General features: G+C 35.5%; 2 protein-coding genes across 2 annotated transcripts in view; both read right to left on the reverse strand.

Annotated features, from left to right (window-relative positions):
- Positions 1-2788: 2788 nt before the first annotated feature.
- Positions 2789-49191, reverse strand: aru (arouser). Its single transcript, XM_071582701.1, has 15 exons — positions 49020-49191; positions 45815-45913; positions 37575-37639; positions 29640-29724; positions 27636-27847; positions 26855-27007; positions 25615-25810; positions 18953-19181; positions 18682-18802; positions 17021-17256; positions 10709-10880; positions 10445-10617; positions 10106-10355; positions 6937-7098; positions 2789-6691 (listed from the first exon to the last, which is right to left on the reverse strand). Exons 4-15 carry the CDS (start codon positions 29707-29709, stop codon positions 6551-6553), a joined length of 2115 nt encoding a protein of 704 aa, XP_071438802.1. The 5' UTR covers positions 29710-29724; positions 37575-37639; positions 45815-45913; positions 49020-49191; the 3' UTR covers positions 2789-6550.
- A 9751-nt stretch (positions 49192-58942) lies between these two features.
- Positions 58943-72089, reverse strand: part of LOC139685870 (DEP domain-containing protein 1A-like) — a 24377-nt gene continuing 11230 nt past the window's right edge. Inside the window, exons 5-9 of the mRNA XM_071582995.1 lie at positions 68526-69941; positions 65233-65402; positions 64959-65132; positions 62924-63097; positions 58943-60388 (exon numbers count right to left, since the gene is read on the reverse strand). Coding sequence (XP_071439096.1) covers positions 60257-60388; positions 62924-63097; positions 64959-65132; positions 65233-65402; positions 68526-69941 — 2066 coding nt within the window. The 3' untranslated portion in view covers positions 58943-60256. The remainder of the gene's footprint in view (positions 60389-62923; positions 63098-64958; positions 65133-65232; positions 65403-68525; positions 69942-72089) is intronic.

Here is a 72089-nt window from a genome sequence, read left to right on the forward strand (position 1 = left end):
AATATAAATCAAATAAAAATTTAAATAAAGCTTGCAAAAAATATATCCTTACTTCAAATTAGCATGCAGGTACAATAGATTCACCACATTTAAAACAACAGAAAACAAGTTAGAATTAACCTTGGGCCTATTTCTAAAAAGCAGAAAGTAACTCACAAGATGTATTTAATTGATGCAGAATTTTCTCAGAAAAATAAATAGTTGAAAACTTCTCAAAGTCAACCCATCTCTCATATTCTTATCCCATAATACACGATTTAGGATGTTTTATGTTATATTCACAATTTTTAGGAAGAAATAATTTACTTCTTTGAAAAACAGGCCCCACGATTTGCATCACTTTATACAGGAAAGATTTTCCCTGTCATAAATTACAGTAGTAGCTGCAGAACACATATGATAAAACATATCCATTGCTGTTCGAATAATAAGTATACCAAAATTCCATTGATGTCATCATGCAAATAGTAAAAGACTCCTCAAGCCAATCGCATTGATTCAAACATTATTTCCACACTGCCTCAACAGGTCTTACATCAACCCCTTTATCCTTAGCTACCTAGAGATCTATAAAGAGACTATCCATATGCTCCACTATAGGTGATCATTAGCTATTCACAAACTCCAAAATTGTAACTGGATCAAAATATATGATCATTACTTCAACAAGAAATGCATCTCTAAATCAACTCCAAGCATTCTAGCAATGAACTGAAATATATTGCTCTGTGAACACAGTCATAACAAATTAGGAAATCAGCAGACACATCATTTAAGTGGGAGCAAAAATGTATGCCCATAATATGCAAGTAAGTACTTTAAAAATAAATAAACATGCATCAACCCTTTACAATAATGAGAAATGGAGAAACTTATGTTTGGAAATAATTTTCAAGGTTTGTAAATGACCATATTTTTGTAGGTTTCATTCCGTAAGTGCTAATCCCTGTCAAAAGCCAAACTGCTGCTGAAAACTACACTTTATAGCATCACTGGCATCTAAATTATACAGTGCATCAATTCTCCATATCAATTATGAAATCCAGGTGAAATGATGTGATTATGATGTAGATACCATCACTTCAGTACACCACAAAGATGCCAATGAAATGTGATGCAATTCATTACAAATGCATTTACAGGTAGAACCAAACAGGAAGTCCAAGAATATTGCTATTAACCTTTGGTGAGCTTTACCTTCACCTATCAAACCAACCTTTGGGTTGATAACTATGATGTTTGTATGGGTGTGTATGTGTGTTTACATATTTTTTATATATATATATATATATATAATATATTTATAATATATATAAACATATCTTTAGATACAGTGGGAACCCAATTTACAATGGGCTGCAATCACAGTAATTACTTTAATATGTACTTAGTGAAGAAGTTTGGAGTTCACATCTAATACATTACAACTGCACACATCATTGTCAATGTTGTATTTTATGGGATTGGTGTAATCCCATCACCATTTTTCCTCATTTCAATGCCAAAAAATAACTATATTGCAACAACTCTTGTATAACATCTCCTAGTCTAATTTATAAATTATGGTTTTAATTGTGTACGATTGTCATGTCATGCATTTCATGCTACCATGTTTGCCTTCTCTATCCTCTCTCAGTGCTTAAAAAATGACATGTAATGTACTACCTTGATCAAAAAGTTCCCGGAATAACCACCGTGTGGCGCTCCCATCGTTCCGATTTGAGTTCTGTTTTTTTTGTTAAATTGGTACATCTGTTGTTGATATTCCCTTTAAATCTTAGTGTCATAACTTGACATTTGCAAAAGTTACGTAGCCAAGAGTACATCTATCTCTGTGTGTGTTGGCGATTTTTTACAATTTCAGAAATGGATTTAAATTTGCAACAACGAACTTGTATTAAATTTTGCGTAAAAAACGGATTTAGTGGCGCACGGACGTTGGAAATGTTGGAAAAGTGTTTCGGCAACGATTCTCTAAAAAAAACGGTCGTTTACCAGTGGCACGAGCGGTTCAGAAGGGTCGTGAGTCAATCGAAGATGATGAACGCAGTGGCAGACCATCGACATCGAAAGTCGGTGAAAAAATTGATAAAGTAAAAGAAATGTTGGTCAATAACCGCAAATTAACCATCAGAGAAATAGCGGAGGACTTGAACATTGCCTATGGATCCGCCCAAGACATTGTGGTTAATGATTTGGGTTTCCGTCGTGTAGCAGCAAAGTTGGTGCCAAAAGACCTCAATTTCATGCAAAAAAGAGACCGTGTTGACGTCGCAAAAGACATGATTTGCGAGGCTGAATCCGATCCCACATTCATCAAAAGGATCATTACTGGAGACGAGACGTGGGTTTATGAGTACGACACGCAATCCAGACATCAGGCAAGTGAATGGCGTTCACCAAATGAGCCGAGACCAAAAAAACCACGTCGTTTTCAGTCAAAAAAGAAGGCAATGCTGACGGTTTTCATGGATTACAACGGTGTAGTGCATCATGAATTTTTGCCAGAAGGCCAGACAGTAAACAAAGAGTATTATTTGGGCGTTATGAGACGTTTGCGTGAAGCAATTCGCCGAAAGAGACCAGAAATGTGGGCAGAAAACTCGTGGATTTTGCACCAAGATAACGCACCGTCGCACAGTGCTATCATTATTCGTAATTTTTTGACGAAAAATGCAACAAATACCATCCAACAGCCACCGAATTCACCTGATTTGGCTCCCTGTGACTTCTTTCTGTTCAATCGAGTTAAAAAACCATTACGGGGAACGCGTTTTAGCAGCCGAGAGGAAGTAATGGAAAAATCGCAGGAAGCACAGATGGACATACCGAAAACCGACCGTAACTTTTGCAAATGTCAAGTTATGACACTAAGATTTAAAGGGAATATCAACAACAGATGTACCAATTTAACAAAAAAAAACAAAACTCAAATCGGAACGATGGGAGCGCCACACGGTGGTTATTCCGGGAACTTTTTGATCAAGGTAGTAGGTATAGAATACTGTCGTCATTAAAGCTTTCCTTTCTTAAACCTATTGTGAGACTCATACAAGGAGTAATACTATTGCTCATTCTATTAAGCAGTTTGCTTAAGCCTTGCTGCAAGCAGAAATGCATGAATGACTATGAGATAGAACCAAGCATTAGAAGTGCAGAAATAATCCCCTTTCTAAGCATCCTGCCACATAACGAGACTTCAATCAACGAACTGAACAAAAAGGAAAGAGTTGGTGATTAAAGTAGAGGGCTAACCCACTTTTGCTACCACCGGTTACTCCACTTGCACATAAGTTTTTGGCACTCTTAGTAGCCTTTCTGAAAGAATAAAAGGGAAAAGAAAGGCATTGTACTATTTTCCACTACAGCATTATCATGCCTCACCTTATTATTCTTGCATACTTATCTCTTGGCCCACCTTTTCCTCAATTTTTATTAGCATTGCTGGCTTGAATTCCTATTTCTTTTTTTACTTATCCCTGCTTTTTCATACTAAGTTAGCACCAAATCTGAATCGGGGAATGTGGCAAAACCCCTCCAAAAAAATTAGGGTAATTTGCACCGTAACTCCTGCCAACAGATAAAAAAATGTGTACTTAATGGTTGTTAAAGTTGTTCCTGCCCGAGGTACAAATTAGACATCATTTAATTTTCAGTTTGATAATCATTTGTCTTGAGGCAGGAGACTGCATGTTTTTGTGTTTTAGCAAAGACGGGTGCTTAGATTACATTGAATTAATTAGATATTGACAAATGCCAGCTTTTGTATCACCTTATTCATGGTACCTAATGAGAAATGTGAGAAATTATAAGCAAGTTTTACCTCAAACAACTGGGCAGGTAGTTTGCTGGCATTTTAGGAGTTGGATGACAAGAGAGAACACCCAAGCAGTTGTAATAAGTCTAGATGTGTTGTTCATATAATCAAATTAATAGGTACAACAAACACAGTGATCAGCCCGAAGGTTGGTTTGGTTGGCGATGGCAGAGTTCATGCAGTAGCATGCAGCAGCACCCAATAGCATGTGAAATTCACACATCAGGGTAGGGGGACCAGTTCCTTTCCCTACGCCGGTTATTGTTTCCCAGGAAGATCTGGTACCCGACAAATTACATAGCTTGGGTGGAGCTGCAGGCGCCCTCAGGCTTGCCCAGAAATCGAACCCAGGCCCTCAAGTCAGTAATACAATGCTCTACCCCTGGACTACCACAGCCCACAAATTAATAAGTATGCAATTAATATTAATTAATTTACCACAGTTTTCCTTTCCTTGCAGTGAGGTGAAAATGAAGGTGAAAGGTGCAATATAGAGTTAATTTTATCAATGAATATTTGATGCAATATATTTCTTGGAGCATATTATCAAAAATAAATGTGCTACGGGGCTACCTTATATTTCCTCAAGACTGCCTCAATGAAATGGATTAATATCGGTATGCAGAGATGTACTGCTTATGTCCACTTCCTTTTTTAAAGCAGGGTCTCACTAAATTTGCCCATTTCATTATAAAATATCTGATAATCTCATGGTTTTCCAAGTATAAATATTCATTTCTCTGCTTTGCTTTCCTCATATTGTTACCACAATGATGCTGCTATAAAAAAACTATTTTCCAGAATATGAACTAGAAGATTTGATTCTAAAATAATGCAAAATACATTAATAAGAATATAATTCCATGCATTTTAATGAGCATGTAATATGTGTGATGCACTTTTAAGTACATTGCATTCTCTTTATGATGCTATGCTTTCCTTGACCATAGTCACTAGACATCTGACAATAAAATTGACAACACATTAACATCATATTATGATAGATTTAATCACTATCAAGGAATTGCAGATGGACAGCTTTTAGTGCATTGGTTTTTGCCAACTTTCTTGAACTTCACGTACACTTTACTGTAACTTCATTCACTGCACAAATCCATCACCTTTGGAATGGATAGATTGCAGAAAGGCATGGAATAAGTTCACAGCTCATGAATTCACAGTTAATTTCAAATCATATTACAAAGAACTTGAAGTAATTACCATTTTCTAGATATAGTTGGCAAAATACTTCTGGGAAGTTAAATTCACTACATTATTAATAATTAATTAGGTACATTCCCACAGAAAAAGTTTCATCACAAGTTCCGTGAAAGTAAACCTTAAAGTAAATGTAAAGAAGTAGGAGTACATTGGTTGGTATGCTACTTTCCAAGTTAAGCATAAAAAAGGTGACAGGTTTTTAGTTTTTCCACCAAAATATTTGTGGAGCACATACAGAAGCACTTCAGATGCATTTGCAACACCAAACATATTAAAGGGAGAAGAAATAATGGATGAACTGACTGGAATTAGAATGAAAGCCCCAAAAACTACCTGTAAATTTTGAAATACAGGCAAACCTCTCTCTTAAGATAGGATTTAGTTTCTTTAGTTTAGTTCAGGTGCCATTATATGAGTGATTATTCCACATCTGTTCCCAATTAAAATGATTCATACATTTCTAAAAAATTTTACACACTGATGTGTATTTTAATATAGGTAATTCATTAGTAAAAATTTAATAAAAGAGCATCAAAATCATTTTCCTAATGATCAATGCATTTCCTTTAGATCTTATGTCATGTGTGCAATCACTAAGCAAGATGTGCCTGTATGTCAGTTCCATAAAATAGGCTAAAAGGTAAAAAAATAATTGCAATGGTATAATGGTATTGTTTATAGATGCTAGACAGCTCAGGGCATTTATAGCATTAAGGACGGATTACAATAGATTCAAAACTCATAGCATATTTTCAGATTGAACTCAAGTTATATGATAATTATGTTAATAATTTTACCTTAAGTGTATACAATCTGTGAGTTTATAATTGATTATAAAAATATGGACATTGCCAACACACTTGCAAATTATTCCAATATTCATATCTGTATATACCAGCCTCCCAATATAATTCATTTCTATGGGCCTCCTGCAACTCAACTTTGATTGAGCAGGTTTAGGTAAGTTGTACGCATTATTAAAATAATGCAAGCTGAACATACAATTGTAACAGCACAACTGATCATGCCCATTAAGTATAAAAATTCACAGTGAAATAATATAATTACATAAAATAATGACCTTTAAATATTTTAAATGGAATGTATACCTTCAGGATCATATAAAGGCAAACTAGTCTATGAATTTTTAAATACATTTGTACATGTTATTTATGCATATTAGCAGTAAAAAGACATCACAAACAGCATTAAAATACACTGGATTTGTATCAAAATATAATGAAAATATTCAGGATCATTCCTTAAATTCTCTTATCAATTACTCCCTGATGAACAAGAATATGAATCAGACAGTGAAACTTTAAGTACAAAGGGGTAGATCCTTGTTACAAAATATATGATCTATATGGTAAAATAACAAATCCCTCCAGTTAAATTGTGCAGTGTAGTTGCTGCCATGAAGACAATTACAAAATGCCCCTGAGCAATGAGACTTCCAGAAAACACACACAGTTACAAACAAGACAAAGAACATCATCAACAGAGCACACATTAGAAGTAGCGGAATTCACCTTTCTTGCCCAGTCGCTCCTTACGAACCCACTCAGCAGGTGCAGTTGGTGGGATGGGCGGGGAGCGTGCTGCTGGTCGTGCCAATTCATGCCCAGGTGAGTGGCTCTCACGGCCCATATCCTAACAGCAGCCCAGAATGAGACACGATTTAGTAAGTTGCATATTTGCATGTTGACCAAATGAAAATGCCCAGTTCATAGTACACTATGTATGTCTTCATTGTTAATTCCACCCTATATACAGCTTCAAGTGCAATCAACTGAATTAAATTTTATATCACAAAACTCATTCAAACAGGATCCCACAAACGCTAATTCTGATTCCAATGGTGAATGATAAATAGCTTACAATACAATCATTCTCACCTGGTTGGGGTAGTGTCTATCAAATCCTCGGGCATACAACTGGTTATGGAAGATATCCGTCTGTTCATTTCCAGCATGAGGTGTCACAATAGTATGTGGTACATGGGCAATTTGGCCACGACTATTTCTTGCTTTCCACCATTTTCTGCTATCATCTAAAATCTGATCATTCAGTACTGCATTACAATCAAGTCTCATAAATGCAGGCAAATATATGTTTCAAAAATTAATATTATTATGTACTCAACCAAAAAAATATATCAACATAATATTATCTTTTGATTATAGCATAAGCTATTTAAAGAAATGAGATGGCTTAATGATCCCATTTAGAACAGTTTAATATGCTCATTTGCAATTTCCCCACATAAGGGATATGAATCCTTACCCCACGGCAAGGATAACAATTTAGAATTACAGCGAGTGACTTTGAGAGAAGTAGGATTATGGCGATTTTAAATTTTTGTAGATGTGAGTGATGGAAAATCAACTTGATGAACTATAATATAACTTTATTTGGTAATATATTATGCTACATATATGTAGTCACACACATGTGAACATGTTTTTATATTCCCATTATGCCCACTTTTCTTCACATAAGAATTTTTTATCCAGTAGACCCCTTGGAACTTTATATCACTGGGTGTCTCCTGGGCGATGGATTTAAAATATTATGTTTTTTTCAGGTTTTTTTAGGTGTAAGGTCACATTTCAATTAGGGGTTACAATCAGGGGTGATCGTTCAAGTGCAATCGGAAGGGAAGAGATGCCTTTTGAAAAAGTGTGGAAGATGAGAAGGACAAGGGTTGGGAGAGATTGGAAAGGAGGACAATTTTTCGATGCAATGGACACTCAACTGATTGCAAAAAATGATCTGACATGTATTAAAAACACTGACTTAATACACAATGTGTCAATAGGCATTTTTTATATGAATAAATAAAGAATATATTTTTGTCCTTAACCCAGGAAACTTCTAAATTCCATTCCCAGACTTTCAAAATATCGGTATACACTATATTTCCTGGCCCATAACATGCACTTTTTTACTCAAAATTGAGCTCTAAAACCAACCCACATCTTAGGGGCTGGAGGTAAATGGGTTAAACTTCAACCTATAAGACACCAGCCAATTTGCCAAAAAATTATACTAAGCATTTCTTTTCTGCATCAGGCATAGAAAATGGCTGCCTTTATTTCAAATGTTGATTATAACACTGTTTCGAGCCAAAAGTAAGGAATAGAATTTTAATATTTCCTTGAAAGTACTTCCTAAAAAATTCCCAAATAAATCATAAATGTATACAATGTAGTGCATTTATTTAATTAATTAAAAATAGCAATTTTCCACAAAAATAAAATTTAATGCGACCGGTTTCAATGTTACTACATCATCATCAGTAACATTGAAACCGGTCGCATTAAATTTTATTTTTGTGGAAAATTGCTATTTTTAATTAATCATGATATTCCACCATATCACGCCTGAAACGTCTCTTTTTATTTTATATGTAGTGCATTTAGTTACATCTTACATGTGATGCTGCTGCGAAACTCATATGCACTGATGAGGATATCACCCCTAATACTTATTTGTATCTCTTCAGATAAACTTGAGTCTACATACATTCAATCTTTAATAATATGAGTGTGTCGTGAAGGCATAAACAATGATTGCTTTTAATACAATGTTCGATAAGAATAAAAGAAACTAAGCATTGCATAAAAAACTAAAATGACAATAACGTAATGTGATCTTTAGAGAGATTATTGTCATCAATTATGGTATTTAAACTGGACTTCATAAATTACACTTCAAAACATGGACACAAGGCAGCCGAAAGGCCCACTTTGCCCAATTCCAACTGAGAAGATGATATGAGAACAGAGGAAACACGGTGAATTTGGTATATGCAAATATGAGTAAAAAACTTTGCTCATGTGCTCCTAAATGCTGAAAGCTTGAGGAACATTTTAAGGACTGTATGCATCACAGAATGAACAGGATTAGTTATTTAAAAAATTATTTTAATTGAAGCAAGAAAATTAGAAAGAGGTATTGCTGCTTTTTCTGGGACAGTGTCACGATGCCAGAGATTCATGAAGAGAAATGGTCTTTGCATATCTACCAGATCTAGAATAGCCAAAAATTTTTCTCTTGCATGCGAAAGACATATCATAAAAGCACCGATTCATGATATCGCACCAACAGGAAGAATGAAATGGCCATCAATTTCTAGGTTCAGTCTAGTGTCTCTAGGCTGAAAAAGTACAGACAGAAGGTTAAAAGGAAGAATATCATGTTTTTTTAAGAATATGAAATTAGTAATGGGCTATGTGGAAGAGAAGATGGTATTGTGAATGAGGAAAGTGACAACCCCAGTGAAAATAACTTATGCAGTAGTGAAGAGAAATTTCGGGGATTCTACGATTAATAAGTTGATAGAGCTTCTAATTTTTTAATTTTTTTAATGATGCCTCCTCTGATGAACCCAAAATATATCATGCATATTTCAAAAGTGGCCACAACAGCCAAAAAGGAAAATCTTTCCTTAATTTCTCATAAAACTTTTCCATAATGCATCTAGTAAAATCAATTTTCTTAGGGTAATATTTTCAATTTGTGAACAAGTAAAAGTAATATTGTGAGAAAGAGCATTGTCCTGCTGGACCACTAATTCACAATAGCCAATCAACTAAAGTTGAATAATACTACAGTATTTGCATAATAAATACAAAATAGTCCCATCAGTTCATGGGATATGTGCTACAACTAGAACAACTGGAGTCCAACTATATTTCGAAGTGAACATTCAAATCTACATCAGAATTTACAACACTAGAAAATACATAGTACTCAATTTCTTAAATAGACAAAGCTATATTTATACCACAAAATTTACCTAAAGCAATTTATACCAAAAAACAATAAATTGTTTTGTGGTATTAATTGTTTGTATTTTAATTGTATACCAAAACAATAAATTATTTTGTGGCATACCTTTCTCTTATTTCCTATTAATGCCATAAAAACCTCAAATATACATTAATGAACACAAAATATAGGTAAAATCTCATTACCAATTGTAGATGGGCCTATTTTAATTGGATTTTAGTACTTCAAATCAACACTAACTACATTCGCAACTAATTATAAAGTACTTACTTCAAGATATTCGCCACGAATCACTGTCAGCTCTTTATCATTGTTGGCAGTTCTAGGATATGTTACTTGTACAATTTTTGCTCCATGAGACCTTAATTCATCAAGCCAATGATGTTGTGCCCTTTCAAAGCGAAGCTGCTGGTCACCTGGACCACCATTCTTCTCAATTGAGTCGGCAGAAATGTCACTCCTTGAGCTCACGTCCCTCCCAGGAAATTCTCGTTCAGAAGGGGGCGTCTGGGATCTCTCCCTAATTGCAAGAAATACAGTTGTGAAAAACATGCCCATGAAATATTAATAAATTTTCTAAGGAATGAAAAAATTTCCAAAAAGCTCCACCTGTCTTCTCGATTGTATCGCTCATGTCGAGACCCATAGTTCCTGTTCTCAAATGCAAAACGATTTTGCTCAGATGGGGAAAGCTCTTGGCGATCATAATCAAAATAATCACTGCTGTAGTGTGAGTCTTCTCGTTCCCTTTCCCTCTGATACTGCTGCTCCCGTAACTCTGCCTGTGAGCCAGAGAAGAATATGTTATGCAGGGTACATTTCCACCCACTGTGTAGGAAACATATCAAATCCAAAAAGGCAATATGAACTCACTTCATGTTGAGCAGCTCGGATTTCGTCCCCTCGAGTTCTTTTAGCTTCCGTGGCAACAGCACTACCTAATGCCACAGCATTATGATCTCGGTCATCAGTCACAGGATGCTCAGGTGACCATCCATCCATGAAGACAGGATGATATGGAGGCACATAGCTTTTCCATTGATCCCTATTTGAAAAATATAAAATTAATTAAATCCAAGAATTTATCTAAATTTGCCACCAATATTAATTTCTAAGTGCTAGGACAAATATTGAAATTTCCTGTCATGTTTCTACAGTTGCTATTAAACATGTTTTAATAATTATGCAGTAAGTAAGGTCACAGCAAAGGAATTTTTTTCTTGGCAATTTCACAATATGAAGCTTCAGATCAATAAAATTTACTCTTTCATAAAAAGCTTTTGGTTATAACCTATTCATTTTACCCAGGAAAATGTTGGCAAAGGAAATAGTTTTTCACAAGGTTCTAAAGACAAATGTGTAACTCTCTGTACTAAGTAATAGAAAATGAGTTCATATTTTTACCTTATAAAATACACTTATTGAACTCATTTTTAAAACAATAGGAAAACTTGGAAGTTAACACTTCAAAGATTAAAAATGTGAGGAGTTATCAATCTGGGACAAGTGAATATGAGTTCACAATTCAAGGAAACAGAACTGGAAGCTTCTACAGAAAGGGATTTAACAAATTTAAAATGTCTGGACAAAAATGTCTAGAAAGGATGGACAGCCCACAATTCAATCTTTACGTTCACATATGCAAAATCTGATTTTCCTAGCGAAGAAAATATTTCCAAAAGATCTTTTAACATTATGAGGTGTTAAGATAGAAACTTACAATAGAATACATTAGAGTGTGAAAGACATATAATGTAATAAAAACATGTTTTCTATGCCTGTCCAGTGAGTTTTAGACCTAATAACATGAAAATATTAATTCAAACTATTCATTGGGTGAAGTGGAAGAGAAATAATAGTTTTAACTCCTGATAAGATTATACAACATGTAATATACACTCATTTTATTATGCAAAATATCACTGAATAGATTCAATTTCATGATGAAAAAATAATGTTCGAAGTGGTTAATAATTTCTTTCTTGATTCCAGAATTCCAAAAGTTCCAAAATTTATTTTCTCTTCAGTGAAAATAGAAATGATCTTTCATTTCACTCACCAAGTAAAATTCATAGATAATAATAATTGAAAATACTAGTCCTTTATTTGAGTTGTTCTAGGGATGAGCTATACTCATTCTCATCATCATAACATTCAGTTATGATAATGCAAAAGATGAACCAAAACATCTGTTAGCTACAAAAATATAACCTGTTGTTTCCATAAAAAGCAAGATTATAGGTTCATATTTTTATGCCATTAGGTACATTAATCTTCAACTAAATATTGTCCTCTTATGGGTATGAACCAAATCTTATGAAATAGAAACTGAAATTATCCAAAATTACTTCAATCAAGAATAATATCTCATTCATATCCTTTTAATTTTCAGAGATATGACAATATACTTTCCACAACAATTGGTAGAAATTGAATTTTCTTTCCAATAATACCATTTTAATTGATTTTAGGGCAATAGTTAATGATAAAAATATGTCCAACTCATGAAGATAATCAATCAATCCTGTAAAGCCAGGTTAAGATAGGGCAACATGGTGTTAGTTTTGAAACCATAAATATGGTGCTATTTATTTTTCACAGAAATGAATTCAAGTGTTGTTTTCAGCCAAGTGAAAATTATTTCAACAATATTGTTTTCAAAGGAATAATGTAAATTTTATTAAATATTATATCAAGAGAGAAAAAAAATTAGTACATTCATATCAGTAATTTTGCAATTAGAAATATAATTTCTACGATTTAGGTTAAATATAGCACAATTTTATCAATCTGGCATTAAATTATACTCATACATTATTTATAAGAATAAATAGGTATTTTAAAGGTCACTCAATGGTCTGTCATACGCGGTTCCATTGAAGAAACTTTCCAGGAGGGAACTACAATACTTTCATCTTCCCACTAACCATCTGTTCACCCTTTATGTGTGTTTTTATCCCTTTTTAAATACCTTAATGCATATAAATATGGTTTTGCCATTTTCTGGGTTTCCATGTTTGAATTTGTATTTGGACACCGTAGCTCATTTACTTCTTCTGGCTACGCATTCCTTTAAATTCACTTTACCTACTCGTTATTATATTGTATGACTACTTTCCTTGTTCTACTTTCTTCTTGTGTATCCATCCATTCATCCTGGAGTGGGTGAAATAGCTCCAGTTCCATTTCTTGGACAAAGAATAGGAACACTTGCTTGCATATAGACCCATTGATTCCAGGGACAATTATATACACCTTCCTTAGTACTTTAATGGTCAGAGTATTGGTTCAAAAAGGGTTCATGGTTCGCGTCCCGGGCAAGGACACTTTTTCCTGATTGCTAAAAATTCTTCAATTTCTTTTGCCTCGGTAGCCTTAAAAGGGCACGTATTGACACAGTGCACACTTTTATATTCCCCAACAACCTTGTGTTCCTCCTATATATTTTCCTATCCCTTTTCTCTACATCTATATCTTAATGAATATGTTTTCAACATTTGGCAGAGATTTTTTCTTTTGCATAATGATTGGCCCCTTCCAATCCATTCCTCATTGAATAACAGAATCTTGCAACATTTTAAACCCATTACACCACAACTGTCATTTGTTTTGTGATGGTTATGGGATTAAAAACACTTAATCCCTATGATTTACATCATCTCTAATTTACAAAAACATTAAAGGGTTCATTAAAAACATGCATGGATGGAAACAACATTCAAGCATTATTGAATCATGTAGCTCGGGGAGTGACAGCCAAAGGCAAGTACTCCAAATATTTCATTGCACTGCTCAATAGCTATTTACACCCTTGTCATTTGCACCATTTTAATAAAGCTGACTCTGGGGCAAGAAAGCCCAGGTAAGGCTGAAGTATGAATTAACTAGCTTTGTGTTAACACATTATTTGCAACATTAAAAACACTTTCAAAGAATTTCTCATTAAAAACAAAATTTCTCAGTGAGTAATTTTACATGAGCTTTACATTTACTTGTGCATCACACAATAGAATGGTGAAGTTTGCAACAGGCACATCACTATTATTTACTTAATGCTCATAATTAGATCCTAGAATTAATTTAGCATTGAATTTCTTCTCCTTGCCAAAGTACATGACAAAGCACTAAGTACAAAAATAGTCACAAGATATTATTAGGGTAGTGCCATGTCACCACCTTGCAAAGATATTACGAGGGTCATTCAACAAATCCTTGGAAAATCCAAGAGATGGTGCTCAAATACCCAATAAGGTTGGCTTTTAGTAAGCCTCATCCCTCACTAGATTGCTGTTGAATTTTCAGCTAAATGCATCATATCATTTCACTTTCATAGTCAATTTATGCAAAAATGTTTATTAAGAAAAATGAAAAAAAAAATGTTTCATGCGGTGATTAAACACATCAATTAAAGAGACATAACTCCGAAAGAGATTAAAAAGCCTAGCTGAATGAAGTTCATGGCACATCTGTTTCCTGGTTTGCAACTGTTAACCTTTGGGTAAATTAGTTTAATCATGGCCGTGCATCCAAAAATGACAATCATCATTAAGGACATTCTTTCCAGCGGAAGTAATTTCATCTGAATTGATTGACAAAAACCCAAAAAAGGTTTTGAGCAATCAACATATCATACTTTGCAGAGTAATTGAGGCAAAAGGTACATCACAAGTTATAGTGTTTTCAATTTTGCAAAAAACAATTGGTGTGAAAAAATCTCGGGAAGATGGGTGCCACGTTTGTGCTCAGTGGAAAATGAATGGAATCGTGTGGTCAATTCAGAGGCTGATTTGATGCTTTTCCACAGTAAACCTGACAAGTTTCTGCATAAATACATAACTGTGGATGAAACATGAATACCCTAAACATGGATCCAAAAATTTTAGAATTGAAGTTCATATTCCTACAATATCCAACATATTCACAAGATTTGGTTAGCCCCCAGTGACTTGTCTTTATTTCCAAATTTGAAAACTGGCTCAGCGGAAAACTATTCACACCAGAAAGGAGGTCATTGCTAACAAAGATGCCTATTTTGAGGACCATTCAAAATCTTACTATTTGAACTTCTTAAAAAAGTTGGAGAACCATTGAGGAAAGTGTTTCCAACTAAAAACAGATTATGCTGCAAAATAAAAAAACACCCAAAATAATTTGTTTTTCAATTTTTTCCTAATAATTTATTAAATTATTTACACAATTACTTGGAAATATTAACAATGAATGGAAATGACTGATAATTTTATGGCAGCAGATGTTAAAATTAACAGTTCAGGAAAAATACAATATTGTCATCAACTAAAAAGCTATGATTGTAGAGAAAGAAATATGATCCATTAAATGGTATATTTAAGATTTGTCACCAATCGATCTTTTTCCATAGAAATCCCTATTCCCACTCTTGGGCCTGGCAGGTTTGCAAGCATTCTTAGAGCACTACTGTGTAAATCGCCGAAGTAAAAGTCACAAAAAATATACTCATCGTACTAAACTTTAAAAAAATTCAGTTAGTTCAGTAATTGCAAGCTTGGATATCTTCTCTATTTGGCCAAGTACTTAAGCCAGTTAGAATTTCCAAGATCTTTTGAGGAACAAGATGATGTGAAAAATTACAGTGCATTCAAATCCACAATGTAATCATAGGCATATCTGTTGTTCTATAATCTATGATGTTAAAATCAATGTCCAACCCCTTGAGTTTCAAACATAATAGCATAATTTTATGCAATAATTGACAGGCTATTATTGAGATAATAGAAAACTTATGAAAATTGTCTATAAAAACATTATTATGGATAATAATTAGCTGAAAGTTAATAAAACTTAAATAATTTTGTACAAAAAACAGCATAAAGCATAAAAGAATTGTTCCATTGTTATTAACATTTAAAGCCATCGAGAAAGAGTCACCAAAAGCAAAGCCGGAATTTTTTTGAAAATTTGCAAATGTTGCTCACAGCAACTGCGGCATTAAAAAGTGTTGAACACATGGGTGTTTTCCTTTGAAAAATCCAAAGAACTTCAGGAAATGCCATGGCAGTTATTTTTAGGGAGTCATCTGCTGATGTGAAGCAAAATGTTTAAGTTCACCGTGCAAAAATCATTCACTCAAATGGCTTTTACATGTGAAACTCCTAAATTTTTGGGCATACCAGATTTTGCATTTTTCTCATTTGCTGATGGCCTTTTTATACTACAACTGAATAGAACCAGAGACTAAAAATTTTGCACTCCCCAAGAAAAATCAATGTGCTTCTAAGGCTTATATAATGTTTCCATTACATTTAGACAGTAAATAGCTACAATTCTTGGGGCAAGTATTAACAAATTCAAAGTAAAAATGATAGTATTTTAATTCATAGTTATAAAAAATAAGGCTTCACTCATTACAGTGTAACAAAAATATCCTTGTCCCTAGCATTAGGATCACAGTACATAAATGTATCTAAAAAGCCAAAGGAGGACTTGCAGCAGGTAAAGCCATACAAAACATCCTGCCAAAAGCCACCTTTTCTCACAATTACCGTGTCTCTAGCCCAAAAATCAACACGGAAATTGAATATTTTTATTGGATGTATAAAAAGTCTAATGTTGATGCATAATGCCCATATAATTTCCATATTCCCATTTCCTTCTTCCCCATAATATAAGTTGCCCTGAAGCAGAAATAGCTTCCAACTTAAGGCAGTAAATCTCCTAAAAAATCTTTCACACGTCACAGAGATCATCACAACCAACAGAGTCAAGGATTAACTGAAACCTTGCCCAATTCCATTTAGGCTGGAAAACCTATTTACATGGCGGCAGATTTCAACAAAATTTTTGTGCACCAATAGAGTTACCACCAGCAATGGAATTATCACCTATAAATCAAAGTTTTGGTAAAATGCTTTGTGGTTGGAAATACATAAACACTACACTGAGATATATGCATAACACCCTTTAACTGTAGAACACTGATCCTAAGGTAAAAATATTGCAAGAATAACTCAGTGGTACTTAATCAAAATTTTATAGATTTTAATTTTTACCAGTTGTCAAGCGATGGGAATCATGAAACAGTAACTTAGATCAATTTTATGAGAAGTTGAACAGTATCAAGCATTAATGAATCATGGAAATGCTACATTTATCAGCAATAAGAAAGAATTTCTGCAATAAAATCATTTCTTGAACTATACACATTACCTCGGTACAAGCCAAGCATCTCCCAAAGAATGCCACAATTCTGTCTCCTTACTGGTCACACAGTTGATGAGTAGATTCACAGCTTCTCTCGTCAGCAAAGGCGAGACTACTTTTGCAGGAAGATTGGGGCCATAGTGGGTATCGTGAGAAGCATCAACAATTAATGCTAATGGTGTAAAGAGAAAATGGACAAGTTCTGGAGCATTGGGATCATGGATGTGAGCCTTCAACTTTGCCTGTAATTATGAAAAAAATTGTGTTTAAATTATCATTTTTATAGCATGACAATTTTACAAAAGAGTATTGAATAATATGGGGTTGCTATGACAGTAAATTTATAAATCTCCCTTACATCCCTGATTCTGCAAACATTTCAAGCCAAAATATCAATGTTTATAGATTAATATTAGTGGGAGAGCCTTTTCCAAAAATACCTTGGGAACATCCATAATCCTTCAATAGTAGCAATACCGAAGTAGTACAGTTATGACAAAGAAACTACCATATCTACCAAAATAAAATTACACCCCAGATTCCACATAACCAACTAGAATGTGGCAATAATAAGTGGTATAAGTACAACGGCATCTGTTTTATTATGATTATAACTTTCAATACCAATACAGTAATTGCCCATGCACATGGGAGTCGGCATATGATGTCTGCCGATACATATTCAAAATATTACGGACCGCACTATTGTGAACAACACCTCAACTAGCCTCCAAGATTGAAGAGGTCTATATTTTTATAAAAGCAAAAGAACACAGTGTATAAAGTGGATTGTCCACAGTTTCTCATTGCCACCTTCATTTTAATTTGTCAGGGTATTTTAATTATTCTTTGAAGCCACATATTATTGCATTCATGCATGAGTAAAATAATGAATGCCATTGTTTCCTGTCACCTTTCTCTTCCTATATTGCTGCAATACCATATCTACATTATATCCAAAGCTAGGAATCAGCTACCATGAACCATGAACACAGTAATCAACCCTATAGTTGGCATGGTAGGTGATGGTAGAGTCCATCCAACACTAAGCCCAATGTCATGTGAAATTCACACATCAGTGTAGGGGGCCAGTCCCTTTTCCTGTGCTGCTTATGTTTCACCAGGAAGATCTGGTATCCGAAAAACCACACAGCTTGGGTGAAGCGCTATTTTATAATCAGTTTTCTTGTTTTCATTTTTCTATTGCCTGTCATAAAATCAACTATGAACAACTGCATGTGTGTAATGATTTTGGGTTCCCTATCAGATGAGTATCAGTTCACAGCATTGGTCAACTGTTGGAAAAGAAGCCTGCTGTTGGCTGTAAGTTGAATAGTGACTGGATTGCAGTTATATTTACAATACTTGTTTAATATTATCAATATAAAATCAAAAGTGGAAAATAATGATATTGCAGTGGATTTTCCAAATCAATTTGCTTTTGATGATAATTCACTTTAAGATCCTTTTGACATAGCCTTCTCCCACATCCCATACAAAATAACTAGGAAAAAATGTAACTACTAATGAGCAATATCAGTGTCAAGCATAGAAATTTCTATCTAAACTTGATTCCATACAGGGACCACAATCTGAAAATTTTCTCAAATTTCAACAATGCTCTCTTCACTTATTTAATAAGGAAATTAACACTATTGAGGACTTACCAACAGATTGAATGACAGCTTAAATTTTTGAAATATATCAATAAACTCTGGTTCAGGTGGTGGCTTGGCTCTCATACTGAGCATTCCATCTCCCATATCCTTTTTCTTTGATTTTCTGTTGCTGTTCCAAAAGAAATATAGATGAAATACTGCATATGGATATCACTTTTTCTTGAAACCCACTTATCAAAAGGATATCAGAACAAGGAATGAAAAAATGTACTGAAATACTGGTATTAAGATCATTTTTACAATTGTTTGGAAAAATTACCGGCGACGGCGCTCTAGCTCTCTGGAAGCAGCTGATGCATGTTGGAGCCTTGCGATGAACTTCTCTATGTCATCAAAACAATGATTGAGAATAGTGACGTCCCTCTCATACTTCTCACTGGAGGTAGAGCTTGTCTCATCATTCACAGATGTGCCATCACGAGGGTAGCCTACCAATCCCAAGGGAGGAACACCCATCTCAGAATGCTGCTGAGCACGTCCTTCAGTATCTGAGACAAAATAAAATTGCTCCGTCACTTTAAACTCACTGTATAAGATACTGATCGAAATCACAGATGAACTTACTTAAGTTAATCATTCCAGGCATTCACTAAACAGATCCAATATAAGCCTTAAGACTTAACTATATGATTTAAGTGAGCAAATGAGAACCTAAGAGGCAGCACACTTCCAATATGAAAAGAAATATGTTTCAACACCAGCCTCAGCTTATCTTATCACTGACTTTCACAACTCCAGATAAATACTATCTAACAAGTCAAACTCAGTGCTAAAATATTTTTATCCAAGAAATATCATAAACAAGTTATCTGTGCATCACAGGATATGATGGTAAAGATATAGAAATAAAAAGGAATTTATATGTACTTTCAACACCACTTCAAGATAAAGAAGAAAGCTAATGGAATTTAATGCTAAGAAATATATTGCTTTGATCAATGAAATCTAATGATGTCATCATGCATGATAAAGAATTTCTTACACTTGATGTTTCCATCAAAATGCCACATTAAAACCAAGACTTACTCATAATGTTGATTGACTGCTGTGGGCCTCACTGTTACTTCATTTTATTTTATGCATAAACCATAGGGCAATTATCTGTAACTTTTATTAAACACTACAGTGACATTCTCATTAAATACTACGCTCTTATGAATGTCACGGTATCAAAAGTAGGCCCCACAAACAACTTTACAGAGATATTATTTTTTAAGTATAAAGCTTGAACCTAGCGCTCGAGAGAAAAGTTACACAGAAAGAGATGGATTGGATTATTCAAGATGGCTCTGCCGATAACATTTGTGATATTTCCTACGAGAATATAGCTGAAAACCAGATATCTTTGGCATGCGATTAGAGCTGTAAGTCATTTTTCCATTACGGATATGTTGGCTTAACAATACCATTGCTAATACCTCACATTTATTCAATTAATGTGAAGTGTTAGTTTGGCCCATGTGATGCCATTAAAAAAGTGGAGTGTAAACAAGAAGTTCTTCAGATAGTGAAACATTTACAGGGCAAACTACGAGGGTACGGTGAAAATTTCTTTAAATTTAAAATATTATATTAATTTTCTACATAATCTCCATTGACTTAAACACACTTGGTTCAGCTTTTCTCCAACATTAGTATTCCTTCCCGGAAGTAAGAAATGAAGGCTGAGAAAATATCCATCTACGGCCCTCTCAACTTCTTCATTGGACACGAAGTGCTTCCCCGAAACAAATTTCTTCATATTCCAAAGAAACTGCAGGAGATGCCGCAACAGTATTTTTAATGGAGTCATCTCCTAATGTTCCTTTCAATGCAACAATTTCAGAGTCAAGGCAAATGACTTTTACACTCTGAAATTGTTGCATTGAAATTTCTTCAAGTAGGGGAACAGATGGAAGTCTGAGGGTGCTAAATTAGGAGAATAGGGGGGATGGTCAAGCAAATCATACCCCAACTCCTGCCGTTTTCCCATCACCAACGCACCTTTGTGAGCAGGTGTGCTGTCCTGGTGAAAGATGATTTTTTTTTCTTCAAGCCAGGCCTCTTCTTGCAAATTTTGGTATCCAGCTGGTCAAGAAGGTTAGAGTAATAATCACCCGTAATTGTTCTACCTTTTTCAAGGTAATCAATTAAAAGATCCATTTTGCATCCCAAAATACACTGGCAATGACCTTTCCAGCAGACGCAATTGACTTTACTTTCTACGGCACTGAATCACCAGCTTCCACCCACTGCTCTGACTGCTGTTTCGTTTCTGGTATGTAGCGGTGGACCCATTTCTCATCCATGATGGCAAATCGCCGCACAAAATTGGTTGTTTCCCTCTTGAAATGGTCCAAACATTGCCATCTCACTAACCTTTACTTCCCTATTGTCCAACATGATACCGTGCACCTTTCCGAGGGGATCCGGATTGGTGCGGTGGCTATCGTACTGGCTTCCCACCCAGAGGGCTTGAGTTCAAATCCTGGCCGTGTTGAATATTTTTCAAAGGTATCTCAATCCCTACTTGAGGTGCTTTGTGGAGGGCACTTTGAGTGAGTACGCCGTCCATCGGAAGGGACGTTAAGCTGCGGACCCCTTGGTGCCTTTCATAAAGAGTAGGCTAATGCCGACGCCGGGTTTCTCTCCACCCTTCATCCTTTCCTGTCCATCCCCTATGGCGCAAATGACCTCAGCAGTCGGTCACCTCCCCTAAATACTACTGCACCTTTCCGATGGTGTCTGGTGCGGTAGTGAATTTCGGCCATCCTTCACGTGGGTCATCTTTGAGGGATGTGCGACCATGTTTAAATTCAGTTGCCCACTTTTAACATTGACATCTAAGGAGCAGAGTCCCCGTACACTTTGGTCAGCTTAAGAAGAATGTCCTTAAGGATTAATCCATCCAAAACAAAGAAATTTATGACCGCACGAAATTTCCATTTAAATGAAAATCATGAAAGACGTCTACTGCAACAATACGAGTACATAAACTACTAGAGAGAACAAGTTGAAGCATCTTATGAACTAATGACAGGTGCACCCAGGCAGAAATCATAAATTTTTGCTGATTGGAATGCCATCTCTGTGTCAGGCTGAGAACTTTTCACTTTACCCTCATAATGAACTGTCTTGATATAATAAATAAGCAGTCAAAAGAAATTGCCCTGCAAAAAATGTGCCCAGTGAAAACACATGAGAAATTGAGAGTAATATTGGGCGACATGAAAAAATTGATCACTAATTCTATGGAAATTGAAAGATTGCTACCTTCCAAGAAAAATGCCAAGGAGAAGTATAACATAGAATGCTTCATTTATGTTCATGCCACATCTGGTGATTGTAATAATAATAAAGATGAGCATGTTCTCAAAAAGATGCTACCTTATTCATCCATAGCTAGCAAATGAAAATTGCCGCCACCATCTGAGCAATCACAAACCACTAGAGAATATACAAGAAAAACCGAGGAAAAGGGATACACCAAGGCTACTTACAAGCGGGAACTTCAGGTGAAGCCAATAGTTGGGATATTAAACTCAAGACAATTCTTTAGCCGAGCTGCTGAGAATAATCCACCTACATGCTTGGCGATTCAAAGAAGACACGACAACTGAAGTTATCAGAAAGAATATTTTTAGCAAAATACCATGCAGGTACTTTATGACCCAGCAGCTAGAAGTATCTAAAGGCAACTACTCCTTCTTTCGCGTAACTGCTGGCGAAGACTTGAAAGAATTAGTGGAAAATCCAGGCTTTTGGTCAGAATATGTTTGGCAGTAGTTTTTTGTTAGTAATTTTGTCAGAAGGCTCGTCTGACCTCTTTGAAGGATTAGACAAAAATAGGCAGCCATTTATGATGGCGCAAGTTAATATTCAGTGCTTACGGAACAAAATACACCTGCTGGAAGCAGCTATCAATGAGTGTGAACCAGGCATTTTGTGAAATGCTGACGATTTGGTTAAAAAACGAAGAATTATAGGAAATCTCACTTTCAAATAACTCTTTAAAGTCCTCATTCTACCGTACTACGTATAAAAATGGTGCCGGGCCATATTTGTGCATAGTACAGCAAAGGGTACTACTAAGTCATTTGATGTGCCCATAAAGGAAGAAAAAATCTTGGAGTGTGAAGTGTGCTTCCATGGAACACCAGTGGGGTTCCTCCTGCTCATTCCCCTTTATCACTCACCAACTGGAGATTTTTTATGCATTTATTAAAAACCTGGACAAATTCATTTGCTCTTGATATGCAAACAACCGGATACGGTGGTGAATGGTGACCTGAACTGTCATCTCTTAGTAGACTCTCCTTACAGATTCAAATCACTGAATTTGCTTAACACTTATGGTATGCAATGTCATAATGACACTAAGACAGTAGACGAAGGTTTTAACTACTTTTATACATTTTTCAGGCACTATTTTTACTTGTTACTTCCAGTAAGAAATTACCTCATAAAATAAAATGTAGGCCATGGTTAACTGATGAAATCTGTTAATACTTAACTAGCCTTAAAAAACATACTATATCCAGTAAACCTTCTAACAATGACAAACAAAGGTTACTCTAAAAAGAATTTCAGAAGTACCACCTGGTAAGTTGATTTCTACTACTAAAAGATCTTATAATGGGAATAAGTTGCTTAATTCTAATAACAAGTCTAAAACTACATGGGAAATAATTAATGACTCTAGAGGTATAAAAATTTGCACTCCGCTCTACCATAACTTAGTAACTCTGAAAGTAACATTATCATGAGCTACTCATCTCTGGTTAGTAAATTTAACAGGCACATCATATCTGCTCCTGGCTAACTGCCTTTCAAGCTAATATATATTTTGCAAATGCATCATTATCATAGTTTGTCAAGCCCTGTTATGAAACTAATCGAAAATCTATTGTCTCCACACTCAGAAACAAATCCAGGGCCTTGTTTGTTTAACCTTGATGAAATTCCTGATAAAGTTGCTTATCATTGTTTTGAAGCAATAAAAGTAACCCTTTTTTCTAATTAATGAATCTTTTATGCAAGGAATTTTCCGATCCCAATTAAAAGAATCATAAGTATTGCCCATATATAAAAACTGTGGTTGTGTTAATGATTTATAAAACAACAGACTGAAGGAAATCTAAAATACATTTGCTAAAATATTTGAAAAGGACATGCAAATAGTCTCTTATCTCAAAAAAATTGCAAACTTTCTGATTCTCAGCATGGATTTAGATCAGAAAGATCTACTATGATTGCCATATATCAGGCAATCAACAGCATACTTAACTCATTAGATGCTAAACACAATCCTTGGGCTGTTTTTTTCATTTTTCAAAGGCTTTTGATAATGTAAACCACAACGGACTTCTAACTTAACTCAATAGAATTGGAATTAGGAGCACTCCTCTAAATTGGATAAATTCCTACATCAACAATCGTACTCGGAAGGTAATGTTGTCAACAGATGGGTTAAGACATCCATCCAAAGTATGTCACGTTTCAAAAGGCATGCCACAAGGCTCAACACAGGGGCCACTCCTTTTTGTGGTTTATGTTAATTACTTACCTAACTTCTTAAAGGATTATGCAGGAATACTACTAGTTTCGTATGCTGATGACACTAATGTAATATTATCAACACACGCTCATCCCAGCCATATAGAAAAATCAAGGTCTGTTACACTCACAATGAATAAGTGGTGTACAGATAACTATGTAGACTTAAATGTAAATAGAGGATCAGGATGGTACAGTGGCTAAAATACTGGCATCCCACCCAGAGGCCCGGGTTTGCTTCTTGGAGGTGGCAGATATTTTCCAGAGGTATCTCAATCCCTACTTGAGGAGCCCTGTGAAGGACACTTCGAGTGAGTACTCTGTTGTTAGATGGGACATTAAGCTGCAAACCCCTTGGTGCCTTTCATTAAGAGTAGGCTAATGCTGACGCCGGGTTTCTCTCTCCCCTCTCTTTCCTCCCCTATAACTACTTAAATGTAAATAAAAGTAAAATGGTGTACTTTTTTCGTAATAAGAATGTAACAGATAGATAGCCTGCTGGTGACATTTAATGACTGATCAATAGAGCAAGTGACGGAATGTAAAATTTCCGGTATGAACTTCTTTGAGTGGATTTCTTGAAATATATATTTAAAAGCCTTTCAGCATAAGCTCGGTTCCAGTTGCTATTTACTAAGACCCCTGCATACAACTACAGGCAAAACAGTACTACTTAATTTATATTATAGGGAGATATATTAAAATATGACCTATAGTACAATATTTTGGGGCTCAGCTGCCATTTCTCTAACCAACATCAAAATACAAAGAGAACCATTGAAATAATCATTGGGAAATTTCATAATGCACCATTGAGGTTCATATTCCAGGAATTAAATATGCTACCACTCTGGTGCATTTATATTGTTTTTAATTTTGTACATAAAAAACAACATTGGCAACTATTCCCTCAACTCTGACTATCAACATCATTACACCAGATGGCACAATATCCATTTTGGTAATATGGATTATCACAACTGTATTAAAACATAAATTAAAAATATATCTACAATGTAACAATTTCTACATGGTTGACGAATAACTCCACAATATGCCTGATCTTTGAGTTCATACTTTTAGTGAATAGCAATGCTCTTAGTCTAGTTTATGTTAATGCTCTGTGATTTTAATGGATATATGCATGTACGTTACATTTAATGTATGTGTTTGTGCTATATTTAATGTAATTTTTAATACCATATTTCATATCTCAATTGAGCCTGAATGCATTTTACTCCTTTTTGACAAGTCTTATATCATGTACATACACCATCCACCCGGTATTTTTGTTACACGATCTTGGAGCAAAAAAATGTATTGTTCTAATTAACACAGTTTAGAGCCATCAAGCTGACCAAATCCTTTAACTATTTAAAAACTTACGATGAGAAGCTGCATTAAACACAGACACCTGCTCTCGAACATTCACCCCATTCAGCGGTGGCTCCGGTGGTGGAGTGGCTGGTGGTGGAGGAATTTGTCGAGTACTACCAACTCCAGCATTAGTGCCCACAGCTAATTTGCCAACTCTTAGTAGCTTTAAATCTTCTGCTAAGTCTTGGGCTGACACACTCTGGCACTTTAACATGAAATATATAAATGTTATCACTTTCTAAGCATGGCTATAGATAATTGTTTTTCAATTTCTTAATGAATATTATTAATAGGCAAAATTATTCTTAAAACAATCATTAATATGAAAAAGGCAAATTTGTAGAATCAAAAAACCTAAACTTCCCATTATTTCTCCATAAAATATGAGTGAGACATATTTATTCAATGAATTCTTCTAGCAATAAATATGTATGCACAGTGAAACCTCTTTTACACTTTTGTAAAGACTACCACTATCATGTGAAAAGTGGAAATTGAAATTAAAGGATCATTTGAATCAGCATGAATGAAATGAAAGTTGAATAAGCCCCAATGTTAGATGACAGGCTGAACTTGGATCACATTAAAAAGCGTGGTTGGTTTCCAACATCTGCCAATCATCTCAAGGGGATAATAAAGAAAATCAATATTGTCACATAAACAAAATGAAATAACGATTATACAACGACTTTCCTACCGAAGCACTCACTGGATAATGTGACACCAAGAGGTGATAAAAATGGAAGATTATTGAGATACTCAAATAAAAAAAAACTTATCCGTCTTTGGATTTATATTTACACTTCCACCTAGAAGGCAAGACTAAAAATTTGTTTCAATTATTATTTCTGTAATTTTTGTTCATTGTCAGTCAGAAGACAACAACCAAAAAGTACCTTAGTTTTCCATTAGATGGCAGTGATGATGAACATACAAAGCAATGGCTGGGGTCTGGGTAATTGAAATATTATGGGCAATTTAATTTGCTATGTGAGCTCATCAAATGTACATTTTGTTGGCAAAAAGTTTTCCATGTCTGTTATTTACTAGCATCACATTAACAATCGCAAAGAGTATACAATTTTGTACCAGAAATATTACTGCGAATGTGACAAAACAACATATGTTGCCATTTAAGAAATATTTTACAGAGTCTTTATACGTTAAAAATTAAATTTATAAAAGAAAATAACAAAAAAATTTAATGTGTCGGAAGAATAAATTAATTAAAAATAAAAACGTAACATACTTGAAAAATATGCATTTCTGAGCGGCCAGGGGCCTGCCGTTGTCCAGGTCCAACGATAAACACAAGGATGTTATTGTAAATTTCCATTGGATCATGGCTTGTAAATGCTGTTGGTTCTTGAATTAATGGGACAGGAAATTTCTCCATTACTAACTGAAATCAATTAAATATATCATGAGCATTATATTGGGAAAAATAAGTATCAAATGTGACATTTTTGAAATATAAAATATTCAATTTAATGAGTACAAGAATTTCATGGGCACTAATTAATAACTTAAAACCCTTTTTATACATTTATTACTATTGTAAAGGAATGAATAAAAATAGAGCTTTGACATTTTTTACAAAACAATTAAGCATAAAACAACATTGAAATGCTGAAAACAGGTCGATTAAGATGCATGAGATTTGGGAAATTTCTTTAGATTTTTAGATAAACTTCCGCTACATAATCAATGAATTCTCTCTTAGAAAAAACAACATGAAGTAAAACTCTAAATCAAATTTAGATATTCAAATTAGAACTCTATAGGAACATAGCAGATGTTAAATGACCTCTTGAGCATTGTGTAAAATCAAATTCTACTGCACTACTCATTTACTTCAATTACTTTTTTTAACAGTGCTACCAAATAATTACACAATAATCAAAATACATAATCCAATACAGAACACATTTGTATTAAAATTTAAAGTAAAAAATTAAACCATTGATTTTCAGTTAAACAAGTGAATCTCTAATGTAATTAACAAGCAAAACCCCAAACTTTATACATACTCCTGTCTCATAATCCAGGATAAGGACCCAAGAGCGATCGAGTTTCATCTGCATCTTTTGTGACCAGATGCCATTTGCCTTCTCCAATTGTAACAGGCGACGCATCCCATCAGCAGGGTAAACAATTCCAGTTTCTTTAGAAACAGTGAAGGTAGCCAGATGCTCAATGACAAACGTGGGAGCTTCATCCCCTGAGAACTGGTTTTGATGATCTACTAGAACCAAAATGTTAGCATATGAAATAACTTATACTTGAAAATGATATTCATATTGATTCGAGGGTAAAGATGAACAACAAATCCTATAATACACTGGTACCTCAACATCGAAAATTCATTCTTGGCTGCAATTTATTGACATGTAAACTTGCATTGTATCTTAAGGAAAATCAAATGATTCTTGCAAGATACACATATATTTTTGAAATAATTATAAAAATGCAAGCATGTATTATTATTAAATACTTTTACTGAGTGAATCCATCATTTTGAATGCTTTGTATGAAAATAACCTTTCGTTAATTTTTTAAAAACAATTTTTCCTTACAATATGTTTTGTAGCTCAGTTTAGATTGTCATCAACTGTTTTTTTGTGTCTAAGGTATCAAACAAGAAAGATGTAAAGGCATTCCTTCCACATTGGATATAAAATAACTATCACTACACTAGAGGTTTATCACTGAATGTACACATAAGCTAAAGCACAAAAGTTTAACGGCTATGCTTGAAGTGTGTAGCAGGATATTTTTTATGTGCAGTGCACTCACCGCATCATTGAAGGTGCTCTTAACCTTAGAATGAATTAAGTATGTAAGTACACGATCAAAAATACCTTATGGCATGATGTTGTTCTAAGCCTGGCAATGAAAACAAAAGAACAATTTTTCATCCAGAAATATGATAACTTTATTAAATTTGGGAAAATATCATCTAAACCAAAGGGGGCTCTGAGAAATGGATTACAAAATGTCACTTTTCTGATGTTATCTTCACTGTTACATATCTATGAGGATTTAAGAGATGACTAATATTTTTCAATGACTACAAAACCTTCTGCTTGATTTTAAAAGCTTTTGTTTCTTTAGTTACTTAAAAAGCTATGTAAATTAACATTTAAATGTAATAATGTTAAATGAAAGTCAGTAACACTTCGGTGGTATTATTTTAGATGACGAAATAGAATCATTCCCACCTTACTTAAAAACAATTCTCTACACAGCTCAAAGTATGACTAATGTCTTAGCAAATCACCTCCAATGATCATTTAAAACATGAATATTACACACCTTATTAACCAATTTATTAGTATCATGAATTGTGGCTAATCAATAAACATTCTATAAACATAGACATTCACATTATCAATGGAACCATGAAAATAATATGGCAAAAATAGCCAGCCATCTCAAAGGGATAGTGAGATTTTAATGCAAATTCTAGGTTCAGAAATGTAAATTTCATATTCTGACATTAATTTTGGTAAAGACCAGTCCATACCATGAAAAGGTATGTACATTTGAGGATTACAAGAATTAAGGGTACATAAAGTCAAGGTTTTACTGCTTTGTTGGGTCAATAAGATATGAATTTTTGTAAATGATTTTTTCATTGGCCAGTAACATTTAGGCAAGAGTTGATGGGGAAAGAGGACAGTCTCTTGCAGATAAGACAATAGATAATTGACCAACTAGGAGCCAAGACTTTGGTTTAGCAAAACCTTACAGTAATATCATCAGTAACTAAGAAAAAAAGATTCTCCATATAACACCTGAGCCAGCTGAATAAATTAACTTTTTGAATTTAATTACATTGCAATGTGTTTATATTGCTTAAATTTAATCACTAAATTTTAGGTCAGTGTAACAATAAAGACTCCACATTTTTAGTCTATTAGTGACTGCATTTTAATTGACAGCAAAATGATTACACTACTTAAAAATGGTTGATTACTAATTATTTTTGAAATTTTATTTTGCATATTTTTCATTAAGAAATTCGCACGCACCTGGTGAATATCCATTTGAATGCACACTGGAGCGATGCTCTCCTCGATAAGGCATCATGTTGTTGGACATCTAAGCGTTTTTTACCTGGAATGAGAGAAAAGGAAAAAATCAAATGAATGCACTATTGGCAAAATTAAAATTCCAACCAAGCAACACCACTTGCATTACATAATAAGTATGATCAAAAAGTAGGACTGAATTTCTGTAGTGTGAACGGAGTAGTGTAGGGGGGTCAGACTACCTGTGTGTGGTAGTAGGGAGCCTTCCAAAGAGACCGATATTTTTTCTAGTTGCCTCAGGGCAAGCGGAGAGTAACCATGTCGATTTCCATGAACTTCCGGCACGATCCAAGATGGAGAAAAATCTGGAGCAGCGCTATGCCAAATCAAATTCTGCGTCAAACTTGGGAAAACCGCAACAGAGACCATAGAAATGATTAAGGACACCTATAGTGTGGCAGCAGACACCTATCCAAGTGGCATAAGCTGTTCCGGTAAGGGCGGGAGCTCCGTCAACTTCAAAGATTGATGAAAATGTGGAAAAAGTAGAGGCACTCATGAACTCCGACCAGTGCAGAAACATTCGTCTGATTGTTTATGAGTTTGAGCAAGGGATTTTATACCGCAGCGTTCAAAAGTTACAGGGTTCGTCCGGAAAATAAGTGTACTGACTCCTGGGCTGGGCGCGCCGCTCCAGGCGCACCCAGCACCGCTCCGATGGGCTGCGATTGGAGGGGGGTATGTTGGCAAGCGACGCTGAAAAAGGCAGTCGGCTCTGAGCTGTGGTGTAGTGAGGAGCTCTGTTAACGCGAACCTCCACGCTTCGACCCACGTCACGGAACGCGATGCTTAAGTTTTTGGAGCAGCGTTATTCCATCAAATTTGCGGTAAAGCTTGGGAAATCGTCTACCGAAACTGTCGGTATGATTAACCAGGCTTACGGGGAGTCAGCCATGTCCAGAAACATGATCTTTTGGTGGCACAAGATGTTCGTGGAGGGCAGAGAAGAGGTCGACGACGAGTCTTCGAGAGGTTCCCGATGATGCCATCGCGGGAGCGTTCCAGGAATGGGAATGCCGCTGGAACAAGTGTATCGACTCACAAGGGTCCTATTTTGAGGAATATTAGCTTAAGATATGTAAAAGTGTAATAAATTTTTTTTCCTGAGCTCAGTACACTTATTTTCCGGACGAACCCTGTATAACCAAGGATTTGGCCATGCGAAAAGTGTGCACCAAGAGTCCTGAGTGATGGATGAAAAGCGAATAGTGCACAAAATTCCCAGAAAATCAGAACTGTGCCTCAACCCCCGCTACATTTCAGATCTGGCACCGCCAGACTTCTTACTCTTTCCTCGGCTCAAGCGGGACCTCAAGGGAAACCAAGGCGGCTCCGTAGAAGTCGTCCAAGGGTCCGTGACGGCATCTCTGAGTAGTATACCGGAAAGTGAGTTCCTGAAGGCATATGCGCAGTGGAAATTGTGGTATACGCATTGTGTCAAAGCACAAGGGTGCTATTTCAACGACTACTAAGGATTTGTACCGATTAGTTCAATAAAAAAATTTTAATGAATTCAGTCCACCAACTTTTTGACCCTACCTTGTAAGGCAGTAAATATACCATGTAGGTGAGCTTTACAAAATCAGTAATATATGGGAGTATGACACAGCAATGCCTCTCTGCTATGTCATTGGCTAGATTCAAGAGGCCACAGTAACATGATTTCCTTGAACAGTTCGTGCATATAAATATGAAGTACTTGACAAAGAGTATACAAGTACATGAATTGCATAATTGGTGTGCTCTTGGTATATAATTAAAGACAGTAATCCTACTATTGATGGTCACCCACTGGACTACGAAATTCCAATTAGTAAACAAATTAAAAATATTCAAGTGGTTTAAATATAATGAAAATTAGGCCTACTTTTTACATTAAAATGAAATTCACACTCCACTACTTCAGTCCATGTATTTTCACATGGAACAATTTCCATTTATAAGACAGCCAGCTGATAATCAGACCAATGAATAGCTATGTACTTTAATCAGTTAACCAGCAACATGAAAATTATGCACATGCATATAATGCATGTTATTGAAGAAAGGAGGTTGAATGGCAAGACAAGTCTCTATGCATGGATAACTCTCCCCAGGTCTTCACTCCAATTAATGCCATTTCATTGCAAATAAGCAAGGAATCATTACATAGTGAACTCTCATTAGGAGGTTCCATGGCAGATCAGTTTCCCTTTCAGCATATTTATTTCTTCAGGTCTCAATCTAAAGCCATGAAAATAATAGTATTTTTGTTGAAAAACTAAATAGCCGAGGCTGTAAACTTGATTGGCACCAGCTATGTTTGAAAGTGGGAGGTAAAAACAAGGTTACAAGTAAGGGGAAAGATAGGATTGTGTGTGATTGCATAAGATTGAGCATGATTGAGGTGCACGTGGGTCAGTTTTCCAAACACATCCAAGCAACCTAGTGTGTGTTCTCTATCTTTCCTCTTACTTGCAACTTTGTTTTTACCTCCCCCTTTAAAAAATCCTAGTACCAATCAAGTTCACCCTCTTGGCTATTTCATTTTTCATTGCCATTTCAATTACAATGAACACACCGTAGGGTGTGCATTTTAAATTTACAACATTTTTGCTACCTGCATTGCATGTTGAAACCAAAATTACAATTTGTCTTTGCACGAAGCAGACAACTCAGGGGTAAATTCAAAGGAAATCTTATTTAAAAAGGTAATTTATTATTTAAAAAATAAACACAGAGGAACCTTGCTTAACAAGCACCTTGAAGCGAGTAATTCACATAACAGGCAAACATATTGTGCCCAAGAAAAACTCACTTAGCAAGCGACCTTTTGCATAATGAGTGACAAGGAGAAGGGGATTCCCTGAGTGATTGCACCAGCTCTTTACATTGCATTTTTACAAAATTGTGCTCAGGTGTGCTATTTGTGACTTTTTGTGCATAGTTTGATAATGTTTCATGAATAGTTCTAAAAATGTCCCCAAAGTTAAAATCTGCAAGAATACAGCCAAAGGAGATTAAAAATAACCCTAAAAATGAAAAGTGAAATCATTCAAAAATGAGAACTAGGTGTCAGCGTAGCTCATCTATCACCCACGTATAATCGGTTGTTTATAAATGATTTGTACTATCATCGCAAACAAGGAAAAAATTACAGGGATAGATGTTTCAAAGGGAGTAACAAGAATATCTAAGCAATGCTTATGTATTCTAAATAATGTTGATAGGCTTCTTCTCATATGGATACATGAAAAACAATTGCAAGGCAACGCTATTAACAAGAACATCAATTGGAAGAGGAAGAAAGTGATTTTCGCTGAACTCATTAAGAAGATACCAGGATCATTAATGGATTAAAAATAAGTATTTAAGGGAAGCTGTAGGTGGTTCAAGAAATTTAAGAGAGGATTTGGCATTCACAGCACGGTAAGTCATGGAGAAGCCATGAGGTCTGACTCAAAGGCAGCAGAGAACTTCATTCGTGACTTCAGGAAGCTCTTAGATTCTGAGGCTTACCTGCTGCATAAGGTTTTTAATTGTGACGAGATGAGTCTCTTCTGAAAAAAGATGTCGAAGAGAACCTATATAATATCACAGGAGAATGCATTGTCTGGCAAAAAGCCAATGAAATACCTTCTCACGCTGTTACTTTGTGTTAATGCAAGTGGCGATTTGAAAATTAAACCCATGCTTGTTTACCATTCAGAAACTTCACAAGCCTTCAAGAAGTACCAAGTCCAGAAGAGCAGGTTAAATGTGATGTGTTTCCAGCAACAAGGCTTGGGTGGCATGTGACCTATTTTACTGACTGGATCAATTACGTTTTTGGTCCTTCTGTGAAAAGTATTTGCCTGAGATGAATTTGCCACTCCATGTCTTCCTTGCTATTGACAATGCTCCTGCTTATCCTCCCGGCCCACAAGATGACCTCCTTAAGGAATTTAAATTCATCAAGATCCAATTTCTTTCTACCAACACCACTCCATTACTCCAGCCTATGGACCAACGGGTTAAGCATTCTAGCATTTTTCAACTGAAAGGACCAAACTCAATCTAAGAGAGTTTTGGAAATATCATTCCAACATTGTTGACTGCCTTAAGATGATCGAAAAGGCATGGGTAGGGATTACCAAGAGAACTTTCACTTCTCTTTGGAAGAAATTTTGGCCAGAAAGGGTTGATGAAATTGATTTTAAGGGATTTGGACAGCAAACCGTACAGTATACAGGGACTATAGTCAACAAGATTTTGTCTTTGGACAAGTTCCTGGGACAAGAGGGGGATAACAATGATATCGATGAACGTGTGGAGGAGCACAGCCAGGAGCTGACTACAATGATGATGAGTAGCATTGTGTTTTACAGAAAGAAGTTCTGGAGGGGAGTTTGTCCGATGAGGAGGAGGTAACAGTAAATCAACTATCACCTAGCACAATAAGAGAAATGTTGATAGCATGGGAAACTGTTGCATCATACATTAAGAAGCATCAGCCTCATACGGCAGTTGTTATGCGCGCTATGACTTTATATGATGATAATGCTGTGTTGCATTTTCGTTATATTTTGAAGAGTCGGCAAAAATAAATCTATCTTGAGAGTTTTCTAGCAAAAAAGAATTAGGCATGTATTATAAATTCAAAAAATCATAAAAACAGTATCAACCCGAAGGTCGGTTTGGTAGGTGATGGTAGAGTTCACCCAGTACTAAGCCTGATGGCGAGTGAAATTCACACATCCGGGTAGGAGGGCCAGTTCCTTTCCCTGTGCATCTAAATAATAAACAAATTATTTTCATTAATTTTTCTACAAATTTAATTTGTATTCCAGGTTGATTCATTCCGCAATTTAAGAAGAGCTGAAGACTAAAACTTTCTGTTGCATTGTATATTGTAAAGCATTACCCCAATAAGACTGGCAATACATGCTTAAAATTTACATATTGATAAAGCTGTTGCATTTTTGAAAAAAATTTAAGTCAGTAAACACAAATGTCTCTTGACAGTTTTCCACTTTTTTTCACTTTTCTAGGGATCTCATAGAAAAGTGTAAAATGTGGCATGATGCAAATAGCGGGAAAAGGTGAGTTCTCACTTTTACATGCTTAATTACTGGCCTGTAGAATCATAATCATCGTGAATAAGAGCAACCAAAATTCCTTCATCACAATCAACCTAAAATCATGCCTTCCTAAAGCAGCTGTATACTATAGAATCTTAATTTGCTTCCAATTGCATGATATATAGCGTACAGCATCCAGTATATTCAATTTGCTTTGATATTCCTGCCACAATTATGCAGAGATATGAATTTCTGCACACTCATTCTTCATCAACACACCTTATATGAGTGAATTATACCTTAAATCAATGATTGGAGATCATGAGTACAATTTGAAGCAAAAAATTGTAACTGTGCATTTGGTGGATCGACTGGACACTGATCATTAGACAGAAGAATTTCCCTGTTCAGAGCATCCAGAGCTTCACAAGCATTCTTAAATATTTTTCATTTTGAGTTCATTCATGTTTTGGATTTTGCAGTACATGTTAGGGGCAATGTTTTCACATATTTCACCTAGGATTCACCTAGGACTCTTTGATTTAACAGACAACTTTTGGCCTCTAACTTCCATCTGAATTCATGACTAATACAAGCTCGGCACCTCTTCATGAATTTGCACCCATCTGAAGCAAAGGCTTTTTGCTGGTAGCTCATTAAAAAAAACCCTGTCTCGTGGGCATTGAAAACATCCCTTCAAGAAGTTATTCAATTCTGACATCTTCCACCAAGTTGCTGCCTCAACATTACCACTTCAACATTGACCACACACAACCTTGTTTACAAGATTTTTTCTATTTTTATACCTAGCCAACCAATCCATGGATGCAGTGAAATCTTTGATTTCTGATCTCTTGGAAAGGTACAATGCTTTTTCTCTCCCGATGATGCCATTCACAGGGATATTTGAAGATCTATTACTTAAAAACCACTCTTTCAGAATATATTCTTGCCTGACATTCTTGACATTTTCTCTTTTTAGACAACATCTGCACTGATTTACATGTTTTAGAATCTAATAACAATTATTCCCTATTATATTCAGTGTGTAAGCCTGCAATCGTGGATGTTTGGTCAGATCAATACAGATTACATCATGTTGTTCTAACTTATTCCAACCCTTAATTGAAAATGTTCTTTTTCTCATGCTTCCATTGTCAAGCAGGATAACATTTATATTCCCGATTAATTGACGAAAATTCAACACATGAGAAGAGGAGCAACTTCGCGTTTGACTTGCGCAAACAATTGTCCAACTTTAAAATAATGTTTGAAGAAAATAAAATTATTTTTGCTTCAGGGTATTTTTGATGTGATAAAGCAAGTTCGTTTACTTTTTCCTACTAATTCCAGTAACACAGCCAAGGTGTTTCACTGCAATTATTATTACAAGCAGGATAAAAGCTGGGCAAGTAAGGATATAATATATGGTGTAAAATAGCGAGAATAAAAATCCTTTAAAGTACATAGATTTGCATACAGAAGCAACTCTCTCAGTCTATATAGCATTGTGAATATTTCAATTTGGTATTAATTATGACGACTACAAATGCAGAACTTGCAGGTAGTTACAGGTTTCTAAGAATATCAAATGAGTAATGCATCTGGAACTGTATTTGGCAATGCCAATTGAAAATTTGTCAATGCTGAAATTCTTAATTATTTTAAGCACTACAATTGTAAAAAACGTTTTTCTACATAATATATTGTAATTTTCGTAGCAATTCCATTTTGAACATGCAACTGGAATATCCACAAGACTTTCAAGAATTGAGATGAGAGCATACAAGACACTGTAGAGTTCTTCAATGTAAACAGCTTTTATTTGAGCCAGCTAAAATGTTATGTAGAAATCTTGCAACTTAATTAAATAGCTAAAGGAATACAAAACAAATGTACATACACGGTCATTTAGATAAAAGGAAATATACAAACCAGAATACAGAATTCAATAACAACAGATTGACAGCACATACTATAATGTATTAATTATTTCAAATTCGTAGAAATTACAGCTCTTTTCAAGAAACTTAAAAATGCTATATGCTTTTCCAAACAAAAAGTGTTAAAATTTTTCCTGAACCCAAGTGATATTATTGATTTTAATTTAGCAGGAATTTTATTTTAAGCCACTGGAACATTATAATGTGGGTCCTTATACCCTTGGGAAAAGGAGTAGTTATTGGCATAAATATTGCCACTATTGTGTATGGTAGAAATGATTTTGATGATGGGTGGGAAAAAGTTGAGGGTTTGGTTAGATGAATAAGGCAGTGTTTATAAAGTATAATGTAGGAAGTGTGAGTAGAGCATCTTTTAGAAACAGGAGTCTACCAGGCAAATAAGGGGCTACATAGCCTTAAGTGCCCTTTTTTTGGAAAAAGATTGCCTTCATTGCAAGGCTATCAGGCTTGCACAAAGCATTATGCCCAAAGCTGACAATTAAACCTAAAGCTATATTAAAAGATGTGAACTGGTAAATTAATATGCAGGTCTTAAAAAATGGAATTCATTGCTACATGGAATATACTGCTAAGTATTGAATTATAGCAAACAGAATCTTATATTCCATGATGTTAACTAAATGAAAGTTATTACAATTTTTTATCACCATTAAGCAATAGGAAAAACAGTAAAAAGATATTACATCATAAATTATGCACCTTTAAGCTATGCAATCCCGATAAGAATTTCAACATGATATTGAAGGTCGAATTTGGTTTGAAAGTTTTACTGGTATTTGGATAAAGTATTTCAGGTTTCTTCCAAAAGTTAACAACAGTCCACACATACTTATATAATTAAATACATTCCAAAAATTATTAATTTTACTTACCAAATCAAAAATCTCAATGATGTCTTTCACTAGAAACCAGAGTATAAGATCATCGGCAAAGTTACCTGCCAAATGGAAAGAATGAAAATGACATCAAAGTCTATTTCAAACAATGGCCTGCACTTTGGTACATGCATTGGTTCAGAAAATCTCTAAATTACTTAAGCATCTTTAATCCAATTTTACAAGAATTATTAGTTTTCTTTTCATAAGAAATTATCAACAATTTGCAAATATATACACTGCAAGAGAAACCTAACTAGCACACATGCATTAAAAACCCATCAGCTAACACCTATAAAACTTATGAACATTCCCATTACCAATTCATGTAAGTGTAGAACAACATCATAACTACAATTAAAATTTATATTAACCAAGAATAGCAAATGAAAGAAAGAGACATTTCAGGCATGATATGGTGGAATCAGGCATGATTAATTAAAAATAGCAAATTATCTTTTGTTTCTCACTGTCACCTTATAAGAATCACTGCCAGGAATTCAAAAAAGTTATGACATGAATATTGTATTACCTGCTAATATCAATACCCAACCTTTAGAAAAAATGTTTATTTCTACATCCAGAATCAAATATGTAACACATATATAAAATAAAAGCATAAGCAGCCACCCTAGGGTCAAAAACTTGAAAGCTGTTGGTTCAAAAGAAACTTCATCATCACTACCCAAAACAAAAATTTATTTCTCACAACCATGCACAGTAGTATTAAAGCATGCATATTCTTTACCTACTTTTGACACTGTTCTCTTTCATGCATAAAGAACAATCATAAGCCAATTTGTACAAATACACTCAGGCAACAACAGAAGGCATTCAAATTTTCAGAATAAATTGGAAATTTTAAAAATATGTCTGCTGCAAGGATGAACTCGCTAACGAAATTTTGCATCCTTCCTACTCCTAAATCTACCACTTTCTAGTCAACGATTGACACCGAAAGCTGCAATTCACTTTCCCTCCCATCTACATTCCTTTTCATCTCTCCACCCTCCCTTACCCTTCCGCTCTTACCAACCTCCCTTCTCCGCTCAGAAAGTATACACAGGAATTGCTGTATAGCAAGTTGGCTTTTGTGAGGACTACCTGATGATGGCTTTCAAGGTCAAAACCTGGGTCGTGTTCTAAATAAATGGTATAGAAATACAAATTAAACAATTTCTTTTCAATATAGAATAGATTCAGTTCTGCAGCCAAGAACATGCAGTGGATTGTAGATTACCCTCCATATTTGAGGGAACGGGGTCCTGGCTGATAATTAAAAATGATGGATGATCACAAATATACATTTTCTAGGCTATTATTACCGTATGGTGACATATAGCAATATCATATGTATCATTTACAGTACAAATCATGAGAGTACAACCAATGCTGAGAGTACTTAATCAATAGTCATGGCCCTATTCTCAATCAAGTCCTCAACAATAACACTGCCCCTTTCCTTCTCAGCCATCATTTAAATAGGTTTTTCTCTTTGTATATGACCTCCTTTCAAATCTAACACCTCTTTTTAACTCCCTACATTAACAAAGGACATTGATTCACTTCAGCATTATTGTGCTTTTTCATTGAGCAAAAGGGAATCATTTTATGATTGAAATACATGCATACATTTCTGCCGCATTAGTTATTTTTATGATTAAAAGTATTTATCATGAACAATGCAAGTGATTAAGTGTTATGCCTGATTATGATTGTGTTTAAATAGCTAGAAGGTGGTCCCTGGCATTTGGAACAGGTCCTTATTAACCACTTAAGAGTAAACTTGTATACTAAATATTAGAGCAAGTCTGCAGAAACAAGTACCTGGCATGGAATAGGCCCCTGCAAACTACTATTTGTGTATAACTTGAGTCTTCAGAATCATGCATTTGTACCTTGTAATGAAATTAACTCCCAGGAAGTAACCAAATGAAATGTGGTTGACAGACAAATACTCCTGCATCTGGACTGACCATTTGAAAATAAATTTCTTCTCTGTATATTCATTCCGAATCAATGTTGCTAAATCTGTGTTTCTTGGACTAAAAGGTTAAACATAGCAATCATTATTGTTACGGTCATTTAATCGTAGGACATATTGTTTTTAGACAGTTATTCACCATTTCCTGATCATAGAGAATTTTCTCCCTAACTTGCCAAGACTAGAAACCGTTTCATTATTAATCTTAATATCACACACTAGACATTTAATTTAGTCCACTCAACCTATTGAATAAATCTACTTAAAATTTCCCTATACTATACCACCACTTGCTCAAATTGCATTGCACCTAACTTACAATTCCTTTAAACCCACTAATTTGTTACATGGGTTCGCAGATGATCAATCTTTAACTGTTTAAAACTGTATATTACAGTTTTTTGGAAACATGTAGGCTGAGGAGTGAATATTTCATTATAGAGTATAATTATTACAATATTATTATATGTTGCCATAATATTGAATAAAGAGGTAGGAAGAAGTGTAGTCAACATAGAACAAGCAACAGATAGAATATTACTAGTAGAGATAAAAGCAGAACCGTGGAACTTGGTTGTTGTTAAGGTATACATGCCACCGAGCAATCATGAGGAGGAAGAAGTCGATAGGAGATACAATCAGTTAGAGGACATAATCGCATGTGTTCCTACAGGGAAACATTTGATAGTGATGGGAGACTTGAATTCGACCGTAGGTAAACGAAGAGATGGTGATGAGGTGTGGGACTATGTGGGACTTACTGCGGGGAGAAAGCAACTGAGTTCTTCAGGAGACAGGGGCTAGTCATCACCAACATTTAGTTTAAAAACCACAAAAGACATAGGTATACCTGGAAAATGCCAGGTGAATCAGAAAGGTATCAGTTAGATTATATTCTGGTCAGGCACAGGTTTAGGAACAGTGTGATCAATTCTCACAGCTACCCGGGAGCGGGTGTGGACTCTGACCACAATTTGGTTGTTATGAGGTGTAGCATTCATTTCAAAAAGTTAATGCAGTGGTGGCGGGATAGGAAGTGGAATGTAGAAGCATTAAATGGATCGACAAGAAAGGAGTATTGGCAGGCTGTAGAGAAAATCATGGATCAGTGAAAAGAGCTGAGTAGTTGCAAGGAGATGGAAAATAATGGAAGAATGTAAACACAGAATTAGGCAGAAGGAAGTACAAAGAGTTAAATAATAATCTTAGACAATTAAACAAAGAGAGCAAAAGTAGAATGGCAGAAGACACTCTGCGGGGATATGGAAAATTTGCAGAGGAAAGGTGAAATTGGTATGCTACACAGCAAGGCTGACAAGGTAAATCACTTTCTCACACACAACACACATCAGAAAGTAAGAAGGGAAGATCTGGGCTAACAAGTAGTAGTAGTAGATTTGAGGGGAGGCGACCGACAGCTAAGGTCATTTGCGCCATAGGGGATGGACAGGAAAGGATGAAGGGTGGAGAGAAACCCGGCGTCGGCATTAGCCTACTCTTTACGAAAGGCGCCAAGGGGTCCGCAGTTTAACGTCCCATCCGACGGACGGCGTACTCACTCAAAGTGCCCTCCACAAAGCACCTCAAGTAGGGATCGAGATACCTCTGAAAAATATTCAACACCGCCGGGATTTGAACCCGCGCCCTCAGGGTGGGAAGCCAGTACGTTAGCCTCCGCACCATCTCGATCCCCCTGGGCTAACAATTAGAGATAAGTTGGGTAAGATAATAGTTGACACAGAAAAGATCCAAGAGAAATGAAAGGAATATATAGAAGAACTCTATGGGAAAGAACTCCAACAAGAACGCCAACAAGGTTTGACATGAAGACAGAAAGAGAACATAACATAGAGGAAGGGTCCAGGTATACTTGACAATGTGAGAGAACGGACAACATTCCAGGAACTACTTAAAGGTTTACGATAATGTAGTAGAAAGAGACTATATGGACTGATTTGTAGCATCTATTAGAATCTGGCCAGAAGACTTCGTGAGATCATTGTTAGTTCCTAATCCAAAAAAGATAAGGCTACATCATGTGAGGACTACAGAACAATAAGTTTGATTTCCCATACAGCTAATATTTGCTAGGGAGATATAGGGCAGTGCTAGGAAGAGGTGTAAGGCAGGGTTGTCCATTGTCACCGGTGATGCTCAATGTATATTTGGAGGAAATGATTTAACAGGCATGGGAAGAACTGGAGGTCGGAATGAAAATTAGAGAGGAATCCATAAAATCAGTTAGGTTTGTTGATGACCAAGCTCTAGTATGTCAGTCAACCAAGGGGTTGCAAACATTGCTGAGCGAAATGGAAATTCAGGGCAAAAGATACGGGATGAGATTCAATAGAAATAAAACAAAAGTTAGATGATTTTCCAGAAAGAAAAAGGCTAAGCTAAATATTAAAATAGGAGGGCAAAAACTAGAGCAGGTAGAACAGTTTACATATCTTGGAAGTGTTTTGGAGCAACACAGTCAATGTAGTAGGTACGTAAGGAGAAGAATTGCGCTAGGCAAAGAGGCTTTCACAAGGAGGGAGTTGATGACAGGGACGTTGAGTAAGGATACTAAGAAGAAACTCTCAGAACTTTGATATAGAGTGAGGTTATGTACGGCACGGAAACGTGGTCACTGAAGCAGGAGCACAGATGTAGATTGGAGGATTTTATGGGATGAGGAAAGGGCAGGGAGAGGGACAGATGTTGGATGGGATGAAGGGAGAAAAAATTAAACAGACATGAAGAAGGACTTGATGTAGAATAGGTTGTTGGATTGTGTTTTGTAATAAGTCACAAAATATTTATTTGGCAATGGGTCCATCCAAGACCTACCTTAACTGGGATTACTTTATAATAATAACTTATATGTATACATATTACATTATTACTAAGGCACTGTAAGCCCACAATTGCTATAATGCAATTCAAAGATTGAAAATAACAAAATAAGGTGTTTTCTTACCTAACTAGAAATGAAAATATTAGTAACAAAGAAATCCCATCACAATTTTAGTTAGATCAAATCATATCACTCAAAGATAGATAAATTAAAGGGAAAATCAATGCAGGCTAAACTAATATCAGCACTGATTTTCCCAATACAACACAAACTTAGCAGCTTAAAAAAATATACTGAATTATCTTATCACTCATAAAATAAAAATCAAAAACACAAATGTCAATATTTTACAGATTATTAATGACCATTTCAAAAAATAAAAACAGTGGCTATGTTTAAAAATCTTAATTCCTCTGGTACAAAAATTGTAAGAAAAAAGAAAGTATGTGTAATATATTGTGAACACCTTAGCAGTTCATTTAGTCAAAGAACAATAAATAGCAAATAAAAATGCATACAACTTTGCATAAAATATGTTACCCAGCTATTTTCTTGAATTTCCTTTGCACGACAAAATAAATATAAATTAGCGAAATGCTTGGTGCCAAATTGCATCCTACCATGCATAGCTTTATCAAAGGTTGATTATTTCAGGATATATTTAAATGAATTAATATTAAATATAAATTATATTTTTGAAGAATTTATATGCATGCATCTTATGAAAATACAACAAATTTTATAAATCACCATGCACCTAGTTTACCTATTACAACAAGCCAGTTAGTAGATGTGATCCACAGCATTTTATCAATATATTTCAAGGGTCCAAAAATATATCTACTTTCAGATTACTTGAACACTTAACAAGTGAAGAACTTCTGGCTGTAAAGCATATCTCCCCTTATGACTTGCTATGATAAACTGTATGTTATTCAAGTCCATACAACCATGTGTATAACAAAAGCTATGCCCAATTGAAACCACATCAGGTGGTTTTTTCAAAACAACATAAGCCAAAAGCAAATAAAATTCAATTAGGCACATGAAATCACTTACAGCATTTGCATGCATTTACAATATCTTCCAGTAAGGGGTACAAGCTCATTTTGTATTTACTGGCTTTATGGCTTTCAAATGCGGCAATCCAAAGTACATTTAACTTTAATCATAAGGCAGAGTACAAAGCAGTTACATCAGATACATATTCAAAACCCAGCAAATAAATGCTAACATGCAAATATCTTTACTTCAGCATTTGAGCAAGATGTTGAAGCCATATTTGTTAAGTAATTGTAATGACACAATTTCTTAAAAAGTCCATTAAGATTTGATATTAATATTTTAATTTTCAAAAAACTATCAATTAAAATAATTACTTTTTTATTTTTACCCTATCATTATTATCATAAATTACCACACTTGATGACAGAGAATATGCATCCATATTTCAGGAATATACCTGTAAGTCCGTAAATTCATATTCAGGAATGAAAGTTTTTGAAGTCCTTGTAAAAGGGACAACCTAGCCCTAATCCAAAATACTATTATTTATTGAAATATCACTATTAACTCAATTTGATAGGCAAAGAAGCAAATAAATATGCACTCCAAATAGTGTTGCACTTTTATATGGACGGTGAAAAACGTTTCCTTTCAATATGCCTTTCTGAAATAGAGATGGGTTTTATATGCCAAAAAATATGAAAATTATGATAATATGGAAAGGGTAAAAATAAAAAAAAATTGCTGAGTGATTTTAATGCACTGAAAACAAATACTTTAAACCATCACTTTCATCTCTACCAAATATAGCGCAATTTCTATTATCAAATATTCAAACTATTTTCTCTACATTTAAACTAAGGGAATTGTTTCTGATGACATAATTTATGCAGAAGAATAGCAGCATCAGTCGACCTTACAATTACGTTGTCAATGGAAGTACCAGACACCAAAACATTCATATCATCAACACACAGCACTAGATGTGCATCATTGTATGTTAAAGAACTGAATACAAGAAGAATATCATTAATATATACGAAGAATAACACTGGACCCAATACTGAACCCTGCCAACTTTAACATATTTGCAGACAAAAAAAATCTAACCCCATTTCTGTGAAGGGAAAGGCATTGTTTACTACTTTTTAGATATGACATGATGCATTCCAAGAATGTCTCATATGCCAACCCTGATAAGTTTTCGAAAGAAGACATTGTTTATTAGGTCATAGACCTTGGAAGAATAAATGAATTGAGCTAAGGATCCCTATCTGTTGCCCGAATCAGTCAATAATGGATTTATTATACGGTAAGTGACTGTGGAAGCAGATACATACTTCCTTTAGCCATGCTAAAATGTGGTGGTAGATTTCATTTGTCCAAGTACGATAAAAGGTGATAATAAAAAACATTTTTAATTTTTCCTGAATTGATTTAGTAAAGATATCAGTTAGAATTCATTTTCCCTAGTAAAAAGGTAGGTACTTTGTCTATTTTTAGTGGTAAAGGAAACTCTGAGGAAGTCTAAGAGATTCATTAAGGAATGCGATCTTAACTAGATGAAAACATTTTGAAATGGCTAAGGTTGAACTTCAGATCTATCCTATCTTTTCTGGATTTCTCCCAACTACTCTCTCCACTGCAACATGCCTAACACTTTTTCATTTTATTTCCCATCAGTCGATTTTACCTTTTCCATCATTCTACACATACACATCTCAAAAATCTCCTATCTATAACAATCACCTTGCTTCAACAACCATTTTCATTCAAAGTCATACAAGACCATGCTCAATGCCAAAGTTTTCACAAGTCTTTTCTTAATTAACATTTTAATTATCAATTCCTAATTCTAATGATCCTCTTTTCCTAATGACTTTTTTTTCTTATATTCCTACTACTGTCACCATCTTGATCCATGACACTTTCAAGATATCTAAACTGTTCCACCTGCTCTAGTTTTTGCCAACAAATTTTAACATTTATCTTAGGTTTTCTCACAGTCAAAAACCCCAAACCTTTTTTTTGTTTACAATGATTCTCAATCCATACCAATTACAATGACTGTTTTGAAAATTTTTGATCAAAAACGGATTTTTCACCCTCAATAGGATTAACAGCAATAAACAACTAAAATTTTAAAATGGAAACATCAAAAATCTGGATGGGTCCCAGGGTATGTTTGTATTATATGGACAAAACACAAATAATATAAGAATTATATTCAAAAAGGTGCATTGACATTGATTTCATGATGTACACAAATCATTGAGAGATGAGCAATCAAAGAGTAACATCGTGAATGATTCACTGAGAAGGAAAAGTAAGGAAAGCATAAGAGATACTTACATACCTCCTAAGATTACATAACTGGCAAAAGATTTCAACATTCAATCCAAAACTTACTGAAATTCCTGTTTATCCTCCCAGTCTACAGCTTCCAATATCATCCAAGTGGGCATAGTTATCCAGTTTCAAACTCTCCTTAAAGCTGATGGAAGAACCCTAAATTTTGATAAATTCATTATAGATTACACTCTCAAAGATGATGAGTTAAATTTTACACATACACATTAATGCCCATTATTTCACTTGAAAGCAATTGCTAAAACTTTAAATTTAAATACTTTAAAGGTATGGTGGATAACATTAGCCCACTCAACACATTATTATCTATGCCATTACAATCTTCCACTCTTTGATAGTATATGCATTTGAAGCTAAAGAACAGTTAATCATAACCACAATGAGTGGTTTCTTACAAGTTTCAAGGGATAAGCTTTATAATAAAGATGAGACTGAAACCCTAGTTTCATTAACACTGCTTAGTATGATCTTCTAGTCAAATGACTAAGACATGAACTCTATTGCCATGATGCTTTGAAATATTATGCTTTTCAATTAATAAAAGCAACAACTTATCATCATTCATTAACATTTTCAGAAAAAGGGAACACTCTTTACTCATGTAGACCCAAGATATTTACAGAGCAATGTGAAAGAGTAGTTTACATGTTTACGCACTAAAATATTTAAATGAGGGAAAATAGAATATTCATATTAAAAAAGAATTTTCATAAACATGCATAATAAATATATGTAAATATAGAATACATATTACCATATAGACTGAAAATACTGAATATAAAATACAAACATTAAAATAATGGAATTTATATGTAACTATTGGTATTTATAATGTAATATTTCGGGATAAACGTAGGTCATTGACCACAAGACTTTAATTCCATTTTTTTACACTACAGATACAGTTCAATTTCAAATTACATACCAACATTTTGCCTTAACTGAAATATTCTCTAACCATTATATTTCATCATACACAAATAACTCACATCTATTTACTTGTATCTTAAACTAAAAATGCGTCTTTAATACAGATCATAACAATGAATCAATTGGCAGATAGTGACCATTCTGCAACTGTCAGGTTAGAATAACAGGCAAGGGAGCTCACCCAAAACTAACCTCTTCTGATGTGAGAAATTCGCACAACTAGGCTTGAGGAGCCAGTTTCATCATGTGTCAATATTTCCCACGAATATTTTGCTCACAACAAACCGCAAATCTTGGTGGAGCTCCCCAAAAATGACATGGAATTAAACCCGAGTCCTATATTAAGTATCCAAATGCTTCACCCACCGGGCTAAGTCATCCTGACCCACCACCCGGAACAAACTGAACTTTACAAATCCATTTGTCAATAGACAGGGACCGCTATAGGAATTTCGCACTAAAAGATATTTAGAACTTCAAACAATAATCAATAATACAGGTTCTTCATCGGAAAATTCAACGCAGAAGCATAACAACATGTAGATCTGGCATTAAATCTGATCAGATTCTCAATTTATAGAATCACGGAACTGATAAACAAGGTAGACCACGGGATTCAGCTATAACAAAGACCGCGAATACGATATTTGCCCAAGGCAATAATCCCGCCATTAAAATTTGCTTCCGTAAAGTTAAGAATGCAGACAGTGATACAACACCGACGATGTCAAACAACGAAATGAAATATCTTTCTCACATGATGAAAGGTTGAGAACGCCACACACTGTTGTAATGATTAGCCGCTAAACAGTTGTTTACAAACTACTTCGTAAAAGTTCTCAAACCTGGAAATGCATCCACAATCATGAAGGTGTATATATAAAACAGGTCAAAAGATATGGAAACCGCTTCAAAATGTTCTGTAAATGTACCGGTTTTCAAACCAATATTAGCAATGAAGTTATCAATGACGGCAGAAAATGAGAGACTGCACCCGAGACAAATTACATTACCTGACGCCGCCAAAGAGACAAATATCGAGACAAATTCAAGGGTTGTATAATGATAACAAAAAGAGCTGACCAAAAGCTGTACCATTTCAAACTTTTCAATATTAATCCCTAACAATGCAGTTTCGTAAGAAGCCTAACTCAGTTACAAAAGGTTCATAAAACTCTATTTACCAGTAGCAATTTCTAAAATACTTGATTATACATCCAGGCAATGCTTAACCGATTTCCTTACGTAAAATATTGCGCTGCGTACGTAACTTGACATCAAAAGACATCGACGGCGCTTGACACGATGTTCAACAAGTGGCATCAATTCATCACTCGGTAAATGATGGGAAACGCAAAGTTTCCAAAACACGAGAAATAAAAAGTAATTGTGGACATGCCTAGGGATATGAGAAAGTTCACTCAATCACTGACACGAAAACATTCACTCGATCACTCCGCATAATACAACTACTACTCCACATTTAATCCTAAACTGTAATGGTTTCAAAAATACCTAAGGGAAAAAGTGAAAATAATATCATTAAGCCAAAAGTAAAAGTAATCAACTTAACGGCAGAAAAACTTAACAAATCTTGATACTACCGCCAACAAATGAGTTGGCACAGCAAAACAGCACACCGTTATGTTTACACGAAGGCAATGTCGAACATATACGTGATCCTTCAATAAAGTTTACTTTCAAGCAGCCAAAAATAAAAAAACGATGTACTCCTCTTAACCCGTCTCAAATTACTGGTGAAATATTGTAAACTAAAGTAAACGTACTTTGACAAGTGTCACTTGTCAGATATAGAAAGAGAGAGCCTAAGCAAATTATGCTTACGATGCACAAACTAAGGGCGAATGTCAGGTCATTTAACACAGAAGGAATCCTAGTAAATAAACTTGAGGCAGGAATACAATAAAACTACAGTTCAGGAAATCAACTTCACCTACTTGAGACGTCTTTGTCTTTACAAGCACCGCGCAGCCCTTCAGGAATGTATACCCAATATGGCCACGATTGCGAAAGATGCCGCGCCCATACACGTAAGGTAATTAAAATACGATCTAACTTGGAAATACGCTAGTAATGTTAGTTTAAAGAACTTGTAAATCTGTATTTCTATCGAAAGTTTTGAGTGTGTACCAAAATATCTTTGCCATACTGCGTAATGGTTTTATGCGTTAACGTACACTGCGTTGACACTACATCCCAGGCATATCTAATGGGTTCTAAAGACGCCGTTTTCAACAATGCACCAAAACAAAGTACTAATAACAATACGGAAAATAAAACATCAAATTCTTACCCTCCTTATTGTTTATCATTCTCCAAGCATGACAGCAACCTGTGCAAACCGATATTTAAATCCGCCGCAGCGTTCACCAAACAACAAATTTACTTTTTTTCTTGTAAACATTCACGTCCTTGGAATACAACAAACCTACGCAGCCTTTTTATTACAAACACTACCACCTATCAACCCACGTACACAGTATTACCTTCCGGTTCGGAACACCCTAAGCAAGTTGGAATGTCGCTAGCGTCGCTCATGGTCACTTACTTCCCGTTCTAACCGACTAAGGAGGCGCTGCAGTATCGCAGCAGACAAAGCGCTAGATTATAAGTTAAGTCTTCAGCGGATCCAAATCATCCGCAAGCAATATGCAGATGCTTTTACAGAGCTCTTGGTAATATATCTATTCTTCTATATCCATTTCTGGCGTTGTCATTGCTTTACGTTCAATTTTTTGAGTTGCTACAAATATAATAACATGGAAGAGCAGAGTATTTACCAGTAATTATTATTATTTTACTTTACCAGTTAATGCAAGGTTTTGGGCGGCACAAGGAATTAGCAAGTCTACAACTGTGGGCCCGTGTAAAACGACACTACATACTTAACACAACACATTAAAATAAACTAAACCAATCTTTTGATTCCACTTTTGCTGGTTTCGAGCCTTTCTCTTAACCCATACCATGTCTAGAATTCCTTAGTTTAATTTCCTTACGGCAACTTTAACTTTCTTCATGTAGTTACCCCACGAAAGGATTTACATGCATTTGCTATTCTACCTAATCAAATACTATGTCTCCAATCTCATATTTTGACGATACATTCCAAGGCACACAACGATCGCATGGTAATAGTTTTTGTTACCAGGGAAGGTGACCGAAGGTTAAGGTAATACCTGAAGGTATCGCACGCAGGCCCCCGGAACGTGCTCTCCGACAAACGCTGAGAAGCGATCTAGTGGTTTTACTAATCCCTAATTTAAACGGTTGTGGTTCACGGCCACCCATTTACTGTGATTCGGAAGCCGATGCCTGGTGGTAAGAAATACAGTATGCACAAATGTTTTCAGAGAAGCCTAAAACTCTCCAAGGAAGAATTTGCCGTACGAACATGCATTAGTATAATAATGCTTAATAATAAACTATTGATAATGATTCACAAATAATCATTATCATCAAAGTATTAACCCATGATTTTCGGACAGCATCCACCAACCACCGTATCTGGAATATTCGTCCAAATATAGATTCGGCAGAGGCATAATCCAGATTATCTACTTGGTATAAAACTCAATGTAAAATCAAATAGGGTATAATAGGATAGAGGAGCGCAGAAGTTTAATATTTAAGCTGCAATAGCAAAAAAGTATGGAAAAGCTAGAAACAATAAAAAAACTAGAAATCATAGCGATGACAAAGGGTTTGGAACTGCAGTGGAAAAATGGTCGGTCATATAGTACCTATGTGTATCCTAAAAAATGAATAGCACGAAATGGTGAAAAACGATTGGAAGTGCAGATACGAAAACACTTGACACGGGCAACAATAGAAACAGTTCTCTTAATTTTGCAGTATTTTATCGGAAACTGATTGTAGCTGCGTGGGCATTAGGTGAAGAATTGAATTGGGGAAGAAGCATTTGCATAACAATGGGAAGTTCCAACAAGTACACGAAGTAAATTTTTCGGGAAAATATGATAACCACTTACATCACCCATACATCTGAATGAATCTGAAGCTTACTCTTCAGTCAAGAGCAAGCGTGGATATTAGTGGTTTTTGTGATGTTGGTACGAGATGGAGAAGAATTGACAAAGCAAGTTAAATGGGGAGGAGGATTAGAGACAAGGTTTTAATGCAACGGAAGAAGAGAAGAAGTTACTTGGTCAAGTCCGAAGATGGCAAAAAAGTGGGCGAAGGAAATATTGAGCCAGAGAAATGTTACAGAACGAAGTAACAGAGAATGTAGAGTTTCGGGAAAGGAGGAGAATAGGTTTTTGGACCGCAAGTAGGAAGAACAAAGAACTGGAGAGCGAAATAATTTACTGCACACCATGGGCGACACTTAATACATGTAGTTGTTCAGATCAGTCTAAAACATACCTTTGATTGGCAGATTCCCTATGACGATGAAGATATAATTGATCCCCAAATATGTATTTTGAAGTCTATAAAATAGTATACTACCATGATAACTACTATAGTGCGAAAAAGAAGTGGTGTTATTTTTTATTATTTAAATGATAATAAATATATTTGAATATAACTTACCAAATACCTGCTATTTAAATATAGTCTAATAAAAGACGAGGCAATCCAGGGGGTAGAGCATTGGGCTATTTTCAAGAATTCAATGGCTTTCTCCCCGTGTTCATTCCTAGTACCCAATGCGTAATCCCCCAACTCATCAACGTCTCTTTCTTCGTCTTCCGTCACATTCCAATCACTATCAAATATTTCCCTGCGGGAGCTTACTACATGATGTCCTCTAATTGATACTATCGAGTCTTCCTCCCTATGATTGTTTGGTAGCGAGTATATTTGACCAATGAACAAGTTCGTCGGATCTTCTTTTACCTCTATTAGTAATATTGTGGTTGCTTATGCTGAGTACGCATCTGCCTACCTTTTTATCCAATATTATGGAAATCCTTGCTCGCTCTCATCCCCTGATATTCTCTATAACTATACCTCCAGGAATCCCCACTACCCTTCCAGCACGAACAACTATGTTTCCTCTTTCTATATAATACTTTATGACTCTAATTTTCTTATCCATTACATTGTCTTAACATTCCAAGTTCCTTTCCAGTCCCTTTGTGCAGCTTCCGTTGGGTCCAGCAGCAGCATAATGAATGTAATTAAATAAGAAAGGGATCCTGCAGGACCTAACGGAGGAAGGATGTGGTGGCCTCATATTAGGTGTTTGTCTTCATTGTAATGTTCAGGGGTTAGTTAGGTGGGACTATAAAGTATTAATCTCGCCCCAATTTAGTCGTTATATAAATGAATAAAATATTCAGGGTAATGTGTGGCTTGACTTGACTCCGTTAGTCAAGTCTTTCACATCCATCTCCGGTTTTTTGAGGGAATTCCGAGGGACAATCCGAAGATCTCTGTATATCAGATTAGGAATTCCCATGTAGATGAGTGGACTTTTTTAAACAGACAAATATTAAGGGGCAGGTTGTGTTTAAATTGGCACTAATAAAATGTATTCAGTTAATTTTTTAGTGGGCGTCAACGGCGACGGAGATTTAACACCATCCACATCCTAAAAGTTAAACAAATACGCATAAATAAAAAAATCATCAATTTTTTAACGAATTAATTTTTCAATTTGAAAATTTTGAAACAATGACTATTGATAAGAAGGTGACTAAAAACTGAATTTTAATGAGTCATATTAATATAAAAGGTCGGTTTCTTTAGACAAAATAAGCCTGTCCATACAAGCAGGGTTGTCTGTGAGAACATAATCTTTGTTTCCCCGTATGCTCAGTTAGTTATGATGAACCCGGTTCCTATCACAAACAGAAAATATATGTTTCGGGGTCAGTGGAGCGTCACACTCATCGCATTCTCCTGTGTACCCTTCAGAGATAAAGACCATCAAAACACGGTGACCTATCCATAAGCATGCAGTGACCATTGGAGGATGGTGACATTGATTCTCCGGATTTCGCTTCACGCAACTGGCTATAGATTATATTCTCCAAGTTTGCCTCCACTGTTCCGAGGCTACGCGTCGAGTGTGGTCCCAGAAGTACCCGACCCAAAAAAGAAAACACAAAAAATATGGAAAAAATGTATTTATTTCTAAACATAATCTCCTTTCGGCTCTTAACACTTTTTCTAGCGGTGTTCGATGAGTTCGATACCCTTTTAATAATAAGAACTGCCTTGCTCCTCAAAATAGCCATTAACTGTCGACATCACTTCTTCACGGTTGGAAAATCTTTTACCACCGAGCAATTTTTTCAAGTTTGCGGACAGAAAATAATCCGAGGGGGATAATTCTGGCGAATAGGGTGCATGAGGCAGCAATTCAAACCTTAATTCATGAATTTTGGCTATTGCAATAACGGATTTGTGAGCTGGTACATTGTCTTGATGAGCCAAATTATTTTTAGCCAAATACGGACGCTTTTGCTTGATTTCTTCGCTCAAACGTTGCAATATGTTCGCATTATACTCGCCGTTGACAATTTTCCTTTTTCCATGCGCATCACAAAAAACCGACGCCATGGCCTTGCCTGCAGATGAAACAGTCTTAGCCTTCGTTGGAGCCGGTTCTCCCTTTTGAATCCATTGTTTTGGTTGCCTATTTGTCTCGGATGTGAAGTAATGGACCCATGTTTCATCCATTATTATGAAACGGCGCATAAATTCTGCTTTGGTGCTGTGAAACTTTGCTAAACACTCAATTGAAACATCTGCACGACACTGGTTTTGCTCGAGTGTGAGCAAACGCGGCACCCATCTTGCACACAGCCATCTCATTTCCAAAATTTCAGTATATACGCGATGTACCGCACTTTTTGAAGTGCCTACTATATCTGCTATCTCGCGCACTTTCAGTCAACGATCATCCAGTATCACTTTGTGGATTTTCTTCACAGCTTCTGGAGTCGTCACTTCATTTGGTCGACCAATGCGATGCTCGTCTTGATAACTCGTACGGCCTCGTTCAAACTCTGTTACCTAATATTTTACTGCTAGACACCCAGGATAGCCTTCTCAAATCAGGCATTTATAAACTGAAATGCGAGGATTGCAACAGGGTTTATGTCGGTCAAACCGGCCAGGAATATCAAGTTACGAGTCAAGGAACACGCAAGGTGTCACAAAAATCAGAATTACAACTCTCTCTTCGCCAAGCATTTACTAGATTTAGACCACAGCAGTGACTTTGTCCCAGAGATATTACACACACTCCCAAAAGGATTAAAAATGGACGCTCTCGAGCAATTAGAGATAAGAAGGCACTTGGTAAACCCCAACACGACACTTTGTAATGAGCAATTGTTCCCATACCCCTCCCCACTCCTCTCCGAGAAACTAGCCTGGAAATGGTCAAAACAACCCATCAACGCACCTGCGAGCCCCCACACCCCTCAGGTCCTTCCAATCCTCCCCGCCCCCACTCTCTCCTGAGGGTATATATTCTTGCTCTGTCTGTTTTGCAAATTTGTACCTGATGATGCCGCAAGTCGGTGAAACGCGTTGTACCGTATAATAAAATCTGTGGAAAAGTACGAGTCTTCCTTTTTAGTATGGATAATATTTTACTGTTTTAAACGAAGGAGCAGAGTCACCCAGAATAGAATCCAGTTCAACTTTTATATTGGTTGTGCTGAGACCTTTAAAATAAAAGTATTGTATCACATTACGACGACCAATTATCTCCATTTTCACAAATTCACGGAAAACGTTCGCTATTGACGGCTGCCATACAGATACTAAACAACGTAGCGGCTTCAAACATATGCCTTATAGATTGCATATTTTGTAATAGTGATACTTTTTAAACAACTACTGCCATCTCTAGGTCAGGCCGGGTACTTATGGGACCATCCTCGTAGCCTAACGTGGGTCAGCATTTCCCTCACTTGTCATTTGCTGTTTCCATCAGCAAGACTCAACCGCAAAACTTTTCCTTCCTTGGTGTAATTGGGTATTTTTGGATAAACCTGAAAAACAATTTCCCCCAGCTGATTCCACCCAGTATCTTACGAGGAAGGAAGCATGGGATTCAGAGTGCTTGACTTCCTTTACCCACTAGCTTGCCCACCCACCCAGGAGCTACATACTACCTTGATCAAAAAGTTCCCGGAATAACCACCGTGTGGCGCTCCCATCGTTCCGATTTGAGTTCTGTTTTTTTTGTTAAATTGGTACATCTGTTGTTGATATTCCCTTTAAATCTTAGTGTCATAACTTGACATTTGCAAAAGTTACGTAGCCAAGAGTACATCTATCTCTGTGTGTGTTGGCGATTTTTTACAATTGCAGAAATGGATTTAAATTTGCAACAACGAACTTGTATTAAATTTTGCGTAAAAAACGGATTTAGTGGCGCACGGACGTTGGAAATGCTGGAAAAGTGTTTCGGCAACGATTCTCTAAAAAAAACGGTCGTTTACCAGTGGCACGAGCGGTTCAGAAGTGGTCGTGAGTCAATCGAAGATGATGAACGCAGTGGCAGACCATCGACATCGAAAGTCGGTGAAAAAATTGATAAAGTAAAAGAAATGTTGGTCAATAACCGCAAATTAACCATCAGAGAAATAGCGGAGGACTTGAACATTGCCTATGGATCCGCCCAAGACATTGTGGTTAATGATTTGGGTTTCCGTCGTGTAGCAGCAAAGTTGGTGCCGAAAGACCTCAATTTCATGCAAAAAAGAGACCGTGTTGACGTCGCAAAAGACATGATTTGCGAGGCTGAATCCGATCCCACATTCATCAAAAGGATCATTACTGGAGACGAGACGTGGGTTTATGAGTACGACACGCAATCCAGACATCAGGCAAGTGAATGGCGTTCACCAAATGAGCCGAGACCAAAAAAACCACGTCGTTTTCAGTCAAAAAAGAAGGCAATGCTGACGGTTTTCATGGATTACAACGGTGTAGTGCATCATGAATTTTTGCCAGAAGGCCAGACAGTAAACAAAGAGTATTATTTGGGCGTTATGAGACGTTTGCGTGAAGCAATTCGCCGAAAGAGACCAGAAATGTGGGCAGAAAACTCGTGGATTTTGCACCATGATAACGCACCGTCGCACAGTGCTATCATTATTTGTAATTTTTTGACGAAAAATGCAACAAATACCATCCAACAGCCACCGAATTCACCTGATTTGGCTCCCTGTGACTTCTTTCTGTTCAATCGAGTTAAAAAACCATTACGGGGAACGCGTTTTAGCAGCCGAGAGGAAGTAATGGAAAAATCGCAGGAAGCACTGATGGACATACCGAAAACCGAATATAAAAAATGTTTCGAGGATTGGATCAAGCGCTGGCATAAGTGTGTTGCAGTCGATGGGGATTACTTTGAAGGGGACAATATAGATTTAGATGAATAAACTTGTATTTTTAATTTTCTGAATAAATTCCGGGAAATTTTTGATCAAGGTAGTATCTAACAAGCCGACACCCGGGCTAATCATATGGATAAAGCACCCTCGCCATTTTCCTGCGTCACACTACTGCCTTCATTATATCGACCCTGCTCCATGATGAACGAAAGTCAATCTACCACATTGCCTCAGAGAATAAATTTCTTGTTTCTAAGCACCATATAAGGCAATGGTTCACCATTCTCTCCATTACATAGGATGTGCAGCAGGTGAAAGATAATGGATATGCAGTAATTAGCGTGACTGCTCAGACAGACAGTCCAGCTGTCCCGGCGAATAAAATCTAGGTTAAAATGCAGTTCCTTCTTTATCAAGAGGGAAAAAATCACTCCCGCAGAGATAGTTTTAAATGTAAACCTTACTTTGTTTTTGAAACTGTAGGTGCAAAACCCTGGCTGAGAGTGGATAAATCAGTTGAAATAGTTTAAATGAGTTTTCTATTCATTAAAAAAATAAATGAAAATAATTGAAAAATATTGATGATTTCATCCTCTAGAATTAGACTACTCCCGATGCTTCAACAAAACAGGTTGCATGCATTAAAATCTCCCAGAAAAATTAAGGGCTGAGATAGCTGGTGGACAAGGGTTTCTAAATGAAAATGCCTAACCAGCGAGTCTTCTGCTAGATATATGTTGCACAAGGAAATCACCTCATGGGCATGAACTGTGATCTCCACTGCATGGAAATACCGTTGCCTATTAACATTAAATGTCTTTTAGAGTCATACCGCAGCCGAGCCAAGAAGCACAGCCTTTATGCTTTGCTGCACAAGCAATCAACAGTTACTTTTTCAATACCTTGAACAGAATAAAATTGATACAATAATAAAACTACCTCACTCCAACTAAGGTTCCTCTGTGATCAAATTGGTCATACAGTGAAAAAATGCATGGGCAATTTAAAGTGCAATACGCAAGGGATAAGTTCTGTGCACCAAAGTAATGATTATCTCATAGTTATAATAGAATTGTGATGGCACACCAGTATCATGGAATACATCTTTTTTAAATACAGAGGACCTAATTTCAGAATCAGTGGAGTGACGTTTTGCTTGCAAATTACTTTTTCCAAAACAGTATCATAAGGCAGCAAAGAATTTCTAGCTTGGCAATTTCAAGAATAAAATAATGGGAGCAAAGCTCACTCAAAGGAATCAATATCATCATTAGAAATAACACACCACCAACCAGTTCAACAAGCTTGTACCAATCACACCAAGTTGTCAAACCTCTCTTTGGGCTCAGACCATGTTATAACTAAGGACAACTAGAATAGTATTCCAATGCTCAATGAACTTTACAACAGTTATTGAGCTGTTAAGAAGTCACTGCATGCACTTATAGCTACATAGGATATCCATTTCTGAGATGAGGAATTTTTGTTAATTCTGCTAGTGGTGCCCGACCTGTCTTGGAATCACTTTGATGTTAAATTCGTACATCTGTCATACCTTTCTCAGAACCAGACAATTCCTTTTTCACTTGGTGAAAAGACCACGGCCAAAAATTGGCAAAACCCTATATGAAACTAGACTAATAGATCCTGAAATGTGCCTGAAAATTAATGGTAAAATAGGAGAGTTGAACATTTTCATGAAGTATAAAATATTTATCCACTGACTTATCTTCAGTTGAGTTAAGACTCACATACTTAAAAGTATATTTTAAATCGGAAATTTTACGGATTAGCAGGTGTGATAAGATTATCTAACAATTCCTGTAGCTCTGCATGATATTAAAGGGGGCAAAGAGTCTATATTTCTTAACAAAAGAGCATTAAACATGGCATACTAGAAGACATGAACTTAAAATAGCTTCTAAATAAATTTGCGAGTGCAGATTTTGCCTCCCAAAACAACAAATATAGTTATTTGCAGATTTTTCATCTTTATTGAGCTGCATTAGGTGCAAGCTTGGTTCACTGCACACATATTTTAGATGCAGAGCTTAAGTTCTGAAATAGTTGGTGAACATTCAACTCTTTAAGATACACTGCTTTCCATGTCAGCTATGAAGAACTTAACAAATAATATTTGGCACCTTGAAGGATCAATTGATTAATTGCAGCACATTTTACTGCCAATGGACATGAAGAGGCAAAAGGTTGATGGCAAAGAAATTTCAGTGATTAATGTGGCGGCTCAACACTTGAATCATCATTGAGCGCCATTGCGAACGCGCCTTCGCCGGCAAGTGTTTTGGCTTCCGGCGTTCGCCACCAGGGTCCGCTGCCAGGGCGCAACCACGCCGCCAGAGCCACTCTCAGTCTCACTCTCTGACTGGCTCTGGACCGTCACGCGCGCCGCCATCGTGGTCAACCCAAGGACGCTGCTTCCTGGTGAAGGATTCTCTCCTGGCTTCGCCACCGCACGGCCGAATATTTACTGAATAATTACTGTTCAATCGCCTCATCAAGGTTTTAATTTTCTGAGCACAATAAACTTTGTTAATTGTTAGGAGGTGTCATTATTTCCACCACGATACCTCCTTCAATTAACACAAAACATACCTGCACATAAAGCCTATTCATGCTTTGTATTGGTAACAAAAAAATAAAGATTTTTGACTCATTCTTTAAATTTGTTGAGCGATTAATAGATAAGTATTTTTGGGACTGATCCAGCTTATTTGGGTGGATAAAAGGTTATATGGTAGGACTTTCAATCATCAAAGCCTATTATAGCTATGTTCAAAGATATAACTGAGAAGAATAATTAAATACACTTAGACAATAAAGTAATAAGATATCAAAAACAGAAACTACTCCAATGAAGATGAGAGATTACATGGATAAGTATCCTGTTGCAAACATATATGCATAAAAGAATCATAAAAACTCTTCTTGAATTTGATCTTAAATATGCTTAAATCATTTATTCAGTAATGGCTAACATTTTCATTGCAATTCACATGTCTTTGAATTTTGCTCATTATCAGACCCCAATAGCTCAAAGGAAAAATTTTACAATAGGAAAATAGCAGTAAACTGGAAGTTATATAAAAATTACAACAGAGTAATTCCTAAGCTAATTGCCCATATTATAGGAATGTTAACTTCTATTTCATTAGCCTATGGATGAAAATAAGAATAAACTGGCATTTTGACAAACTTAAAATAGTGGAAAATATGGAGGGGTAGTGTAAAATAATACTTAAAAGAATAACTATAACAATTTTGACTATTAAATAAAAAAACATTTTCACCCCTTTGAGTATTAGTTTTGATGTCTCAGTGGCAAAGATTGCAAAGCCCCAAACAAATCCAAACTTGGTATACATAAAATTTGTATCAAAAGGAAAAAATTAAAGACAAATGGAAATTAAAAAAAATAAAAACCATAAAAATTTGGCCTGTCATTATGAGTTTGTTCATTGGTATGGGTTATGGGGCTCTCACACATGGAGAATTTCATTTTTGATAGAGAACTGTTACCATGAAAGTTAAAAAAACAAGGAGCTATTGACCTCTGTATTGTCCCATATGATGAAGAATTTCTTGAAGCAATGTTCAAAATGCACATTTTTACACCCATGGAAAACAGAAGGACATCTATGGATGAAATATCAATTAATCTCAGAATATTACAAAAATGTAGCAATACTGTAACTCAGCCACTCTCTGTGGCCATTTCTTATTCAAAATCATACCATTAATGCTTAATCATAAACAAATGCAATGGTACTCCCTTGAATTGGTTAGTTGATAAACATTTTACAAATATATTTTAACAGTACATATAACATATCAAATATTTGATAAAACCTTAAAAAATATCTTTAGGAAAACAATTCCAGATAAAACTACAATAATTACTGGCAAGATTATTGCAACTGAGATTCAATCATCAAAAAAACACCTATTTAATGCACTCATGACTTCATAAAATAATGTAGATTGTGCTGATTACATATGAGAGTGCTAGTATGAGGAGGGAATGAGCAAAAACTGCCTTGGTTTGCAGAATCTTGGGAGAGTGACAGTAACCCTTGCCTGAACTTGTATGTAACTATGGACCTTGTGCCTTGTCCTCATCTAATGATTTAAGGTTAAAAACAGATAACACAATGAACAGAGATGGAAAAGACACAAAATTCAATGTTTATATTCTTAAATTTCTCAGACGGGTGAGTGATGCAAATCCCAAGATCCCTCTAGACTTCGACTGCCTCTCATCTTCTTTCTTGTGGCATGGGAACCTCATATGGTAAATATGAGGATATGCCTCTCGAAACTGTAAAAAAAGAATTATAACTTAAGGAAATCAACTAGGCAATCCTATTAAGGTAAAATAAATACAGCCAACTTATGCCAGAACTTTGGAACTACTTTCCACTTATGCAATTTCCATTTAGCTTCCAAATTAAGTGACAACTAACAGTTAGAACTTAAACCCAATTGCATATCCACAATCTGAGAAATACTGTCAAAGGTTTTCAGGCAGTATTCAACTCCAATTAGTTGTTTAACAACATCAACATCATTATAAGTAAACCAACACAACATAAGAAAGAACCTAAATGTGTTGTTTGTCAGTGTGAGAGTAGCTGCAATTGGAAGAGAACACTAACAGCATTGAGGGTAAATGATTTAAGAACTGAACAAGAGGATGATTTTGCTTGTTTTAGCAGAATGCTTGTGATATCGAAACAGAGATGAATAGATTAGCAGGCAAGTGAATTTTCTAAGAAGTTTATTTCATATATATATAAATATATATAAAGATATATATATATATAAAGATATATATATATATATATATATATATATACACACACACACACACACATCGATACATACATACATACACACACATATGCAGCAGAAACAACATTCCATATATGGGGGTTGCTATTTATATTTTGAGCCTTGAAAACACAAAGTGCTTCAAGTGCCATCTGATGTTTCCATCTGAAAGTTTGACCCTTTCAATGATAACTTTCTTCAGAACATTTTGTCCATTAATCATAACTTGTTGTTTAGAGTGACTCAAAAATTTTGTCTCTGTAAACTAAAGAAGTTCAATTGTGAAAACTTTCTTGCGACGATTTTTTATGACTTTCAACGTGGATTATCAAGACATGAGTGAATCGATCAACTTACTTCCACTTTTGGCAATGAGGCCCCATCCTTTGCCATTGTGAAATGCTGGTATAATGAATTACATCATGGCTGCCATTTGCTCAGAGACGAAAGTCGTGAAGGTCATCCAAAATCAGTTGTGCCAGAAAACATTGATACTGTGCAAGAACTAGTAAAGGAAGATTGTCATGTGACTTATCGTGAGATTGAGGCATCCTTGGGGATAATTATGATGAGCATCAATAAGATACTGCATAAACATTTAGCTGTGAAATAAATTTGTTCTCGCTGGATCCCGCATAATTTGATAAAAGCTCAAATAGAGGCTCATGTCAATTGGTTCAAAGAAATGCTCAACAAACACAATCGCAGTGCATCAAATGCTGTATATAATATCTAAGCAGGTGACGAATCTTGGATTAATGCGTATGAGCCTGAAACAAAACAGCAATCCACTGTAAGGGTCTTCCAACACTAGCCAAATCCGACAAAAGTGATTTGTGCACGAAGTACATCAAAGCAAATGATCGATTGATTCTTTGGAATAACTGGACATGAGGCAAACCTATTGTTAGAGCAACATAGAACCATGAATTCTGAATGGTACACAAGCATTTGTTTACCATAAGTGCTTGGTGAAATTCAGAAAAAGAAGTGGCAATGAAGGATCATTCTTCACCATAACAATGCAAGCTCTCACAGATCAGCCGAAACAACTACCTGTTTGATTGGCCAAAACGTCGAATTGATGGGCCATCCTCCATTGAGCCCTGATTTAGCACCAAATGACTTCTTTTCATTCCAATTTGTCAAGGAAAAATTGCATGGCCAACATTTTTCGGCACCTGAGGAAGCGGTAGATGCATTCAAATAGCATGTTTTGGAGGTACCTCAATCGGAGTGTTAAAAAAGTGTTACTAAAATTGGCTCAAGCCCATGCAAAAGTGTATGGATGATCATGGAGAATACTTCAAAAAACAATTAAGCCATTTTCAACAATAAATTACTGCGTTTTCATTATTAGGCTGAAAATATAAATAGCAACCCTTAGTGTGCAAGACATTCCACATCATTTAATAAGAGTGAAATTTGGTTATGCCAGGACTAGCATAAAGTTAAAAAAATGTAGTTGGCAAGGTGTACCAGAGGAGTGTTTTTAGTAAAAATAGAAATTATAGCAAGGAATGGGTGGACTGGATGCTCTGGTAACAGACAAGTAAGAAAAGGTGTGCTTTTGCTGTGAAAGAGTGAATAGCTTAGAGGAAGTGATAACCTAGAAAGTAATGGGTGAATGTCATTACAGAGACTCTCAAGACAGAAATTTAAGAAACCCTCAGAAAAAAATAAGTATATAAGAATATAATTTACATGTCACATTACTCAATCATCATCTAATTTACCCTATATTTTACTCTGATAAATCTTGAAAGGGAAGTGGTTACCTACATGTGGTAGTACTTTGATAGAGTAAACTTTTCAATTTGGTGAAGTACTCCTAGTACAGAGAATGCCAATGCACAGATATTAAGTTTTGTAAAATATACTAGTATCTATATTTGATAATAAAATTTTAACCTCTTTGGTAATTGTTGATGAATTAACTGAAATGGAACCAAACTACTTACAATATCCAATAAATTTGGCAAAAATATTCTGCTATAGGGCCTGTATCACACTTTCCTCTTACCATTTTAAGACGTTTCTTTTTTTCTTTGGACCCCATTTTTTCATCCATTATTATTTGATCAAGGAGCTCTACCAGCGCTAACCGTGAGCCTGTTAGTTTTTGTTCTTCATACTGCTGGCATGAAATTCTTTCACAGTAAGCCATTGGTGCTCCACCAGGACCAGATAATTCAACCTAGCATTGAAATAAGTTCAGAGATTAGACACAGATTAGATTAGCCTTACTATCAAGCAAACCCAATCCTTTAACTACCATTAAATATACCTTAATTAGATAAAAACAAGTGAAAAAAAATTCTTCCAAGGTTTCCATAAAACCCTTAATGTTTGAACAAATTTGCACATAGAAAAAATAATTGAGATGATACAAATAATTCAACAAGAAGTTAAATTAAGTATAAGTAATAATGTATTTTACATTTCACATACTTAATAATTTCTTGGAAATTAGAAATGCATCATTTAGATCAAGATACAGTCAATTTAAACTGGCGTTACAGCTTTTGCAAAACAAGTTTATCACGATTTGTAAAAGACGTGACATTTTAACATTATGTTTGTTACATTGATAACTTCATGCTCTTTACTTTTCCAGGACACCATTTTTTAATATTCTTCAGACTGAATTTTATTTTCATCCACTTTTGGTTGATAAAAATCCATGCTTAACTCAACCTCTGCATTCAAGTACAGCAAGCATTCTTATTTACCATAGAATGCCTCAGTGACAACTGAATCATAACTTACAATTGCAGGAACTGTACCAAAATTTGAGCCTTAAAATTATTTAACTATGTAAACCCTTAATTTTCTTATCAAGAGGCATTTGATTCCACAATCACCTCCTAATTTGAATAAAATTTCCATCCCATCTGCTATTTCTTCATATTAGAAAAGTTGGTATTTTGATGGAGCCTCATATGGAGAATGGGGAGAATACAGATAGGGTTGTAATAGTAATTGTACTATTGTAGCTCAATCATTGATGTTTCACTAGCAGTTCAGTTTTCCAATTAACAAAAAAAAATGCATAGTATGCAGCTGTAATAGCACAACCATTTTCCAAATATTCAATCAAAATTGTTCCTAGTAAATACCAAAAAAGACACCATAAACTTCCAATCTGAATGAACCATTTTCACCTTTTTTAATTCAGACTTCCCAAAGGCAACCTATTGCTTGGAAGTTCTTAGTCTTTCTGACAAGATGATGGCCATGGTTTTTTGGGATGCATATATAATCATCTACATTGATTACTTGCAAGAAGGACGAACAAAAATCTCCAGTGACTTTTTTTATTTCCAAACTTGAAAAATTGATCTGCCAGAAAACTATTCACGTTGAATGAGGAGATCATCACCAACAGAGATGCTGATTTTGAGGACCTTGTGCAATCCTAATTTTTGTACAGCTAAAATAAGTTGGAGAAACTAGGAAAAGTGTATTTATCCGAATAGAAATCTACCCAAAATAATATGTTTTCCTATTTTTTCATAAGTGCTTATTGAAATACCCACATGCATACACAAGTACTTGACCAAAGAATGTACATGAAGAGAGAAACTCAAATTAAGTGGTACATGAGTCACTTTGTGAGCATGCAAGCAGAATTTACCAAGCTAAAACAAAGAGGTTTGGGAGATCCAGCAATAGCGATGAAAAACTTGAATAGGAAAATAGAAGAAAGCCCCTGCAACTATCAACAAAAAATCATTATAAAATGTACACAACACCCCCAGTAAATATTAATACTGAGAAAAATCATACATCTTCACCCCAGGGCCCATTAATAACAAATCCAAAATATTTTCATTGCAAACATTTCCAAAAAGAGGTTTCTCCGCTCCAAAGAAAGAATGCCAGCAATTTTGAAACAATTACCTTATGCTGCATTCAAACATTGAGAGATATTGTAAAGTTCAGAAGGCCCCTCTCCTCTTCCCACCACAAAAAATATTTGTGGAACTTGAATGCGAAGACTGAGGGGCCTATGCAAACTATTTTGATTTGAAACAGAACAAAATTTCATTACGTACTTGCTTTGGTAACTGTAAAAGGTGAGAGTTTACTTCAGATTGGAGACCAGGAGATACTTGAAATAATGCCTGGTGATTGTCCAGAAAAAAGCTAATAAGTCGTCGGGCAAGACCCTCATCTCCCTTTACATTTGCTTCTGGGCGTAGTATACTTGGGGTAAAAGTGTCCAAGAGCTGCAATGAGACCAATGTAATCATTAACAATTACCAAAAGAGCTAAATAGTATATATAAATCAAGTATTTTAGCGAGCATGATGACCATAAAGTACTTACAAGACTCTTTGTACAAATTCCATCTTGCAATACGAGTTTCCCATTACTAATTATATTGCTCATGAAGTACAACAATACATGCAACTTATACCTATTCACAGGAGGTAATAAAAGTAGCAGCAACTGAAAAATATCCAGCCCCAACTGTTGTCCTTGCACAGTTTGAATGCCTATTAAAAAGAATTGAATGCATTAATTATTACAAGTTTGTAAAAAACAATATTTTTGTAATAATTAAGTGTCAATGGCTTTTCTAAGAGAATTATACACACTGGAGTAACCAAAATAATTTTTAAAAACAAAAACTAAAAATATGAATAACTATTGGGTGAGCATCCTTTAACTACATCAGAATTACTCGGAATTGTTGTGTTCAGAAATTTTCTCAGACACCATTATGATGTCCATAATGTCTGAGCATTCAAATGTGATGTCCATCTGCCTGAGCATATTGGTGAATTAGTCAGTGTACCTATTGATAACCAGATGGGAATCCATATTCCTACGCTGAAGGTCTATTTTCAAATTCCAGGTAGTGCCTTTAATTGCAAGAAGGAAAATAATTGAATAAGTATTCACAGTGTACAGGTATCTTCTTTTCAGACAAAATCCTCAACAAAAAGTTACAAGGGCTGCCCAGAGAGTAACTTATGCTTCCCCCTAGCGTGACGATGGGTAGGGACAGAGCCAACATCTTGGTCTAAATGTCCCTACACTCAGAACACATCCTGCTGCAGCAGTGTGCAGACTATGGTTCTTCTATTTTGCTCACTGAGAACTGTTAAAATGTGTGCTGCAATAGAAAAGCCCATGAGTTGTGAAGTGCAATAAGTGATTAGGTTTTTACTGGCAATGAACTACAAGCCAATTGAAATTCATGGGCAACTTTTTGAAGTGTACAGAGATGGAATTATGAGTGAAGGCGGATTGAGGCAGAGGTGAATTCAGTTTAAAAATTGCCACACCAATGTTCATGACGAGGACCACAGTGGTCGATCTAGCCTAGTGACAGATGAACTTAAGTTGAAAATCAACGAAAAAATTTAAGAAAATCGCAGATTCCAGTGATGAAGTGGTGGCCTGCAACACAGTGCTTTGATAGTGATACAGAATTGCATGCTGGGGTTAACTAGAGGTTAAAATGTAAGGTGGCATATTTCTTCAGAGATTGAAAAGCTTGTGTACTGCTAAGTTAAATGCCTCAATTTGAATGACGACTATGTGGAAAAATAGTTTAAGAATATGCCTTTCAAATGCATACAGAAAAACTTTGTCTGGTCATTAGGTTCATATTTTATTTCAAAATGTAAGATACTTTCTGGATAGCCAACATTTGACATCACTGTAACAACCTAAATGAGAGTAAATTTGCTCCATCATTAATCCATTACCTGGTAATATTTAGTACGCCATTATCGCTTGCATATTTCCATGAAAGATGCATTAAAAGTATAATTTTATTTCCAAACTAAGTAATGGAGAGGTGAGGGAGAATTTGCGCATTGGCATAGGAACTAAATGGAGACCAGCTGTCTTTTCTAGTGATTAAATAACAGGACTTTTTCACCTCTATTCGATTTTTTTAAATGACACAGTTACCAGATATGGGCCAAAAACACTGGAAAATTGGATGGTGGTATAAATCACCGAGTGTGGGTTTAATATATTTCTGCGATGCAAAAAAAAATTGCCATACTTACTATGTTCTCTGTGGATGAAAATCTTGATACTTTGTTAATATTTGTTTCATCACATTATGAAAGTTGCCCTAGGAATGTAAACGATCCTTATTGGCAGGAAAGACTAATGTCTATCTCATGAAACATGCATCCCCAACATTACCTTTTTATGTGCAAGTTAATTGATTCAGCAGTATATGCAGTGCCAAACAGTAGTAAAACATTGACACTTATACCAAAGAAAATGTTTCAATCAAGTGTTTATGCAGACAAGAAATCTTAGCAGGGCATTCATTGGCTCTGAAATAGCAACTGTCAAACAATAACATTGTACATTTTCTAACATTTATGAATAGGACTGTGGACAACAGTGCTACAGCGTATTTTTGAGTTTTTGTATTTATTCACATCTTTACTTCAAACAAAATTTCAATACTTAGCCATTAGTTTTCTGTTCTTGTTCATTTTAGGGCGGGATCATATTACCTGGCACGTAAGACACATTAGACAGACCCTGATTTTTCAGGTAAGAATTAATGTACAATACTTGTCAGGCAGAAGAGATCAAATTATTGCTATGCTAACACTGTTGCTTATTACTGACTCAACAAATATTACCAACACTTGAATAAAGGAAACTATTTTCTATGCTTGATGCAGGAAAAAATATGTAATGGTAATTATTTTTCCACTGAACTGGCTGGTGCTTATAGGTTGAAGTTATACCTGTGTACCCTCACTCATAAGATGCAGGCTTTAGAGCACACTTTGAAGTGAAAAAAATGTGTCTTATGAGCAAGGAAATATGGTAATTCTTATGTACAGAGTTATGGATGCATATGAAGTAGAATTAGCTCTAATATCATATTGAAATTGAGGGAAAAATATATGTTTTTGGTGGTGCTAAATCAAGTGAAATTCCTCATAGACTGATTATGACTGTGCCACTGTCTACGTACAGCAAAGTTACGCTAGATACTGCACATCAGCTTGAGAGTGGGAGGGCATCCACGATTCTACAATGAAGTTGGCCTAACTTTTTTAACCATATCACACCAAAATGAGGGACATGATTGCCTAATACCTACTAAATTCAGAGATTGGCAATAAATGATGACTGATAAGACAACAAGGCATATGCTTAGCACATTTTAGCATTGCTGATGGTCCAATTGAAGTAAAGTTACCGTCCTAAAAAGCAATTCACTTGTTCCTCAAACAAGTAATAAGGCAACTTTTTTCATACTTGAATAAAAGTGTGCGTTCTATTTATGAGGCAGAGAAACATGTCAAATTTATTTTATTTATCCTTAACTGTGTGGCCAGATTTTGCACTGTTTTTTCTATAAACATAAAAATCCATGCATAGGATGAACTAATTTTAAACATGCACGATTTGGTAAGCTGCTGCCATGCTTCCATGAATAAGGCACTAAAAGTATTTTCTTACCATCCTAAAAAGGATAAACTAAAAAGATTTATTTCCTTCAGTCCATTGAATTCCTATTTAGTTAATAAATATAGTCTATCCCTATCTTGCCCATCATGTTTATTTTGCCAGCTTAACCAATACAAAAGGGAACAATGCTAAACTAACAAGCAGATTTCACTCACCAGTGTTCATTAATTCCTCCGCAGTTGGATTGCTGCTCCTGCAGTCCATTACAAAACGGGAAGTTGCTGCTAGCACATCTGAGCTACAGGATTGCTCACCAGATGCAGCAGTATGGTATGACCATAGGCTAGAGGTGCTAGAACAGCTCTGATTACCACATGCATCACTTTGAACTTTAACTTCCGAAAAACTCTCAGATTCTCCACCTCTGTATGTGCACTTGATTAACTTGTGAAGAGTGTCTAAAGCTTTATCATAATCCAAATCTTCACCCAAAAGGTGATCAAAGCCACAAGATTGGTCTAGTTCATCCACAGAGCTTGACAAGGCAACATTAACATACCCTCCAGATTTATTACGAATGTGATGAAGTTTCTCATTTAATCCACTTTCACTGGGAGATTTCTTTCTCCTTGTTGATCTCCTCTGAACATTATTATGACCATGGGATTTTTTAAGCTTTACCTTACTGCATGCAGGAGTGCAATTTGTGGGATGAGATGTAGCATTTCCAAATATGTGGCTGGATGAGTTATTTAATTGTGCTTCACCATGCACTAAAGATTTATTATGGTGGTGGTCATGAAGATCTCCTTTTTCAGCATAGTTTGTGGTAGTGTAATTTGAACTTTCATCATTTGTTGAGCTGATGTCTATTAGATTTGGGGCACTAGAGTTGCGTCTAATATTGCACAAAACATCCAGAGACTTATGATGTGGACTGGCTGCCTGTTTGTTACTTGGATGTGGGACAGAGCATATGGCTCTTTGGCAAAAGCTTTCCCTTTGTCGATTTCTATGAGTTAAATGTATATTTTCCACTTCCTTTCTGGGGATTATACGAGTCACAGGACTGTCAGATGTGAAAGCAGTTTCAAAGCAAGCGTTTGGAGGTAGGGGTGATGATAAAAGTTTTCTTGCACTATAAAATTGATATTCACCATTGCACGGAGGAACTTCGTTTTTATCAGAATATGCAGCAGGATTGGAGTTACCTACAGAATGGATTCTACTCAATTCCATTCGGCTAGCACCACAGTTATCACTAAAAGATTCGTTGAATGAGTTCACAATTTCCCTAACTTTTAAGGGGCAATAAAGGGGCTCAGACTGACATATTTTATTCCTTAGATCTGAGGAAGTTGTCATGTTTAAAACGAGATTTTCTTGTGATTTGCTTGGAAGTCCACAACTCATACCTTGGTATTCCGCATCTGTTGAAGCACATTCATCAAACTCCTGCAGAGATTCTACATACTCAACATAGGCATATGAGTTTATGAAAGCACTATATAAGAAGCTAGTAATTAAAGGCGATTCCAAGTTGCTAAAATAATCCTTAATTACTTTGAATACATCAACTTCAAATCCTGGGTACCAAATAAAAGAGCTTGCACTTCTATTTAGATGTGGCCCTGAAAATGAATATACATTAATCAGAACCTCAAATATTTCATAAAAGCCAACATTAAATAATTAAAAGAAATTTGCCAGACTTTTTATAAAACTAAAAGTCAAAAATTCAATGACTTACTGAGTTAAGAAAGGAATACCTAAGTCTTGATAGATGATAAACTAAAAACTAGGTATATCAGCATTTAAGATATTGACACCTGTTTTGGATTTAATAAATCACTTAATATTCAAAAATGTGGTAAAAACCCACCAGAGTAAAACTAATTTTCCATCATTTCTTAATATCAGCATGGTCTTGATTTGTTATAAAGTTCAAAGCACAGAAGAGAATCTAAAACTTAGTCAAATACATATGAGTCATCTCCTAAGGCTTGATGCATACGGACACAAATTTTAATGCCATTGTTAAACCTAGGGTTACTACAATGAATATTTCTGGGCATGGGGAAAAAAACCATGGCGGAGGTTTTCATGCATTAACCCTACGATGGTTTCCAGGGACAGTAACATATATGATTCATTTTTATGTACGTCAATATATTTTGGCCTTGAATATTTCCAAAACATTGGTATTTCACTTATCTTATAAACAACTGATTTAACAATTTATCCAACTCTAGCCACTAGAGTTGCGAATGCATGCACTCACTCAATTGAAATACTTTTATCCCCATAGAATTCATTGTCTCCTACTCTGATTACAATCTCAGACTAAGGCCTCATAAGAAATGCAGATGAAATACCCATTCCATTAAAACAATGCAATAAAATTTTTTACAGCTATAGTAAAAGAACAACTTCCCCACTAATCCAAGAAAGGAAGGGAAAATGTCCATTGGTCTGGTAGATGCCAAAACTATCAAAGCAAGGTTACATTAGGGTGGCCCTTAGTCATAGGTAGAAACATTTTTGTGAATTTTTTTCAGGATCCCTTCAAATTTGTTCCATAGGACATTAGAAAATAAATTGTGTTATATATTCATATAATTGGAAAGCAAAAATACTGGGAATTTGGCAAAAATTGCCTTAGTTTAGAATGACCCCTTTTAATTAAACTTATTCGAATGATAAATTACTACTTCAATATTCAGAGCAACTAGGGCCAAAATTCTTTATGGAAAGTAAGGTAAACAGCAAGGTACAAGTTACTTGCCTTTCAAACTAATTTTATTAAATTAAAAAATGTTTCAAACTCATATTACTTAAGGTTGGCATACTTTTATTCAAGTATGGAAATCATGACATATATTTATGTTTTCTTGAATAGGTGCAATAAATCAAAACAAATACCATTTTTGAATAGAAGTAATGTAATACTAAATGAGATACGGAGTAGTATAACGGATATCTGAGCAGTTGCACCAGAGCCGCACAAAATTTACCGACTACCTGGGCCATATTCGGTCAACTGCCAGGTGGAGGATGTACAAATTCAGGACACTGAAGGTCAATGTTTATTAAAACGCTGATACTTATATTAAGAAAATTCATGAGAATTCAATATAGGAAGAACTTCACTATCACACTGGTACCTGCATAAGTAAAAAATGTCAAGCAACGAACTTTGATTGCAATGTGGCATATCTTTCCATTATCCAAACATGATAATATTGAACAAAATTTTGTTCAAATCATATAAAACAATTTTAGGAGGTATCCTGAAGCAAATTCAGAACTGAAAAATCAAGGATCACTCTAATTATGTACTGGCAAAAGCAGAATACAAATGAATTAAAGAGGTGGCGGAGTGAAAGGGATATGACAATATATAACAAACTGCATAGTTTCAGGCATGGTATAGTGGAATTTGAACTTTATAATGAATAAATAGAAACACTTTTCCACTACATTTTGATTTATTCCATCATTGGTTTGGAATTATTATATCATCTTTAGGTACAAACTGCAGTCAAGTACCGTCTTATGAAATTTTTTTAGTGGAGAGGAAGGGGAGGGAAATATGACATAGGAATGGGGAGGGGAAGGGGGAGTGTGGCTTGAAATGTGGAAGTAGGGGGAATAAGGGAAGGGTTAACAGAGGATAGTGAAAGAATATACCATTAAAGACAGTTAATACAAAAGTCTAGATCCCTCTTTGGTGATTAAACAGTCATTTCAGTCCACCATACCAGCAGCAGGAAACGACA

This window comes from Hetaerina americana, unplaced genomic scaffold, assembly GCF_022747635.1.
Source record: "Hetaerina americana unplaced genomic scaffold, ioHetAmer1.1.p SCAF_12, whole genome shotgun sequence".
NCBI lineage: Eukaryota > Metazoa > Arthropoda > Insecta > Odonata > Calopterygidae > Hetaerina > Hetaerina americana.

What these genes read in the sequence shown, in the direction of transcription:
- aru (XM_071582701.1), bottom strand. Translation starts at nt 29,709, where the DNA reads ATGTCCAACAACATGATGCCTTATCGAGGAGAGCATCGCTCCAGTGTG. An exon ending in AGCTGTCATTCAATCTGTTG is followed by an intron (nt 17,257 to 18,681) that starts GTAAGTCCTCAA and finishes TCATAATTACAG; the next exon opens with GCAAAGTTGAAGGCTCACAT. An exon ending in CGATACAATCGAGAAGACAG is followed by an intron (nt 10,356 to 10,444) that starts GTGGAGCTTTTT and finishes TCTTGCAATTAG; the next exon opens with GGAGAGATCCCAGACGCCCC.